This window comes from Cryptomeria japonica, chromosome 4 (genome assembly GCF_030272615.1).
Source record: "Cryptomeria japonica chromosome 4, Sugi_1.0, whole genome shotgun sequence".
In the NCBI taxonomy this organism is placed as follows: domain Eukaryota; kingdom Viridiplantae; phylum Streptophyta; class Pinopsida; order Cupressales; family Cupressaceae; genus Cryptomeria; species Cryptomeria japonica.
Genome location: NC_081408.1, coordinates 45,707,842 through 45,779,930, shown reverse-complemented (window position 1 = coordinate 45,779,930; position 72,089 = coordinate 45,707,842). Strand labels below are relative to the sequence as shown.

General features: G+C 36.2%; 1 protein-coding gene across 1 annotated transcript; it reads right to left on the bottom strand.

Annotated features, from left to right (window-relative positions):
- Positions 1-16,693: 16,693 nt before the first annotated feature.
- LOC131056801 (rhomboid-like protein 14, mitochondrial) lies at positions 16,694-52,807 on the bottom strand. The gene is made up of 2 exons (XM_057991075.2): positions 52,374-52,807; positions 16,694-17,641 (listed from the first exon to the last, which is right to left on the bottom strand). The coding sequence occupies exons 1-2, from the start codon at positions 52,584-52,586 to the stop codon at positions 16,814-16,816; spliced, it is 1,041 nt and encodes a 346-aa protein (XP_057847058.2). The 5' UTR covers positions 52,587-52,807; the 3' UTR covers positions 16,694-16,813.
- Between the last annotated feature and the right edge of the window lie 19,282 nt (positions 52,808-72,089).

Below are 72,089 nucleotides of genomic sequence, written 5' to 3'. Positions count from 1 at the left end.
AATAGAAGGTGTAGGAAGGAGACCAGGTCCATCATGAGGTGGAGGAATAGGTCTATCCTTAGGAGAGGGAATATGGCTATTATCCTTAGGAGGAAGATTATCCTTAGGAGAGGGAATATGGTTATTGCTATGAGTAAGACTAAGTGTTGGGTTTCTAGGTTTACTCAAGGATAAAATCATGTCATTTTTCCCTTTTTGATAAGATTTGAAAAGAGCATCACTTCTAGGTTGAAGAGGTTGGAATTGTTTGGACCAAAAATAATTAAGGAAAACATCTCCATGTCTCATCATAGGTTGGTACATGCTATGATTGATAGTTATAATTTTATCATCATGAGGAAATTTCAAACACTTATGAACAGTATAAGCGATCAATTTCATGGAAGAGAGCCAAGAATGTCCCAACTTCACACAAAATTGATCGTATGTAGGAATGACAACAAAGACAACATCTAAGCACTTAGTGCTAACCTCAATAGGAAGTGTAATAGAACCGATAGCAGGACAAGAGAAACCATCAAAGACTTTAACTATCACATCAAATTTATCATATGTTACTTGATGCAATTGAAAAGTAAAAAGAAATTCTTCAGTTATAGCATTAACCATACATGCAAGATCAACAAGAACTCCTTGTGAGAGAAATTCCCTTGATCCTTCCAGTGATATATAATGGGCCATCGAGCGCTTCAATAGTCTCATTAGGATCAAATGTAATTCATAAGTCCTTAGGATGTTCAATTTTATCAATAAGATTCACCACATTATTAGACTTAAGGCCAAGATCACTAGGAGAGAAGGCAAGACAATCAATTTCAATCACATTACTGGATTGGGAAGGTAAAGGATTAGTGAATATTCGAAGATTTTGAATTGGAGGGGCTACAAATTTATTTCCTTTATCATTCACACCAGCCACAAATATGGTATGGTTATCAATCAAGTCTTGAATCTTACTTCTTAAGGAATAATACTTTTCAGTGTCATGACCAGGTTAACGATGATATTGGCAAAAGGCTTTGGAGTCAAAGTAAGGTGACAAAGGCTTTGATGTATCAAATGGTTTAATAGGAGGAAGTTTCAACACATTCCTTTGTAACAATTGCGACATAATACTATGCAAAGATTTGTTAAGAGGAGTGAATTATTTTCTAAATTACTTGGACAAAGGAGGCACACCTGTTGTTGCAGCTTCTACTTGATTTTTATTGTTGTCATTGAACTTGATGAATCCCTTATACGATTTGAACTTTGAAAATGGTTGTTGATCACTTTCACTTTTATTAGTCAGAGCAATTGAAGGAGATTGTTCCAATTGACTCACGGTAAGGTGATAATTGTGAAGTACAACACACAATTGCATAAAAGAAGTAAACTCAAAAAAGAGAAGTTTATCTCTAATGTCTTTTTGCAAATTAGAAATGACAATTCTTTGAATATATTGATCAGGCACAGGAAAAACAATTTGTGAATACAAATGTTTATATCTACCAATAAAACTAGTCACTTTTTCTTTAACACCTTGCTTACAATGCATCAAGTCAGTCAAAGTAATCTTAGGACCAATATTATTGTGAAATTGTTGAATGAAAGCATTAGCCAATTGTTGAAATGAAGTAATAGAATAAGGAGGCAAAAAACAATACCATTGCAAAGCTTTATCCCTAAGCGTTCTAGTAAACAATTTAGCCAAAAGCCTTTGATCATGAGAAAAGTCACTACACAAAGTTTGAAATATTTTCACGAGTCAAGGGATCACCTTTTCCATTATAAAGCTCCAATTGAGGCACTTCCACATATTTAGGAGGGACAACACAAATAATGTCATTGGATAATGGGATCGCTACATCAAATGTGGGCACATTATACTTAGATTGATTCATAGAAGCTATTTGTTGTTGCAAGGATAACACTATTTGAGCTAGGTTATTGGTGGTAGGTTTGGTGGATGGATTGAAATTGGACATGTTGGATTGACAAGGAGTAATATTATTGTATAAAGGCGGGGGTTGAGAAGGAGGGATATTATTGCTATTTGAAGGCGAGGGTTGAGAATAATTAAGGAGGTGGAACACTATTATAGGTAGGTATGGGAGATGATTGAGTAACAAATGGAATACTCGTAGGAGGAGGGATGAAAGAGTTATGACTAAAGGAGTTTCCCCCTTAACTACCATGTGTAGGTGTGACATTTTGTGTAGAGGTAGCCACATGATGTTATATGTAAAGGTGGGAAGACTAGCCATAGGTGTAGTCATAGGAATGGATTGATTGACTTGACTAGGAGGTTGTGTATAACCAAGGACGTTAGCACAACTCTTCGTAGACATAATATTAGTATCAACATTATGGGCAATACCACGCAACAAACCAACACCAAGTTTATCACTTTGAACCATTTTTTTCAATCCTTCAATCAATGGCAGAGCCTCACTTTTCGGGTATTGTTGACTCATCCATTGTTGAAGATTTTCAAATTGATCATCAATCTTCACCAATTGGTCAACGGAAACCCTAGTTAGTGATTCACCCACATCATGAGAATTATGGAAAGAATGAGGATAAATGGTATCATTTGTGGGATTAAAAGAACAACCAACATCCTCATGGAATAAGTTATCCAAATTAGGATCCATCTCCTCGGCAATTAAACCTTGGGAAGCCTTAATCATACAACTTCTTCTCATCCAATGGGGATATTATAGGTTGGACTAATAGTAGTAAAACTCATGCACAAAGGAGGAAAATTTAAAAATTGAAATTTGAATTTTGAATTTTGAAACTTAAGACTTTGAAATTTGAAACTTGCAAAATAATCGAATAATGAAATTTTTTGGAAAATGATTGTTCAATTAATTAATCAAATTGATTTGTGATTCATAAAGACCAATTTTGAAGGATCATGCAACCTACTAGCAATTAAATTTAAAAATTAGGGTTTTATGAAAATAACCTTTTAAATTTAAAATTTAATTTGGAATTGGATATAAGATTGCAATTTTGAATTTTAATTAACATTAATAATCAGATCTAAAATAATCAATCCAAAATTAGACAACCCACAAGCTAAATTTTAAATTTTAAAATTAGGGTTTTTGAAATTAACCTCTAAATTTTTAAAATTTGATTCAAAATCGAACTTGTAAATGAAATTGTGAATTGTGAAATAGGAAAAATTTCAGATTTGAAATAATTAATCCAAATTAAGAAATTCACAAGCTCAATTTTAAATTTACAAATTAGTGTTTGGGTGAATTTAACCTCTAAATTTTTAAAATTCACTTGGAAATCAAACTTGTAAATGAAAATTTGAATTCTAAATTGCATAAACTCTTAGATATGAAAACATAAATCAAAATTAAAGGTGTAAGGAGCAGGGTTCACCAAAATGTAATTGTGAAAAAAAACAGGGTTTCCATCGTAGAAAGAGAAAACCACTAATTTTTACTTAGGGACCTATCACATTCAAAAGGTTGGAATCCAATAGATATAGTCACAAACTAGCAAGGATTAGGACAGAATACTTATTGGATGAATTAATTAGGCCTCTTTTGTAAGTTGAATTGCTGAAATTAGGGTAAAGTGCTGAAAATGAAGACAAAAACATGAAAACAGTAAACTATTGATGCAGAACTATGACACCAACCTAGAACTGAGAAATGTAAGCAAATCTGGATCTAATCCTCAAAGGAACACCTAAAATGTTGGGATCATGGTGGTGGTCGCCATGGTCCTCCGAACATTTCACACACTGCAAGGGGATCGATTCGTCACTATGAATAAAGCTTATCTTGAAGATTGCAGCTTTGTACCTACACCTACACACACTTGGGAAAGGAAAAGGGTTAGGAATAAGGGTTTGTCTTAGGTCAAAACTTGATTTTGGAATTAACCATGAAATAAAGATAAAAGATAATTGAATTGTTGTAATGGAAGATTCTCCTTTTGAGGGAGATACTGAATAATGACTGTTCAAACCAAATCATATACCTCCTTGTGAAGTTTTATTTGTCTCCACATGGGATTAGGGTTTCATGAAGTCTTTAACAAAGTAGGATGTGAATGTCTACTTCAACACTTGAATCTTAACTTTATTGCTACTTCAAGGCTTGAAGGAAGATTGATTATCTGCTCAATTGCTTGAATGCTTGATTGCTTGATGTTGAATTGAATTTCATGTGTGTGTATCTTATGCTTGTATATCGAAATGAGAAGGGAGAGCCTCCTTTTGTACTTGCTCATCAAAGAATATGCTAAATTTCTGACATGAGCCAACACGGGGTTGGGATTCTTGCTCAAATTTGAAATGGAAAAAGGGTTTAAAATAGGGCCCAAATAGGGAGGACCATGGCGCTATTGATGACCAAGGTGCCACACCCTGATTCTACCCTTTTTTGGGGCTAGGACAAGGTGCCCAATTGGTGTAAAAATAAAAAATGCAATCCTACTTAAGTGATTTGAGTAGAATCAGGTCTCGGTTAGGCCTAGGGGCACAAACACTAAGGTGAGGACCCAAATGTGGTCAAAATTGCAAAGGGGTGCAATTTTAGGATGATACACTATGAATATTGGGGAGGTTTTTAGTGATAGTTTTGGGCTGGTGATTGGTATGGCTACTATGGCCAAACCCCTTAGGGAGTATCCATGCATGTTACTGTAAAGCGGAAAATCGCGATCGAACCCTAGTTGCTCTCCCCTCTTCCAACTCCAAGGAGAGAGAAGGGAGATTCACTAGGGTTGATGGTTTTCACTTAGGGGAGAGACTTTACATTCAAAAGAGGGGTTGAAACCCACAAGATCCAATCCCACACAATGCAAGATTGGATGCTAAATGTGTTTCAAGGGTTAAGAAAGCAAGGCTACCCTCTTTTGTAAAGAATCTTGATAGGAGAATTAAGCTAGGAATGCATAGAAAGTGACAAAGATTCGTTTATAAACTGAGATAGGGATATAGGATGAAGCTGCGGACCTGGAATTAGCAGTAAAATGTCGATACGGCGCTGTCCTGCAAATTTGAGCAAAAGTCGTCGGGACGATGGCGCCCGACCGCCACGGTCCTCCGAAAAATCCGCGAAACGAAGGGGGATCTGTTCGTCTCTGCACAAGGATTCCAGATCTTCAATTTCAGCCGCGTACCTGCAACCTACACACAGAAAAGCGAAGACGATTGGGGGGTTAGGGATTAGGGGTTTGCCTTTAGGTCAAACCCCAGTTTTGGAATTAACCAAGAAATGAGCAAGTGCTGTAAATGTAAATGTATGTAAAACAAGTACTAATACCTTGTTCTAAGGATGTTTGTATCCTTATGTGCGAAGGTATAGATGTTGTATGTTGTTGTAGTATGTTGTAGTAGTAATATGTGATCTCCTCTTCAATGGTTGAATCCTTGTCTTGAATGCAACACTTAGCCTTGAATGGAGACTTAGAAGGAATGCTTGAATGCTTGAATGCTTGAATGCTTGAATCTTGCGTTCGCCTTTTTTTTATCTACCCAAATGAGAGAGGAAAATGTAGTTTATATACTTGTCATTTAGGGCTGATAGACTAATTTTCCCGACCTTAGGCCGACCAGGGAATGTAATTTCCAATTTGCAAACATAAAGACCCGAAGTCCCATAGGAGACCGGGCCCAAAATAGGACCCAGGGACCAGGGCGTTGGGCGCCCTGGTCTTGAAGGACCAGGGCGCTGGGCACTCTGGTCCCACCTCCCGGGACAGCAGGGTGCAAAGGAGGTTCAAGCCAGGGTGCAAGAAAATGCAGTTTTCAGTGTCATAATCAGGTTTCGGGGTCTCCATTCAAGTTGTGTGTTGCGTCGCCATCGTGAAGACCGAAATGCAGTCGAAATTGCAAGTGTCGCAATTTTAGGACGCTACAGTTACATATAGTTTGACTATGCTGGAGGAGAATGATTATACCATGGGGAATCATTTACAAAATAACTCAAAGAATATTATATGATAATGGATCTTGATGGGTACCTTGTCATTGATTCCATGGTTTCCAATGTTTGAAGTATAATACTTGGTTATCATCATCCTCCAACACCTTGAACTTAGGTTGTTAATATTTATCTACAATACTTTCCAACTGTTTTCACTTGCAATTACTTTTTTTTGGCAATAGTGAGGGCAATATGCTATTATAGTTGCTTCTACTTCGTCATGTTTCTTTTTGGTAGGTAGAGTATCCAATTGAGCAGCCATATAGTTTATTATCTCTTGTTTCATGTCATTTAATAGGTTGCTAAGCTCCAATAATTAGACACCCACAACTATTTTGGTAATCATTGCTTGCAAGTTGTGTGTCTTATTCTTTACAAAGTGTGAGTAGTTCTTACAGAGTTTGTAGACATCCTTCCATGGAACTCGCAATATATCTCTTGCTCTAACTAAGTATAGGGCATCTAGGAATTCTTCATTAACTCGCAATAATATTAACTTTATAATGTATCTACTTAGTCAATTCTATTTAGATTTCTAGAGGCAAAACAAGAATCTCGCAACATAATCTTCTAGTGGCTCATTTTCTTTGTGGGTAATTCTAAAAATATCATATCCAGTAATCCTTTTTAATTCTTAAAAAAAAATTCTTGCATGTTATTACAATCATTTTCTAGAATTACTCCCCAATCTCATAAACCATCTTAGAGTTGAGTCCTTTAGTGTACCTAAAAATAACTTTATCTGGTGTACATATGTGGTGTAATCATAATTCCTATAAAGGACATTGGATTCAACTATGAATATATTAAGATCCTCTTTTAGAAGTCCGTGGAAGTTGGGGAGAGAAGATGGAGGTATTTTTTTCATGGAAAGTTTCCTTTCCTTATAAAAAAAGGGGGAATTCAAAAGTGGTAGTTTCATGAGGTTCTCCTCCTTCTAGGTCTCCCATTGTGTGTTGCAGTCTAGGACTAGAGTTTTATGGGGTAGCTTGAAATAGTGGATCGTTCCAGATTCATGATTGAAAGTTAATGGTGGATTGAATTCAATTTGTTGTTTATCAAGAATTAAGAATCCACTTGCTTGGCCTACTCCTATTTTTTCCATTGCTATAGATATTTCTTTGTGAGAAGTTATGATTTGGAAGAAATGTCCCTAGAGGATTTCGTGTTATCCACATGCAATAATTATGTACCACTTTCCACCTTGTTTGTGAGGCGTTAATAGAAAATTTAGTATTTGGTATGATGCCTAATAATTCTAAATGCTGAAAATAAATTCTTCTATGTCTAAGAAAACCAAAAAAAAACTTTTAAAACCTAGATACTCACATAGCTTGAAACCATCCCCAACAATGATGTTGGTTCCTTTTAATGACTATTGATATGGAGTAGCTAAGTCATGCAAAAATACTTGATAGATAAGATTATCCCCTACTATGCAAATTATCAAACCTAAAAGATTACATATAACTATCAAGTATGGATCTATTCTTGAGATGACACAAGTACTATATGTACAACTAAGGAGTCTTGGATTTATAGGATGTTGAGTATAGTGAGGAAATTATTGAACAAGAGAGAACTATTTAAGTCAACTAAAACGTAAGCGAGAAAAACTAAAGAATTATACTATAACTTTTACTATAGCTAAGTGAAAATAACTAAATAATTCTACTATAACTTTTACTAAAACATTATGGCTATGGGTGGATGTGAATTCAATTGGAAGTTATACGATTAATATTGATTGATGGTTGTTGCATGAACTACTATAACTAACTAATATTTACATATATAATACTATTTTAAAATAACAAAGTGACAATGTACCTCACATGGGTCCTTGCTTGGGGTGGTTGCCTTTGTTCATAGGAATGAATTATCAATCAGCAACCAGCTCTTCATTCATATCACTTCATACAAATAGATATAAGGCTATTTATTCTCTTATTTGCTTTGAAAAGAAAAATAGAAAATGGTGAAAATTTCTACTAATAGACTTTGCAATATATAAACTCTCTAAATAATTCAAACTCATATCTACATATGTCAAATCATTCTTGCAAAGCATGAAGAGATTAAGTCCTTAAGAGAACACAACATAGAAATTCAAAAATGAAATAATTTAATTTTCCTAGTCTTAAATAGAGAATCTGATAGGGCAAGTGGTAGATTCTACAACAAGGATATTGTCATTAATTCATCTAAACAATTTTTGTTCCTCATTGTGATGCTGATTTGCTAGCAGCAAAAGTCAATCAAGTCACATGCTCTAATTCCTTTGTGTTGGTGTTGGAAATAAGCCACTCCAGGACCAACAATGGACTAGTCCAAGAGGGGCTAGTAGCTCAGTGGTAGAGCACTCCAGCAACGTATGGAAGGTCCTAGGTTCGAGTCCTAGCTGGTCCATGTCTCAACATGGTATCAGAGCCAAGTCCAGGCTAGGAGCCCCAAGCACACAAGAGGTGTGGCTTAAGGGGGGTGTTGGTGTTGGAAATAAGCCACACCCAGACCGACGATGGACTGGTCCAAGAGGGGCCAGTAGCTCAGTGGTAGAGCACTCCAGCAACATATGAAAGGTCCTAGGTTCGAGTCCTAGCTGGTCCATGTCTCAACACTTTGGATGTAGTGTTTCAATAGCAAAAATCTATTTCTACATGACAAATTAGCCATTTCCACAAAATATTTATCCATCACAATCTGTCAAAATAGTTTATCATATTTTAGTAAAAATCTCATGCATATGCAAACATTTATGAAAATATCAACAATTACATTTAGTGCTTTTAAATGTAGCACAAACTTGATAATTGTCAACAAATGTCATGGAAATGTTATTAACAAGTCATAGGAAACAAACAAATTAAAAATTAACAAGTTAGTAGCCCATCACCACCACTGGGGTACTGTGGGGGGATTTCTATATGGTTGAGATGCACATATGATAAAGACAAAATGTTACCCTTATGTTGAACAACTAGTCATTGAGAGGTGTGCTACCATATGCATAATACATTGGATCTTTTGTGCATTAAATGCATAATGTATTGGGCCTTGCTTTATCCCAACTTTGACTACTACCATAACCGATCCCCTTGGCATATATGGTTTGACTTCCAAGATAGCTCTAATAGTCATTAAATGCATATAATGGTTTATAGATAACCATTATGTCATAGGCACTCAAATCAAGGCCAATGTAACACTAGCTTAAAATGGGATAGAGCTTCCAAAAGTGTTTTTTCAAGCCCTTAGATCTTGTCAAACCTCATGACACAAGAAGATCAAATATGGTAAAGGAATTCTCAAAGAATTGTCGGATATTCTTCATGATTATGTTAAAAATTATGAACAATTTTTCACAGCCTATGAAAACTCTCCTATATGGGGCAATGTCTTCCAAGAATCCTCCAAGTTGTTCCTTGTCAACTCTCTTCCCCATATGCAACATACCTTTTATAATCACTCCCTCTCTATTGTTGATCTCAATGAGGTTTTTCACACAATGATCAATGATAAGGATCTTAGTTGTGATGACTTTCCTTTTGAGTGCTACAAGGCGCTTTGAGACTGTGTGGGAGAGGAATTGCATAAATTTTATCCGAAAGTTTTTCATTCCAAGTTCTTAGGGAAAGTCATTAATAAAGGAAACATTAATTTCATACCTAAATTTGGAGATTCAAAAGATATTTACAATTGGAGGCATGTCACTTTTTTCAAAGTGCATACAAGATCATTGCCAAAGCCTTGGCTTTGAAGGTGTGTCACCTCCTTCTATAGATTATGTGGCTAAAAAAAAGTAGTATCATAAAAGCCAATTAAACCTTGGATAATATCATTGCAATTTAAGATATGGAATGGGATTGACACTCCCAATAAAGGCTCTATTCGTGAAAATTAATTTTGCTAAGGCATATGATTGTATTGAGTGACCTTTCTTCTGTTCATGCTTCAAGCTCTAGGATTTAGACCTTGCTTCATTCAATCTATTAACATTTTTTTTTAAGCCTTTGCTTGCATTACCATTAATGGTTGCCAGTCTAATAAATTTGGGCTCTTTTTCTCTTATTTGCTAGGTTTGTCCATAGGCCCCTACCCTCTATGTGCTTGTAGTTGAAGGTTTTGGCTACCTTTTGCCCACTCTATGTCAAGAGGGTTAGTAAGGGTATTGCCTTTCCTGGTTTATCGATAATGGTCGCTTTACAAATGACTTGTTTTGCAATTCTGAGTTCAGTTTTCTGAAAATTTGAAATGGCATCCTCGTCTTCAAAGGTTCTTGGGCATGCTGAGTCCAAGGCTCTAAAATTGGTAGAGGAGTCGGAGCTTCATGAGGAGATATTTTGGAAACAAAAGGCTAGAATTGATTGACTTCAAGAGGGTGATAGGAATACTTCTTTTTTCATCATTCTGTGTAGGCTTGACAGAATAAGTGTTATATGTCTGCTTTAGTTAATTTTGAGGGTGTTATGATTTCTTCGCAATAGGCTATATCCAGAGAGGCTCGTCAGTTTCTCTAGGATTTTCTCTAGGATTTTTTAGAGACCCACAAGGGTTTCTATCTAGTTACTTTGGAAGTTTTCTAACTCCCTTGAGAATCTAGAGGTTTGGGGCTTTTATCCATATAGTGACTAGGTTTGGTGCTTTATGCCAAATTGATTATTGCTGCCCTTATTGAAGACAGAGCCTAAAAAACTCTCATGCAACACTATTTGTACATCGTTCTGGATGGCTTGCTTGGAACGGGATTTGTTTTCAAACCCTTCTTACTATGAAAACTATAATTCAAATTGAAAAAACTTGTCATGAAAACCATTTAGAAAGTTGGGGAAGCCATAAAGCCTCGATTATTTAGGAATTATCAAGCTTTAGTGGACTTTCCATCAACCAACAAAATATCTAGTGGTCCTGGATTCTACAAGATCAAGGTCATCGTTTAGCCTAACTACCTTGGGTACATACATTAAAATTTCACAAGAAAGGAATTCAATTTAGGTGGGATTTATTCTCCAAAACTTTTATGAGTCTCATGACATGGAATGAAATCAAGGCTAGTTTTGACTTTTTAACCAAGATTACAAAACATTTGATATAATCATGGAGGCAATTATTGTTGGCAATTGTTGGCATAACTGATGGAGATGATGGTGTACTGATGAAGGATGATATATTGTTAGCACTGTTGGTGATGATATATTGATGGACTGTTGGTGATGATATAATTACGATATGATCAATTATTTGTGTTGTCATTGATGGCAACTATGTTTGTTTATGTTTGGTATGTCATCTAAGTTATCTTAGTCTATCAGTATAACCTAACCGGTAATGGATTGAGTTGAACGTTTAAACTACTAAGTAGCAGTCAACTGGTAAGCATGAACAAAGAAGGAGATGGTTGCGGTAGAGATCCGTGTTGATTTTGGTGTTGCGGTTTGGAATGTGTGCTTATGACATTGTAAGGAGCCTATGAATGGAACCACATCATGTTTGGAGAACCGGAAGTCATGTTTGTAATTGACTGTTGTATATTCAGCTAGGGTTTGAGAACTGGTAACAAGATCTTTTGATCGGTGATGTTTTATGGTTTGGCGGTGATTCTTTTTATGTTCATAAGTTGATAGTGACGTGTCAGAATTCGTGTGAAGAGATAAGATGATGTTTTGGCACGAACAAGGAGTGAATTTCTTGGAAAGCAACGAAGTGTTCAGAAGAATGTGCAAAGGGTTTGACAACTTATTAGACCGATGTGCGGTGATGAGTTATGATCATTCAACAGCTGTAATTGTCTTAAAACTTGTTGTAATGATCAGTAATATGTTTTGGCGGACTGTTTTGTCGCGCTTAATGTAATTTCAATGTAAATTCAAATGTTGCTAGGGTTATGTAATAGACCTAATTGTAAATGTTATTTAGGTCAAGTTTTAGAAGGATTAGTGTGTCGGTGATCAGAGAAGTGTGTGTGTGCCGAACCAGATTGAGATGTCTGCATGAGAGAAGCAGATTGGAGCTAACAAGGATCTGAACAAGCAAGCAAAGAAGCGTTAAGACCAAATCATTAACCTGTTGTTTCCTAACAGTTGCAACAGCACTAAAATCCCTTAACCGTGTAGGTCTTAACATGCCTGATCTTGTAAATCCCTTCATTGGGTGGCTCATTAATGTGAGTTTAAATCCTTTTGCAAGGTTACTCCTAATAGGGTAGAGCTCCTGACAAAGCTGATGTTGTAAATCCCTTAACCGGGTGACTCCTAATAAGGTATGCTCTTAACCGGGCCTTATTGTAAAGCTCCTAACCGGGCTAGGCCTTTAACAGGGCGCATTCCGAAACAGTGCATATTTTATGGGTACCAATTCCCACTGTGGTTTTTCCCATTTGGGTTTCCACGTGAAAAATCCTTGTGTTCATATTTTGGATGGTTTGATGTCTTTACTATATTTGCTTAATGATGAACACTTAAGTTGCTACCAGTAATAGTTTGGTAAATATGTATTGACTGACTGATTGAGTAGAAACCGATATTGGTTATGAACTGTTTTGTGAAGTATTTTGCATATTGGTGAAAGATTGCGGTTTATTGTTATAATTGATAATTCAGATATCTATTCGTAAAAAACAGTTCAAATTATATTGTTAATATTATCTTTATTAAAAAACATTTGGTATCACGAATCCAACTTCTCTAAGTTGAAAAGGACTAGACTAATTTAAATAAAAAAATAATATTAACATCAATGATTTTCAATTATAATGGATATAGATGTACTATAAGTTTAGTGAAAATATCAAAACATAGAAACATTAGATTCAATTCCATTGGCTACAATTGGTGTCGAGTAAGTCATTCCCCTCATAACTTTAATAAGCTTCATTCCCTTTATAGAAGCCTCAAAACAAGAGGTAAAATAAGAAAGAGGCAAAATACTCAGGTAATTTTATCTTCATACACCAAACAGATTATTCCTAAATCAAATTAATAACCTTAATTCTCTATAATCAAAGTCCCCTTACCTGACACTTTTAATCATTTGGAAATTTAACGTAATCCTTCAATCTCAAATTAACTAAACACATTGTGGATAAATTGCAATGACTTAACCAAACATCTTCATCTTAACTTTAATTTTAATCAAAGATATTAAATTTCCATAGTTCATAATGTATTGCTTGAAGTTTCTAGATTCAACTGTGTATATTTTGTTAGCATCAATGTTTCAAATCACACACCATGATCCATCATCAGGATGAGAGAGAGCAAATGAGAGAAAATGGATAATTTGTAGACCAGATAGCTTAAAAAGGAGAGGGTAGATGAGATGTACAACTACCTAGGACAAGAAAGGACACCAAATAATAATAATAATAATAACATAAATAAATATATAAAAGAAGAAACACTAAAAAGACAAAGAAACCAAAATAACAATCCATACAAAAGGGAATGGAAAAAGAAAAGAGAGCATACATGCACAAAAGAGTATATGTATATGTATATGTATGTGTATATATGTATACATACACACACACGTGTGTGTGTGTGTGTACATATATGTATATGTATATAAATACATATGTATATGTGTGAAAAAATAGAATTTTCTTTTTCACCCATACATATATAGATGTACCTTAATAAATATAAAATCACATGCATATGAAAGCAAACAAAAGAGAATATATAAGCACATATACATTTATATACGAATGAACCTATGTGTGTGTGTTTGTGTGTGTGTGTAAAAGAACAAATAAATAAGCAAATAAGTATACTTGCACATATATGTGAATGAGTTTGAAAATATATAAGATGATATACACATGTGCATGTATATAAGTGCAAAAATATACACAAATATGTGCACAAGTAAAAAAGAAAATATGAATAAGTAGGAAAGCAAAGAAAAGCAAAGAGAAATAGAGAAGGAAATAAAACAAAAACCGAAAAGAAAAGGAACAAACCACAATCAACAAAACAACCTAACCTAGGAACCAAATGGGGAAACCAAGAGGGGCTAGGGCGGTGGGGAGGGACGAGGTCCTAAGGCTACACAAAAGAGGATGCCATGACGAACTTAATGACTGTCCCTCATTGCGATTTAGGTTTGAAGGGTGGTTATTAATTTCTATGGCCTCCTTGAGTTTTCTTTTGAAGAAATTGTCTTCTTTAGAAAGGATTTGAGCATGCTCTAAACAAATATTGTGCTTGGTGGCAAAAGAGTGTTCAACTAAAGCAGACTTGAGAACATGCTCATGTTTGATGTCTGCACCATGTTCCTTGATCCGAGTTTTGAAAGAATGATCAATTTCACCAACGTATGGGATACCACAAGAACAGATGACGTTATAGACTCCAGAATCTAGGAAGCTATCTTTGGGGTCCTTAAGAGAAGGAATGCGGTTCCTCGAGGTGGAACAAGGCTTGAAAGCATATCAAATGCCCTTATTGAGGAGGATTTTGGAGATCTTATGGGAGAGACCTGCCACGTAAGAAAGGGTGGCAGGAGGAGGAATGAAGGGAGTGGATGACTTAAGTTTGGATAAGTAGGACTTGAGTTGGTTGAAAGTTGTGGAGATTTGTTTATTGTTGTAACCATTTAGAAGGAAGAAATGGCAAAGGTAATCTAGCCCCTGGATTAAGTTAGGAGCATCACAAATACGAAGAGCTCAATAGGTCAAGCTTTTGAGGATGCTAACTTTTTGGGTAGGGTGGTGGTGATGGGAAGAAGAATGAAGGTAAAGATCAATGTGGGTGAATTTACGATAGACGGTATGAGATAGGGTATCGTCAGGATTCTTAGAGAGCAAAATATCAAGGAAGGGGAGACGATTGCCAGACTCAAATCTCTTTGGTGAAAGATATACAAGGGGCCAAACTATTAAGGTGGGAGTGGAACTCTTCAAGTTTGGCCAAACCATGTGGCCAACAAACATTTATATCATCCACATAACATTTCCACTACTTAGGTTTGAAGGGGAAGGAGGAGAGTACAGCCTCTTCGAAGTGCTTTGTGTAGAGGTTAGCTATAATAGGAGAGAGAGAGGAGAACACATGGCAACGCCATCTACTTGCTCATAGATAATGCCTTGTAAAGAGAAGAAAGTGGACCTAAGACAAAGTTCAACCAAGAAGACCATCATTAGTTTTTCGCTTGACAATCTTGATGGAATCGAGAAAAGGAACTTTGGTAAAAACGGAAACAACATCAAAGCTCACTAAGAGGTTGTTATTGTCAATTTTTTTGTCTTGAATGAAATCAATGAAGTGAGTCGAGTCTTTGACGAAAGGGGCAGATTTGCCAATGAGAGGGGAGACTAACTTGGCTAAGAATGCAACCAACTTGTAAGTGGAGGCAAATTTGCCAATGTGAGGGGAGATTATAATTTTAATTTTATAATATATTTAAAGCATATATCAAAATGAAAACTAAGACTAAATTTTTTTTATTGGAACAAAGCAAATAAAGATACGTAAAAGAGAGCAGCAAATAGGCTGCCAAAAAAAAAAAAAAAAATCAATAACAACCAGACCGAAGTGTTAGGGTTTAGGCAGATCCGGAGCAAAAACAAATTAACAATTATATATAGATACAAACACAAAAGATGAAGAAAAATGCATAACACAGATAACACAAAGATTTAACGTAGTTCACCCAAGATGTGCTACATCTATAGAACACAACCATCCAATCTTTTCTTATTATCCAATAAATCAGTACAACACTATTAGATAACACAAAGATTTAACGTGGTTCACCCAAGATGTGCTACATCTATAGAACACAGCCATCCAATCTTTTCTTATTATCCAATAAATCAGTACAACACCAATACAATGCCCTTTTTTATTTTCATCCGCTTATAACAATCAATTTTTAGGACAACATTCAAAGTCGGTTATTTTTAGGATTTTTTTTCAATGTTGGCTTTTTCAACAAAAAATGGCAAAAAAAATTCCCTATAACGAGTGTACAATACTTGCATGATCAGTCGCCATATATCAACACAGTATCAAATTGGTCTCCATTTAATGGAAACATATAAAAAAGCATATATCAAAACATAATCACAATTTATTAATCAACGATCCTATATATGTTGATGTCAGCCATGAAGTAAACTAAATTTAAGTGAGATAAAGAGTGAATTTTACATGAATTTCAGAATCGCCTGTAAAGATGATTTTATATTTACCTGAATTAGGAATTAGGCAAACCAAACATATCAGGTGATTTAGCAATTAGCTTGTGGATTCTTTGAAAAGGCAAGACCAATAGTTTAATTTCCCAACCCCACACTTGGGATGCCTTCCAATAAAAACGAAAAGAACCAGTACAGCTGTGTAAGATCTCTTCCACTTGAAAAACTGTTACATGGTAGTCTTATCATGCCATTTCCATAGTATACGTCCAAGAGATCGTTAACATTCCTTCTGCTGTTATTTCATCTCAAGCTGCAAAAATGGTTTCTCCCTCGCTTGGTTTGCCACCCTGGTCATCCCTAATCCAGTGAACCTTAGGAACAACTGAAAGGTCAAGCATTGGATTAAGTTCCTCAACAGTCCCAGAAAGAAATTGGGGGTGTGCACAACCTCTTCGAGGGCATAACACCTACTAATGAGAAGTCAAGTATCAGTATAACCACAGCAAGCTAGTTCCATCAAGCCATGGTAATCATCAGAGAAAAAGCAAACAAAATCTAATTATCTAGAAGCATCATAAAAAATCAAACCACTGTGAATTATGTAAGTGCAAACTCACTTTAAAAAGTATTTGATCTTAATTCAAAAAGAATGGGATCGATATTACTTGATACATATTCTATTGTTAATTACAACATAAGAAAGACTACAATCTTGAAAAATAGTCATTAGTTGTCATCTACTGAAACGCTCAAGTCGTCGTCTTCGTAATTCCTCTAAAGACAAGTCATGAGAGCTGATTCTGGTTTCTGTTTGTGACAATGGTGGAGCCGAAGGACTGACATCAGTATTTCCTCGTCTTGTAGCACAAATTTCACACACTTCTAAATGTATATTGTTGTCAAAAGTACAAGCTGGGCAGCGCCAAACTGCATTGACATTTTCAGCTCTACTATTTCCAATTGAACGCGGTACACTTCTACCACCCACAGTTCCACGACCATAAGTATGCCTTCTGTAACGATTTAAGTAACCTTGAACTAGTCTGTAGGGCAAACCCACAAACCAAGTAAATTTCCTCAGCATTGGAGTAAAAGGATTACTACGAGAGAAGAATCTTCTGGACCAGAGGTAGAGAAGTCCTGAAATGATACCACTAAGATGGCCAAGGAAAGAGACACCAGGAACAAACATTTGTATGAGTAGTAACTCTGTCCATGCAGCATGTCGTGCTGGAACAATCAGTCCATACACGTTGGTGTAACCCGGGGAGTCTGAACTGAGAATAACTTTCAAAGCAAACAGCACGGCTGAAAATCCAACTGAACATTCAGAGAAATAGTAATGTGGGTAATCGAAGAATGTTGCGAGCATCTTTGCAAGGATTACCTCTATCCCATGTGACATACCAAGTAGCACAACAACAGCCGAAGCAAATTCTGTGCTTCCCATCATCCTTTCTAATTGAACTCCCTTCCACAGCAAGGAGAGCATGTTGTATGCAAGATGAGAATCATCCACATGATAAAAAGCTGAAAAAAATAGTCGTTTAATATCCCTGTTCTGCAAAATACCAAAAACCAACAACTCAATCAGCTAGCTGTTGTTGTTCACAACAAATTTCACACAAAAATACTTGCAAACTAGAAAATATTTACTAAAGACATTTTGAATGCATGCTTATGACGATTTCAAGGACTTACCTGAATCTACCGTCCAGATTTCATAAAAATCTAGTGGATAAAAACATATCAGATGCTTCAGTTTATAGTATATACGGTATGTTATTGCAATTCGCAAGATTTGGTATCCATATTATTCTTTATATTCATAAACAGGGTAGAAAGTTTTGAGTGATAGTCCGCTAAAGTAAACCTGCCAAATCAACATATCTTACAACCAGAAACATCTCATATTCAAGTACACAAAGGAAGGATTAGAGAGGAATAAACCCACCTTCCGAACATTATCAGGATTTGTAAAGACATTAGACTGCTATTTTCCTAAAATATTGTTGTAAACGCTTTCAAAAATCCATCAAATTATAGTCCCCAAGGTGACATTCAGAAACTCTTGGAATTACTAGCAGTAATCATTCATGAGAGATTTGATGAATATTCTTCTAAAGCAGACCTCTTAAAACAAGTTTAAAAATTCTCCAATGAACTATTAAAATGCAAAATGCATTCCTGGGAAATCAGCTTCTTGAACTACTGACAAAAATTATTATTAAGGAAAATAAGAAACTGAATCAAGATTTACAATTTATGAACAATAAAATGGTGCATTTCTAAAAGAAGAATGCAGAAGCTTATCATCTCTCACATGCAAAGAAAAGATTGAGTCAGAATGAGAGTATATTATTAATATCAATATGATCAATAATAGCCAGTATACAGATGTGTTTTGGTTTCTTATATCTTTTTTGATAAGTATTCATTTTTTTTGTTATATCACCGTTTTGTTTTGTATTTACTCATCATTGTGTGAGTGTTTATGTCTCTACAATCATCTAACACAACATACCCACCTCAGATATCAATTTAGTCCAAAAGTCTTCAGCCTCAAATTTTTTATCGTCATTCTGAATTTCCATATGAATGTTGAAACTTTATACAAGCTCCGACACTCCTTCAAGCTGGATCTAGCTAGGGTATCACCATACAGAGGACCTCCATATATGGGTAAGTGAAATAACATGATGCACTTAGACATCATAACGATGCCCCATAAGGTAACTGTTGCCAGAGATTGAATCCTGCTCACCAAGACAACTGTGCATATCTAGTCAAACAACAGATGTACCTAGAAGCTAGAAGTAATGATGACATGACACTTGTTCGCTTTCCTCACCCTCTTCTCTAGTCTTGAAGTGACACCTTCCACATACATGTTTTTGTCCATTATCTTGTCTTTTATTTCACTTATCTCTTTCCTTTTAAGCAGATCAACTAATTTGACCATGCAACTCCAATTTGAATAGCCTGATTACGTACAAAAGTAATAAGTTATATCATCTATTTTTGCCTTCCTTTTAAGTTTTTTACAAGAGGTTCTGTTCTCCTACCTTGGTCTTGTCAGCACCCAAATGCTTCTTGTTGATTTTAGGCAATCAGATGGTAATCTAGTTACTTAAATTATAAACAGACTGAGAATAAGCAGAAATAATAATAAAAGCACACAACACAAGACAAAAGCACCCTGGTAAAACCTCCCTCTTAGAGGAAAAAACACAGCATCAAAGATTCAGATCAGTTCCTTTATTCATAAGCAGATTACATGAATCAGATTACATATCTGATTGAGTGCCAATCTAAGGCAGACTGAACCTAGTATATATGAAGCTGTAGTATGTCGTCAAAGAGAGCAGAATATCAACACCACTTGAAGAAGGAGATCACTGAAGTATAGAGCACCACCTTGCCCAGCAAGTTGTCCAATGGATTCGCTCAAGGATCAGATAGACTTGCAGCAGCATGAAGATATGGATCGCTCTCTACCTCCAAGTTCGCTGACTGAATTTGCATAAGGCTAATGGCACTTGATGAAGATGATGCTTGTTGTGTAGAATGAATCTTGTTTATATACAAGATTCATGTTCAAGTTTTCCCAAGTCAGCTTTAACCAAATTTCCTTTATTTTACATATTTTAATTTGCACTTTTTGGCGCCCAATTTGGGGCCTACATAACTTGCAAGTTGTGACACGTTTCCTTTTGGGCCCAGCCCTATAGACATAAATCACTTAACCTTATTATAATAACATAATATTTTAATTGCCACAAGGCAACATTAAAATATGATCTGAACTAGCTAACCATTTCAACACTTCTTCTCTGAAGAGAATGCTCATGTTGTGTTTTCTGAACTTTATAACTGACAATGTTCAAAGTTCAAAATAGGTTTATGTATATCAGAGCTAGACTCTTAAACAGCATGCTCCTGCATCGTCCTCCTCAATTAAACACTTACCTCTACAAAAATGTTTTGTTTGTCAGGTTAATGTGTTTATGTGCCCTCTCATGACATTATTTTCCACGTTTAACCTGATCCGCTTCATTAGAGTAGTTTTTACATTTTGCATTTGTCCCAAATATTTTTATTATTTCCTTTTTAAATTCAATTTGAAGATTAGTTGAAAATTGAAATATAGAGCTTACAATTTTTTTGTCTAACATCCATAAACCAATCATAGATTTGGCCCTACCGACTTTGATTTGTCATTCATCTAATTCATCAGATGTACATTCCGTTTCATTTATTACACTCGAATAAATACAGATTTTAGCATTTTCACCTAAGCTGTGAGGATACAGATGCAAATATGAGTGCAGTTAGCTCCAGGTTTTCAAGACTGCCTGGATCCTATGTTGCCAGTTCAGATTCAGGTTCAGGGATTGGCAGTTTGCTGATCATTTTCCCCACATGTGATATGGCCAGGTTTGGCCATTTCATATGTATATTGGGTACTGCCCAGATACAATGTCCGGGTTTGGGGTTCAGCAGTTCACTGATTTTTCCCGAAGTTCAGTATGGTCCAGTTTCACTGTACAAGAACCACACTTGTGTGCGTGCATGCACACACACACACATTCCATTATTTATATATTGACATTGAATTATCAGTTATCAGCCGTGCTCTGTATAATATATACATATTGTTTGCACAAAATTGTAATACAGAGAACAGCTGATAATTGATAAATTGATGAAAATTGTGAAATGTTAAAGAAAACTCAAAAAGGCTTATATCAATTCAACTACACATGGAAAATCAATACAAATCATGAACATCACAAAAGCATGAACACCATTGACTAGTTCGATAGAACCAGAAGCAGTGAGGAAAAGATTGGTTATTCCTGTCATGACGATGCCAAATCTGCATAATTTACATTGAGTAGACATTTTTAAAATTTTCAAAATTCTTCACATGACTGATATCAAGTGAGAAGGGTATGGACTAGGTTACAGTTTCAACCTAAAGAAAACAAAACATAGCTAATTTGTATCATGACTCATTCATTGGAAGTACAAATGCTATATGAAGAACCAATAAAGCATTGTACAGCAAAGAAATGGCAATAGAAGAGGAACAAAGGGGAGACAGAGAAGTAGAACTCCATAAAGCATAACGATGGTGAAGAACAGCCTAATCTCCCGAAAATATATACAAAAAAGGAGGGCATCCCCAAATGTCTTTGTTTAATTGGGATGGAAAGGGCATGCTTTGTCTGTCCCAGAATCCCTAAACATTCATAAACAAGGGGCACATGCTTGTAGCTCAATACAGGATTTTTTACATGTCAGGTGCGTCCGAGTTAAAAACTTAAATCCATTAATTCTTTCCATTGGTTACATTTGCATCCATTTCTATAGATGTGCTTTTGCTTTACTAACACAATTATAAACTTGAATTTTCTATTAAATATAAAAAGATCTTCTGAAGAATTTAAATTCCACCACCCAAAAATAAATAAAAATTAGTTCCTCAGCTTCTTAAATCTGCATGAGGCTAGTGCTGAAATAAAATTCACCAGAATTAATTGCTGCTATCTTCACTATCATCCTATCTTGCCATACAATTGTTCCTGCAACCATGAGTGAAATACACAATGCCTTTTTGTGTCTTCTGTAAACAGTTTTCAGTGTTCCAATAAAGAGCTTTACAGAATGTTTCTAAGAAACTTTTTGGATGCTTCTATGAATTGTGTCATAACTGCATATTTGACTTGCCTGGACATCTCTGCAGTTCTCTATATCGGATACTCTATAAAAGGGGGAAAGAATTTGCAAAGATTTTGATATTTTTCAGTCTGCAAATGCTTAGCTTCTACAGCGTGTAAAATCTTTGGAATTAAAAAGTAGAGAGGGCTCTATTTTGTCACTGCTTCTAGTATGATACTTTCTGCAACTCTTAGCTGTGTTCACAACTCCAAAAAACTAATATGACTGTAAATTATGGGCATCTTAAACAGTCATGAATGCAAACACCAATGTATATCATAAATGTCTGAAACATTCCCAAACTAGGGCATGGACAGGATGACCTTTGACACAGTAAATTTCTTATTACTCCTTCAAACAGAGTGTATGCTATAAATTGAAACATTAGACTATAGTAAATGGTACCTTCAGTATTTTAGGCATTAGGATTCTACATCAATCTGCTAGAGATTTCGTCTTTGAATATTTCTACTATCACATTTATGATCCGTATCCCTACAAGTATTACAATCAAACCATCAAAGCATACTGACTGAGATGACTCAGCCATATCAATTCAATCTTGTGCTGCTTTCTGAGTGCTGCTGAATCTGTTTTGTGTCCCTCCGCGAAATTTTTTCTCATCATTCTTCAATGGTAAATTTTTAGCTTCCTTCAAATGTTAAAAGAGCAAGGGTTTATGCATAGTTAAAAGACTTAAGGGGACTCATCCAAGCTCCACGACTCCTGAGCCAAAAAGACCAAACTGAGGCCCAGGGATTCGTGACCCAAGTACCTGGCAAGTCCAAAACAGAAAGACTTGGAAAAAGTCTATGAAAGTAGGAAAAAAGAAAAACATAAAAAATTAAAATGTTTAGATGTTTAAATGTAGAAGCATGAAAGCCAACCATTTTTCAAAGGTGTTGGTGGATTTGCAGAATGTTAAAAGCGATAAAATAATGAAAAATGGGATTCGCCATGATAATCTATGTAGTCTCAAGGCTCCTCCTTAACCCTGCTGGGAGCGTTGCCCCTTGACCCCCACTAGGGGCACTACCCCCAAATCCTTGCTCTAGTTTTAGAAAACAAAAATATAAAAATCTTTGTGGGCCATGTTGGATGGAAGGAAGAACATTTTTCAATTCTTTTGAATTTTTCCCATAGTAATTAAATTACATATATAATTCTATTTTGCTAAGACAAACCTCATCCTAAGTAACTCCTAAGGCTGCAGCAAAATTTGCAGACTTGTTTGAAATACAAACACATGACTCCATATGGAGCTAGTAATGTTGGGCTGAGGGATACAAGCTCCTTTCTACCATAGTTCATGACTCCATATTATGATTTTTGTTTTTGATGTCACAGATATCATAATGAGTTTTGTACACCTAAATCACTTGAAAATATTTAAATATTTAAAAATGTAGTTTCCTTCAGTAAAAATTCTCTTCTATACTCGTGTCATCAATGTATACTTGAGTGTGTGATCAGAGTGGCATCTATTTTATTAGTTTATAACTTTATTGTGTCTTTAAAGTTTATTTATTGAAGGGTGTATGATAATAGATTTAAGTCCTTAAAAAACTCTATATTTTGAGGCTTTTTCAATTTGCTAGTCTAGGCACCGAGTCTCAGTCTAAGTCAAAATTCACCTTGCCGAGTCTTTGTTGAGTCCAAGTCTTGTAACTATGGATTTCAAATATATTATCCACATTCAAGCATCTTTTGTTGGGTTTTCTGGAAATGGCAGAAATCCGAGCTTTATAATCAAGCTTCCATTTTTCTATGCCATGAATAATGACGAGCATCATTCTTCCATGATATAAACAATACACCACTCAGATTCTTGTGCTCTTGGCTCCACCTAGAAAGTTATTGGGCTCTAATACTATATTAAAAATAAAATAAAAAACTAAGCAAGAAGAATTCGTTAAGATAGTGAAATTATTTACAGAGTGCTTTTTTTGTAGTCAGAGCTCTCCATTAAATGTCTCAACTACATAATGCTGAATGTTCATCATGTAACCGAGTAGTATCAACCAAATTACAAGCTCAAATTTTAACAATACTGTATGGTTGGAGATTGCACGCTTTACAATCTCCAACTTACACCTTTGTCCTCATGTTAGTGACGACTCTCCTAAGTGTGTTCTAGGGTCCATTTGCCACTTCCTAAGCCTTTTCCCAAAACAATGAATTGACTTCCCATTACTTTAAACCTTACCTTGTCCCTCAAACCTATCCTAGAAATATCAAGTCAAAAACCCAAACATACACTTGAATAGGAAAACAAGCGTATCCTAGACACGTCAACATCTAGACAGGTGTTTAGGATAGTCTAGAAATTGTAAGATTTTAACAATAAATTTTAACCTAACTCTAAAACCATTTTAAAACACCTCCAACAGTAACTTTGCCCCGAGAATACAAATAAAACAATTTATCAAGTTTTCCATGCTAAGTGAAAAGAAATGTCAGGTGACAGAAGTTTTTGGGCATTATTTCTCTCAATGATAAGTTTTCTTATGCAATATCCATGCTACAACTTGGAGCTCGTACATTGAAAATCTTGCAAATCTGTGCATAAAGACATCATCCAACAAGTCTTCTACTCTTGCAGCCTTCACATTGTAGGCATTTCCTTCCATTTTCATATGTGTTTGCTTTCATATCACTCCTAATCTATCAAAATTTGTTTCCTAAGATGCTATACTCTGCCTTATCTGCATGCACATCCTTTGATCCCTTCCCAAATAGTCCACTGTCAATCATCACAAATCACTCCTTCCACACCACTCACACCCCAGTCTAGCTTACCTTGACTCTTACAGATTTATATTATAATATCGTTTTCTGTTCCAACCACATCACTATTGTACATTAGAGCATCAGAAAACATATTCTCGAAATAGCTATGTTAAGGTTGGAAGATACCATCTAGGGGACTCACTAAAGTAGTTTCCAATACAGCTACCACTTTGTCTCTTGTCCTCCATTCAGAAGAGTGAGGTTTAAGATTCCCAGAGATTCCGAGCTAGTACAGCAAATTTTATATCTTAATCCAAGGCAAAATACAGTGATCAAGCAGCCAGATGCTAGTGTTGGAAAATCAAAGGTGTCCTGCACTAGAGTTTTTCCAAAAACTGCAGGGCAGAAGCACCCAGTTCTGCACAGGAGTCCTACCAGGCATCCCACAAAGGGCAGAAGCACAAAAGTTCAGTGCAGTTTACCTGTCTAGGTGCCTGTGTGGGGCAGAAGCATCCAAATCCAGCGCAAGTGTCCTATTTCACTGTCCCATTCCTTCAAAAGCACCCTGTCAGCACAGGTGTCCCCCTTGAATGTATGTGCCCAATGCTGGTGCCGCACAAAGGGCAGAAGCACCATAGTTCAGTGCAGGTTACCCATTTAGGTGCCCATGCGGGGTAGGAGCATCCAGATCCAGCACAAGTGTCCTATTTCAGTGTCCCTTCCTTCAAAAGCATCCTGTCAGCACAGGTGTCCCCCTTGAATTTATGAAGCCAATGCTGGTACCCCGAAACATCCTCTAATTTCCCAGTTTTGCAAGCTTCTGCTACCAACATTCATCTGGCTTCTTGGGTTCATATTAGCTTTGTAACAATCCAGGATGCATCCTCTCTCCTTCGTCTTTTAATTTCTAGTTTAAGTTTCCCAGATCCATACTAGTTTATTCCATTTTAAAATTTGAAATGAATCTGAATTCTCTGTTGCATATCAGTAGTTTATTTCAGATTGCTTGAATAAAATTACTGTGCAATCCTAGGTATGATCGTATAACACACTAAACATAGAAATCAACATCTATGGTTTCTAAATTTGTTCTTTCAAATAAAATTTCTAGTTGTTAATGAATTAGACAAATCTCAGGCTTAAGTCGTGTTATGGATTTTCATCAGAGATTGCAACAGTTTCTTCAAGAAGCATTAATTGTACAAAAGCTTCAGTGAAATCATTTATTACAGTGTACATGCAGCCAATCATGTTGCAGAAATTTTGGCTTAGCACTGTGTTGACGTGTATTTTGTACACCATCATACACAGAATAAAATACCAATAGGCATCTTATCCTCTCTTGAGAAAATAGTCTCTAACTGCTGAAGATCTGCACGAAGGATCAGTTAGGTAGACTCCAAGGTTCTTTTAGTAGGGTCTCTACGTGTGGACAAGCTTTTAGTGGTATGATGTGATTTGCTGTTTCCTCCAAGGGGCCTTACGTATTCCGAAAGTTCAAGATTTTACTAAACTTAAGAAACTTTTCAAAAATAACAAAAGAGTAGGGTTTGAAAGAGGTCTAATCTAGTCTAACCCTAAGAATGACTTAGTATGGACAAGACTTGGCAAGATTCAACCAACTTCAATTTTGCCATAAGATAACAACTCAATTGAAATTAGTGCGATCTTCTAAGGTAATAAAATGATATTCAATGCATCAAAGGTCATGGGCACTACCACGAAGGTACATATCCAAGACACAATAATGATTGAAGATTAGGGGATTCAAAGTATTTTCCAGTCGACCACGCAAGGCGTTCCTACAATCAGCAAGAAGCTAGTGGTTTGGATTACGAATCCTACCAAAGATCCAGTCTCACACTATGTCCTTCAAATTAACCAGCTACTTTGATTGAGCACAATTCAAGTAAATCAAACAACCATGAAGATAACTTAAGAAAGTTGCAACAAAACACCATAACTTCAATATTTTATTGATTTCCAAATCATCATATACAACAATTGCTTGAATTTCTCTCTTCAAACTCAATCTTGCTACAAAATAAAATTGCTTCTAACTCTAATCTCTCTTCTATCAACTACTGACTATTACACTATTCACTCTTTTCTCTATTACACTATTATGAAATGAAAAATGGGGGTATAAATAGCATCCCCAATTACAATGAAAGGTCCAGATTGAAAGTGAATCAATGGACAAGATCATGACACCTAAACCCTAATTAGGGTTTGTTACAAATGGCCTCCTTTTTACTGAACAATATTAAATACATAGCCAAATATTAAATTTTGGCACAAAAACCTAGGAGACATAAACCAATGAGAAATAAGATGTCATGTCATCTGTAACAACCTTTCATCTAGAATCTTATTCCCTTTCCAATTCTCTTTCTTAGCATATGCAATGAATCTTGTCACGATTCCTTCGATTTCTGTAATTGGAATCTCGGGAAGATTCTTCACACTCTCTTCTAAGTGGATGACCTGATCGAATGCATCTAGAAGAGCTGTGTCCCATGAAGGTTCAAGTTCCTTCGTCCTTTCAATCAGGAGCATGGTGGCAAACATCTGATCATACTGCTCATCTGTAACATTCGCGTCCTTGCAAAAGATGACCTTGATTCTATCCTCTAGTTCCTGCATATCCACATCTGTCTCGACCTCGATTCTTCTACCAAGAATGGTACGAAGTACCTCAAATACTCTGTCCTGGATAGGATTGATCACCTCCTCAACTTGGCCACATCTAGTACTGATGTCTTCGAAGAAAACATTCTTCATATGGAGTAAGGTTGACCAATGAAACAAACTGTGAGGTTCTCCATCCAAGATCTTCTCTTGTGCTAAGATCTTTCTTGATGTGTGTCTAATAACTTTCAAGACAGGAATGATAACATCCTTGGTATGGGCGAATGCAGCTACTGTTATCATCAAATTGTGGATCATCTCAAGAACTTGGATAGCTTGATGAATAATCTTCATCATCCTTGTTGCAAATTCTATAGCCACTGTATGAGATCTATCCATACAATTACTTGTACGTTGGACCATGTTCCTGAATCTTTCTGCTTCATTGATTGATTGAAGTGGAAGTGCTTGCACTGGTGATCTAGCTGGATCCTGACGTCCCAAAGGTTCATTGATGTGACTGAAATATGTCCTCCATGCACCGACCTCTCTCTCAAGCTTTCTATTCTTCTCCATTTCTTCTCTAAGCTTGTCTTTCAATGCCTCAAATGAATCAGTAGCATCATCTAAAGTCTGCTCTGCTGTGGATGGTCCTAACTCAAAAGTCTGTATATCATATTCTTCGGCTAGGATCTCACCTTCATATTTGTCTACTGCCGGTGTAGCTATCTGCAATTTCCTGGATCCAGTCTCATCTCGAATCATCTTGGACATCTTGGTAGCCTTCTTCTTTTCTGTTACTTCATGTGAGCGTCCAACAAGGCTCTCTAAATCAATTGCATTGTCCTCGTCCTCTACTACGATCACCTTGGTTAATCTTTCCTTCAACCAATCTGGGATAATCGATCTTGTTTCTTGAACTTGAATCTCTTTATGCACTATTTCTTCTTGTCTGGGAGGAGATGTCATTTCATTGTCTTCTTTGTCTTCATCTAACTCATAGTCTTGGAGAGATCCATCTGGTGACCCATGCTGTGCCTGTCCTTCCTCCTGCCTATCGTTCTGTACCATAGACTCCATGGATTCTTCAACTTGAATTGTTCTCTTCTCAGGTCTAGAAGAAGTACCGGATGATCAATCTCTGTTAGCCTCTTGTTTCTTCTTGGAAGACTCTCTCTTTCCAGGTCTCTCTTTCCTCTTCGAACCTCTTGAATGGAGATTGCCCTCACTGGCACATCGAAGGTTACCTTCACCTGAATTTCTAGGATTAGGATTGCCTTCACTCACACTAGCTCCACCTTCGGCAGGTTTCTCTTCCAAAGTGAAAGACATAGCTATGCCTTGTTCTCTTAACTTCTGATGCTGAATGTCAACCCATCTGCGAGTACAAGACAAGACTGGTGCCATCAAAGTATCTAAATCCACGACCTCGGGCTCATTCCAATCTAACCTTACTGTTTTGCTTTCTCGATCATAGGAAGACTGAATATGTCTGCCACTGTCCTGAGCTTGGTCGGCCACTCTATAAATCTTGCATTTCCTGATGAAATCCAAAGGCAATCTAGAATGCATTTTTCGTTTCACTTCAAGATCATCTAAGAGATTCACCATATAATCTTCAATCTGATACTCATGTCTAAACCTCCTGCCGACTGTCTCCTCTAAATGTCCACGTGGATCAAAGCTTTCTCTCAGAGCAAAAGATGAGAAAGAGTACAAGGCTAACTCCTTCTCTGCGTCATCCATAGCTAAAGCATTAGGACATACCTCAACTGAATTACCCAAAATAATGGGTACTGGAACTCCATTCTGATGTCTGTGTCTGAATGCCTTCACATATGCTGCCAACTGTCTTGTTACTTCAAGTAACACAATTCTGTCTGTCGGATATCTCGGCAACATGTATGGTGGTAAAGGACATCCATGCACTCTAATATAAGTGAACTTGGGAAACTGAATGAACCAAGCACCGTACCTCTTTATGAATTCCTGGGCATCCTGAGATAACCTGTTGTGAATTCCACCTTGCAACGTCCTGGTGATGTTCATCGTGAAAGTATCATTAACCAACTTATAGTTGCTCCCTGGCGGATGATGCAAGTAGGCATAGGAATCACAAGCTCTGACCTCGCCGAGTCCTCTTCCAATCACTCCTCTGTGAGGCAGTCCTGCATACTCAACGCTCCTGATCAAGGCATAGATGACATATGAACTCATGTGGAAGGACTTAGTAGCCTTGAGTCTCCTCAACTGTACGTCCAAGCAATGGCTAATCATCCTAGCCCAATGTATCGTACCTTTCCCTTGAACAATCACCTGGATGAAGTAAAACATCCACTTCTCAAAATAGAAGGCATGAGGGGCTCCTGTAACTCGGTTGAGCATGGTGATTAAATCTCTGTACTCCTCCTGGAAATCAATCCTGTGTGGTGTGTTCGGGACCTTGCTCAGACGGGGACGACTTTTGAGTAGCCAGTTCTTATTGATAATGCTTAGACAAGCATCTGGATCATCTTCGTACATTGATCTGGCTCCCTCTATGCTCTTGTATATCATGTCCCTGTGCTCTGGAAGATGGAAAGCTTCACTTATAGCTTCCTCTGAAAGGTATGCCAAAATGTTTCCCTCTTTGGACACGATCATCCTGGACTATGGATCATAGTGACGAGCACACTCGATCATCAACTCATGGCACTGAACAGCTGGAGGAAAGCCGGCCGCCTTAATGATACCACTCTCGATTATTCTCCGGGCGACAGGTGATGGCTTGCCAATGTAAGGGACCTCTCGAAACTTCTTTGTGCTGAAGTTCCCCAAGTTGGTATCTCCAATGTTGTTCCACTTCGACACGATCTTGGTCTCCACTTCTTCAGTCTTCTGATCTTCTTTCATGAGAGCTGAGCGACTGGTGGATGCTCCCGCCTTCGGGGTCGCCATACCTACATAACATTTCATAATGAGAACTAGATTTTGCAATAAATAACATAGATTAGAGAATAGTTTTTTTTAGGAAACTTCATGATAAGTCTTTGAGTTATCATTTCCTAAAAAATAACGATTGAGCCAGGAATTCAAAATTCAAAATTCAAAATTTAAAATATGGCGATGAATAAATAAAACAATAAAAATCAAATCACCATACCTCAATAGAGAGCTAACTCTAGAATGCAAAAAGAACAAAATTCGGCCAGGCAAAATTGAGGTATAAATGATCTTCAACGTGATCTCCTCAAGAAATCAATTTCGCCACCTTTGTCCTTGACGTGATCTTCAAATATCGCCCTTGACGTGACCTTCAAATCTTGGCAAATTCGCTCAATATAGATCTTCAAATATCGCACCACCTTGGAAGTATTAGCGCCACCTTTGGATGATATTCGCACTTCTTCAAACACAATTTCACACCACCTTTGATTGGGATGAAAGCTCGCACTTGAATGATAAAATAATGATGTAAAAATGATAGTTTTCACTCTCCTTTTATAGCGCTCACCTCTTCCATTCATTAAGGCCGACTTGGTGATATAAATCAATTTTCAAACGATTTTAATTAGATAATAAAGGCCGACCTCCATGTCAAAACGCTCCATTCGATTTTTAATTGATTAATTAATTAATTATTAAATGCCTTTGATTTTTAATTAATAAATTTCAATTTTTAAACAAGGCAAAATAATTAATAAATGCCAAACGCAATTTTTTAAATGCCATTTTTAATTAAATATCGATTTTGTTAGCATTTAAAAAAAATATTCAAAAATGATTATTTGAGCGCCAAAATATTTTGAAAATGAAGATACTAACCTTATCGCCCTGGTCCCTTGGAGAGGGACAGGAGCGATCCACCATTTTCGTCATGATCCTTGTAACTTCCATGTTCAACTTCTTCATTTCCACGTTCAAATCGCCCATTTTGTCGGGTCCTTCAAGTTAGATCGCCTTGCATGTGCGCATAAGTGGCTTTGGATGTATCATCGCCCTTGTCCCTTGGAGAGGGACAGGAGCGATCCATTCTTTTCTCCTTAATCTTTGTAACTTCGAACTTCAATCTTCGTTGTGATGGACAAACAATGTCATTCCTTCATTCCACGCTCACTTTGCTTGAATTTTACAAGGCATTTTGATGTTTAGAGGATCATCGCCCTTGTCCCTTGGAGAGGGACAGGAGCGATCCTTGTCTTTTCTCCATTTTAAGCTCAAATCGGTGATATTTAACGTCCATTTCCCTTTGCATCGCCTTCCAAATGATGTTTAAAACCATGTGCGACTTTATCTCAACGTGATCTTCAAAGGATATCATGTGTTTTGGCAAATATCGCCCTGGTCCCTTGGAGAGGGACAGGAGCGATCTCCATGTTCTGGCTCAAATTTGCAAACATTTGATCTTCGTTCTTCGTTCATTGCCTCCCAAAGGACGTCCTTAACTTCGCCAATCCTTGCATTGTCTTGATTTTGAAGGAGCATGAGTGTTTTTAATGAAATCGCTTTGGTCCTTGTCCAAAGGACAGGAGCGATATAGACTCCTTAGCTTGATTGATAACATTTGGACGTTCCAAACTTTGATATATCACCTTCAAAAGACACCTTGAACCCCTTACGACCTTGTGAAGTCTTGTCTTAACGTCATTTTTGCATAAATTGATCAATATACCCAATATCGCTCTAGTCCCTTCCTGAGGGATAGGAGCGAAGTTCAACATTGTGAGCTTGTTCTTGTTTTCTTCAACTTGCAATTATCTTCAATGCGTGAAATGACGTCCTTTCAATTCTCTTGGTAGCTTGACACTTGCTTGTCTTTTGAAATTCATGCCTTTATGGAAATATCACTCTGGTCCCTTCCTGAGGGACAGGAGCGAACTAGGTCTTAGAGTGCAAATTCCTTCAACGTGGCGACCTTTGTAACCTTGTGCTTGATCGAAACGCCTTGAAATGCCCTTTGCCACCTTGTTCCTTATCTTGGAATGTCTTGAACTTGAAGGGACGACAATATAACCATTATATCGCCCTGGTCCCTTGGAGAGGGACAGGAGCGATTCTAGCTCTTGTGGTCTTCATTTCACTTTATCACCTTCAAAGTTATATTCAACGGGTTCGTAATGCGCCCTTCCATTCATCCATGCCTTGGGATCGATTGAAACTGGACAAGAAAATCTTGCATAACAAAAATCGCTCTGGTCCCTTGGAGAGGGACAGGAGCGAACTAGGCATTTTGGGTCCTTGCTGACGTTTCAAAATCTTCAATTTGTCTTCGATGAGTTCATTTCATCGTCTTCCTTGCCATCAAACATAAACTTGACTTGATCTTCGCCTGAATCTCGCCCTATGAAGAACATCGCTCTGGTCCCTTCCTAAGGGACAGGAGCTACAAAGTATTTCTGTGTTTGTGAAAATATTCAATTTATATTCAATGGAAAGATCTCGCCTTTCGCCATCACTTACAATTCGAAATTCATCTTGACTCTGCAGGAATAGTAAGATATTTGAAAACGAGCTCCTGTCCTTCACTGAGGGACAGGAGCGATTTTGCTCCTACAGGCCAAAATAACATGATTTTACAAGTTTAATCAATTCACGAGGCGAAAACAAATCATTCTCAATGCCCGGGATCAAAAATCAAAAAAGTCAAAATTTGGTCAAAAATATTCAATTGGACAAAAATTCACATTTCATCTCCAACACTTAGACAAATTAAGCTTTGCATCAACATTCCAATTGAAAATTAGACCATTCTGGCGAATTTATTGCATTCAAAGTTTGCATCCTAGAAAAGGAAGCTCAAAAGCTCTCAAAACTGACTGGATTCTGGCTTGAAAAGACGTTAATTAAAACCCTAAGGCTTAACCCTAAATCCAGGCAACTGACAGACTAACAAAATCCTAAAAGCGAAGCGAAAAGCGAGCGAGAAACGAGCAAAAAGAGGGGGTCCCCATTTGCAATGGGGCGATGTGTGAAATGGTCACAACATCTGGCGACACCACTGAGAAATGTTGCAAAACATTTGGGAATCAATCTTTCTACAGGAAAACTCAGAAAACCTCCCTCAACAAAACCAGGAGTTAAGAAACACTTACAAGAAGAGACCATCATATCGAGACAAAGTATCAAGTCCACAGTTACCCATGTGTGTGCAAATGCGTTAATTCCCCTCAACAAGACAATCATGATCTTCAGGTTCCCCTGTGATAAGCTACGTAGTTCGTCTCGACTCCAAAAGCATCCTGGATAGAGCCTCGCTGCCAGTTAGACGTCTATAGTCCCGACGAGGTTATCTCCGCAAGCTCACGAATATTGCTCCATTGCCAGCCAGGCGTTTATAGCCCCGATGGAGTTATTCGTAAATTCCCTTTAGCCAATTTGATATTTCTTTTAGCTCATTTTTTTTTCTTTTGATTTTCTCACTTTTTCATCTTTTCTTTTGATACTGCTTTTCAGTTCTGTCAATTCTTGTGGCTCGTGAGAAGTGAAACTCACTAGGGTTTGAGGATTGCGGTGGCGCTGAAGCTAGACTTTAGATTTTTCACTGATCATAGCTTCGCCTGTAAACCATAATGACTCGGAGATTATAAGTGTGTGAAAATATAATAACTGGAGGACAAAAATACGTAAGTTCAATAAACTAATCTACTTCAATGCAAATACGTCCTGACTCAAGACTTTATTAAAAGAAACTCTCTTTGTAATTCCAAAAGACCTCATGATATTCCAAGTGCAACCAACAATCTAGTGGGAAGTCAGAGCGTTACATAACAAAATCACCCAATATCAAATGGATACCCCTCAGGACAAAACAACTAACCTAAAACAAAACACCTAAACTAAGAACGAAAACAACAGACAAACCAAAGCGAAACAAAACAAACAAACGGAAAACAACGAAAGCAAACTAAACTAGCTATGTACAAGGGAAGGCCTTGGGCATTTCAGGACTGGAAATAATGTTTGAGATACCTCCCATTGACAGGCAAGGGGATGTCTTCTCCAGTTAAAGTCTGCAACCTAAATGCGTTTTCTCCCAATATCTCTGAAATTTGATAAGGGCCTTTCCAAAGCTTGTCAAACTTATCATGTTCTCCTCTTTTTTCATGTGCTTTGTCCCAATACAGGACGAGATCTGAGATTCGAAATGCCTTGACTCTTGCTTGTCGATCAAACCATCTCTTCACCACTCCTTGGTGTTTTGCAAAGTTCTCTAATGCTTGATCTCTCTTTTCTTCCAAGTTCATTAACTGCGTCAGTCGGGCTTGTACTGCATCAGTGTCTTCCATGTAATCCTGAATGAATCTTAATGTCGGGATCCTGAGTTGCATGGGGAAGATTGGATCTTGGCCATAAACCAGAAAGTAAGGCGAAATGCCTAATGCGTTCTTTGTTCTGATTCTGTCTGCCCATAAGGCGAATCTTAACTGGGTGTGCCATTCTCTTGGACTTCTCTCTAGCAATTTCTTGATAATACTGAGCAGATTTTTGTTGGTGGATTCTGCTAACACATTACCCTGAGGATAATAATTTGATGAGAACTTGAGGGTTATTCCATATTCAAAAGCCCAATTTGAGAATCTCAATGATGTGAATGCTGATCCATTGTCGCAAACCAACGCATAGGGACATCCAAACCTTGTGATTATATTTTCCTCCAGAAATTTGATTACAACTTCAGTAGAGCAAACTTTAAGTGCTTGTGCCTCTGACCATCTGGTACAATAATCTGTAGCTGTAATGATGTACTTGTGTTGTGCTGAGGATGCGGGGTTAATAACACCAATAAAATCCATTCCCCATTTAGCAAATGGTCTAGCCTCAATCACTGGATTCAGTGGCATGGCAGGATTCCTTTCTCTAAAAGTTGCGACTTGACATGTATGGCAAGTCCTGATGAGATTAAATGTATCTTTGAAAAGTGTAGGCCAGTAATATCCTGCTCTCAGGATCTGGTGAGCTGTAGCGAGGTTGGCTCCATGTCCGGTTCCAAACTTGGAATGGAAATGTTCAATTATCTGCTTTGCTTCATCTTTACCAACACACCTTAAATATACTCCCTCGTGATTTCTGCGATACAAAACAGATCCTTGAAGCATGTAGTGCTGACACTTCATTCTTAGTGCTCTCTTCTATGTAGATGTCATGCGGGCAGGACATCTGTGATTAAGTAAGTATGTCACAATATCTTTGTACCATTCATCGTGTGTGACGTCTTCTAATTCATAAATTTGCTGGACTAATCCTGGTCCATCAACTGCCAATGTTTGCGCCAAAGCTTGCCCTCGGACAAGTTTCATGGGTTGGATCTCAATATCAAACTCTTGGATAATGGCGACCCACTTACCTCTTCTTTCTCCTAATTCGTTTTGCATGAGAAGAGTCTTGACTGCTGCATCAGGCACTATTGCATAAATCTTGGCTTTTAGGAGATAATGTCTGAATTTCTTTACTGCCTTTACTAATGCGTATGCTTGCTTTTCAATATTAGGATATCTGAGTTCTGCATCTTTCAGCGGAGTACTCATGAATGCAATTGGATTTTCATCTCTTTCTTCACTTCTCTGAGTGAGAATAGCGGCACAAGTGTAGTCAGAAGCGAAGGAATATAAATAGAAGGGCTTGAGATAATCTGGACTGATCAATACTGGTGCTTCTGTGATTGCGGTTTTTATTTCCTCAAACGCCCTTTTGGCTTGTGGAGTCCATTCAATTTTGGCGTCCTTCTTCAGCATCTCATTCAAAGGCCTGACGATCTTGGCAAATCCGGTGATGAACTTTCGGACGAAGTTGATCTTGCCGAAAAATGACTTGAGTTCTTTCTTGCTTGCTGGCAAATTGATAGTGAATATAGCCTTCACTCTTTCAGGATCAATGGATATTCCCCTTTCTGAAATGACATGTCCCAAAAGCTTTCCTTCTGTTACTCCAAATATGCATTTCTTCGGATTGAGGGAGACACCGTATCTTCTGCATCTTTGGAAGACTCTTCTTAAGTCGTCCACATGATCTTCTCTCTGCCTAGAGAAAACTGTGATGTCATCCATATATATAATAATGCATTTACCAATTAAATCTCTGAAAGCGATATCCATAGCTCTCTGGAATGTGGCCCCGGCGTTTATAAGTCCAAAAGGCATCCTCTTGTAAGCAAATGTTCCCCACTTGGTGGTGAAAGCAGTCTTTAGTCAATCTTCAGGTTCGACTAGAACTTGGTTGTATCCTGAATATCCATCTAGAAAAGACATCATCTGCGATCCATTGACGATCTGCAACACTTCATCTAATGATGGTAGCGGATAATTATCTTTCTCTGACGCTCTGTTGAGATTTCTGAAATCAACACACAATCTGATTTCTCCATTTTTCTTTCTAACAGGTACCAGGTTGGCGACCCACGTCGAATGTCTTACTGGGAAGATGATCTTGGCTGTGAGTAGCTTCTTCACTTCTTGATATATCAGTGGTTCCAATAGAGGATTAACCGGTCTTTGTCTTTGCCTGAATGGCTTGCTTCCTGGTTTCAACGGGATTGTGTGAGTGATAATTGCAGTATCATATGTCTTAAGATCTTCATAACTCCATGCGATGATATCTGGGAAGTCCCTCATGTTTTTCAGGATTCCATCTCTTTCAGTTGCTGTGCAGGACTTACCAATGAAGACATTCTTAACTTGTGTCTCATCACCTAAATTGATCGTGTCACACATATTGCCTTCCATGCTATGATTCTTCTTTTCTTTTAACTTGTCAGGATCAAAAATCCTTTCTAATTCAACCATTCCTTTTGGAATAGTATTTGTCTTTAAATTTAGGACACCTTCAGCATCGAATTCTGCTTCACCCACTTCATCTTCATCTATGATTTGTGTTAAGAAGACGTCCGTGTTGGTTAGGAAGTCTAGAATATGCTTGTCATCTTCGAAAACTTGAAAATTGGTAATATTGTCTGGGACTGAAGGGACTGATATTAGCTCGATCGTGAACTTCTTCAATCCTTCCATTGCTAATGGTATCAATGAACTGGCGGCCTGTGCAAGGGAATTAGCCACTTGATTCTGGTGTCTATATATAGAATTGATATTGAAAGCCTCAAAACTTTCAATGAGATCCCAGACCCGATTTCTGTACTTGGTCAATCTTTTATCGTGGCAAACATACTGCTTCCTGATTTGTCTTACAGCAATTTCTGAATCTCCATATACTTGCAGTACTTTCGCCCCTTTTTGGATGGCTAATAATAATCCATGAATCAAGGATTCATATTCAGCTACATTGTTGGTACAAGGAAACTGCAATCTGTGAGCGGCAAGGTAAGTTTCTCCTGTTGGACTAATCAATTCGTACCCAGCTCCAGATCCTTGTTTAGATTTAGATCCATCGAACCTTAATGTCCAAATTTGATTTTCTTGATTTTCTGTCTCTAGGCCTTCCTGACTTTCAGATGATGTATCGGATAAAACTTTATCTTCCATAGAACTCTCGGTCTCTGTATAGCTTTCATTATCTGAATCTTGAATTTCTTCCAGGATTAGTGTCTGCGGGGCTCTTTTGTATACTTGCTCCAATGCGGTCTGGCATAAAGCACAAGATAATTCTGAGTGGACGGCATTGTGAATTCTACACCAATTTGGAAGAAGCAAATCTCGGACGGATGCGAGGTTGCCAAGTTGCACACTTTGCTGAATGTTTCTATGTACGAACCTTCTAAAATTTTCAAACATCCCTTCATCCTCTTGGTCGGATCCTTGATCACTTTCAATGACCATCTCTGTCGATTCTATCACCCCTTGTTGACTATCTTCATTTTGTATGTCTTGTATCATCAAAACTTCCTCTACCTTGGGCTTGTATGTCCCTATGTCGGATTCTAAAAACAGGACTTCATTGTCTTCCCCATATTCAGTTATCATCAACCTCAACCTTGGAGTGCTATCAATCTTGATCTGGTTCGGGACTCCTCTCCATGGTAGCCACATGTGCGCGAAATCAGTCGATACATATCCATTCAATTTTCGCGACCAATCTCGACTTAGGAGCATCCCATATGAATCTGGAATATCCACTACTGATATATCTATGAAATTTTGGACTCTTGGATCCGCGGCCAATTGCATATGTATGTTGTTCAATTCGCCCATGACTGGAACTTCTGTCTTGTCAAGCTGAGTGACTTTTCTCTTGGTAGGAGCGGGAGTTATACCTAGTCTTTGACAGACAGCCAGGGGCATCACGTTGCTTGAAGCTCCTGAATCATAAAGGCAATTGTGCAATAATTTTCCAAATATTCTAACTGATAACAGAAACGGGGCCGGTTCGTCCTTTCCTTGAGAAGGAGTTGAAGAATCGCCATTGTGTTCTTGGTATTTGACTTCATTAATCTTTGAATGATTGTCTTTTGCTGGGTTCTCTTCTTTTGAGTGATTAGCTTTGTTTGTAGATTTTCCTTTCTTGACCACATCTTTCTTGATTGCGACTTCCTTTTCTGGAAGAACTAGGTTAGTGGTGAGGTTCTCTTTAACTGTAGGCTGAGTCTTCTTGGTCTCGCCTCTTTTAAGTAATACTTTTCCTTCCAACATATCCTCTTTTTTAGCTGGGAAGGTGATAGTTTGGACCATGCATTCGTTTTGTTCGGGTTGTTCTTGGGAATCACCTTCCTCTTGGGTCACATTGATAGTAGCTTGAACATTTGACCTAGATTCGCTCAAACTATTAATTACTGCATCTTTGATTTCTGAAACTTTGAGCAACTCATAGAGTGGTAGGCTCACTTTAACCTTTTTAAGTTCATCCAATACCAGCGCGGCCAACCTTTTCATTTCATTACCTGCGGGAGGTGCAATATTCCTTGGTCTGTATTCTTGTGTGTTCTGCGGGTATTCTGGAACGTTGCTGGCTTGGGGATCCGGCGGAGTAGAGAAATTGTTTGGAGGGATCGACATAGTTAGAGGTTCTTGATTCCTCTGATTTCTGTGATAAACTCTTTGATTCACGCCTCCTGAGGATTGGTGAAATACCTCCTTTATTCCTTCTACCAGGACACTGTCGTTCAATGGTGGAAAATAATACTCTGAATCCTCTACAGGTCCATTTGCAGATGCAGGTGGGAATTGAGATCCTGGTGGTATCATCGGTCCATTAGCTGACTCTGGTGGAAATCTTCCATTTTGTACTTGACTAATCTCTTCTGGTGAATACTTGCAGGTTTCCACAATCATGGCTTGACCATATTGCGTGGTTGGAACAATTTCGTACCCTGTGGTGGGAGGATTTTCGGGTGGATTAGTGGTACGCATCTCTTGTTGGAAAATGTCAGCCGCAATCTTGAACTCAGGACACTGCAACTCGGAATGTTGATTCGTGTTGTGGAGTCTGCACCAACTGGACAAGGCTGCTTCAGCTAAAAACACTTTGCTCGTAGAAGGATTCTCTTGACTCTGTGAATTTGGTGGGTTGTCCAAGGGCGTCACCACATTTCCGTTGTTGGGAGCCGTATTCCATGGTCTCCTCTGGAAGCCTTGGTTATTATTTCCTTGATAGTTATTTCTGAATCCTTGATTATTGTTTCCTTGGAAATTTTGGTTGTGATTGATCCTTTGCATACTTTGGAGCTGGTTATTCTGGTTCCTCAAGTGGGTCGCCTCAGTTGACAGCCTCTTGACTTGTTCAATCAGTTCTTTCATTTCGTCCTTTTCCTCTTGTGTCCTTGACGAGCTTGTGGCATTTTGCAGGTACACAGGTTGTGCAGGTGGAGCTTGAGAAATTGGGGCTCCAGGGTGAAGGACCAACTGATTTGCCGGTTGTACGCTCGGATAAGTTGCCTGCGGAATTGGATTCATGACTGGAGTTTGGTTGGCCAAGGCCGTACCAACTGCCTGCATCTGGTTAGGTGCTGCGACAGGTCCCATGTGTAGTAATGGCCCAGTGATATTTTGTCCCATGTGCTTACTCACTTCAATAGCCTTTACATAGGCCGCATTTAGATCATTCGGAGTTGGATGCGTCCTTACAAACATAGCTGTGAGATGATCTAAAGCTCCATAGTAAATTTCTCTTGGATCTGCAATAAGATAAGGAGGACGTAGCATCGTGTATGCGCGGTGAAATCTGTTGTTGAAGGAAGTAATAGGTTCATGTTCTCTCCTTCGAACCTCCACAAATTGTCTGTATAACTCAGTTGGTGTAGTTGGGATACCAAATTTAGCAATGAATGCATCTTTCATCGCGTCCCAAGTCCTGATGGACCCTGTAGGCAAATGAATGAACCAAAAGTATGCCTCTTCTCCCAATGAATAGGGAAAAAGCCTACATGCTACATCTCCATATTCAATTTGTCTGTTGCGAAGAAGGTCCTCGAACATCTTGATATGATCTTCTGCCGTGCGATGGAAATCACTGACATTGAACTTGGAACAAAAGTGCTCTGGATTCTTTGGCATATCATGATAAATTGCAAATTCCAACGGTGATGGATTGTTGACTAGCCAAGTCGCACCATTGAGTATATGAGGAGGAGGAGGTGGAGGTGGAGCACGTTGAGCCATCGTACCTTTTGAAGCTGAACTTGATGAACTAGCTTGGCCTTTTGTTTGAGAAATTGCCTGGATACTGGATTGGATCGCCGCTTGTACTTGCTCTTGAAGAACTTGTGATGACTCAGGAGATCCTTCCAATCTTAGTTCGAACTCTTTGGGAGTGTCTTCTCTTTTAACTCGCTTTGCTTTGGAAGTAAATTGAAGTTCGCTTAGATCCTTGATGCCTGGTGTGGACCTCAACAACCTTTGATGTTTCTCGATCGAGAATGAACCAATGCGATCCAGCGTGAAGTCTTGTGAAGATTATTGTGGGTTCCTTTGATTGCGAAGATCTCTAGCTATGACCCTTCGATGTTCTTCGGCTCTATCTTCCTCTTGTTCCAAAATAACTCTAACTCTGCTATACTCAACTTGACTTCTCCTTGCGTTCCACGCTACTTGATTCAATCCTGAAATGATATCTTCTTGAGTGTTACCTATCTGCAAATTTGGTTGTATCACTTGATTCAATCCTTCATGTGGCAACACCATCGTACTTCATGATCACTCTTGCAATGTATTCCTTTTCAAAATCTTCGGACTTTCGGACTTTCGGGAACTAAGCCCTCCTTCTAGCGCCAATTCTGTTGACGTGTATTTTGTACACCATCATACACAGAATAAAATACCAATAGGCATCTTATCCTCTCTTGAGAAAATAGTCTCTAACTGCTGAAGATCTGCACGAAGGATCAGTTAGGTAGACTCCAAGGTTCTTTTAGTAGGGTCTCTACGTGTGGACAAGCTTTTAGTGGTATGATGTGATTTGCTGTTTCCTCCAAGGGGCCTTACGTATTCCGAAAGTTCAAGATTTTACTAAACTTAAGAAACTTTTCAAAAATAACAAAAGAGTAGGGTTTGAAAGAGGTCTAATCTAGTCTAACCCTAAGAATGACTTAGTATGGACAAGACTTGGCAAGATTCAACCAACTTCAATTTTGCCATAAGATAACAACTCAATTGAAATTAGTGCGATCTTCTAAGGTAATAAAATAATCTTCAATCATTATTGTGTCTTGGATATGTACCTTTGTGGTAGTGCCCATGACCTTTGATGCATTGAATATCATTTTATTACCTTAGAAGATCGCACTAATTTCAATTGAGTTGTTATCTTATGGCAAAATTGAAGTTGGTTGAATCTTGCCAAGTCTTGTCCATACTAAGTCATTCTTAGGGTTAGACTAGATTAGACCTCTTTCAAACCCTACTCTTTTGTTATTTTTGAAAAGTTTCTTAAGTTTAGTAAAATCTTGAACTTTCGGAATACATAAGGCCCCTTGGAGGAAACAGCAAATCACATCATACCACTAAAAGCTTGTCCACACGTAGAGACCCTACTAAAAGAACCTTGGAGTCTACCTAACTGATCCTTCGTGCAGATCTTCAGCAGTTAGAGACTATTTTCTCAAGAGAGGATAAGATGCCTATTGGTATTTTATTCTGTGTATGATGGTGTACAAAATACACGTCAACACACTGGCATCAAACAACTTCCAGGATAGCTTGTTCTGTTTCATCTCCATTATTATATTATTTCTCAATATTTCAAGGATTTGGCAATGGGTTAAAAAACAACCACCTCATGTCACAGCAAATATACAAAATGAAACAAATTGAACAAAGGCAATTAGGGGTCCTACACAGACTAGTTTTATTTTACATATTAATCAGAATTTTGTCCTTATCACAGATTCTGAATTTTTTTTTCCCTGAGCTCCTTCTGTATGCACCAAATCTATTTCAGTGTTCTTGAAGATTGTAAAATAGCTACGATGTTTCATAGCGATTCAGTGAGAGGTTCATATCTGACAAAGGAAAAGCATAAGGGTTGAATCGAGAAAAAATGATAATACAGGCCGAAGCACCTGCTGTTTCCCTTAACTATTCTGAATGCCTCCTGATCTGCAAAACTCAAGAGTCCATCAGAATATTTAGAGTGGCTTAGAAATTGTGTATTGGGTCTAATGAGATGTCAAAAAGGTTTGCGTGACACCTTGATGCTCAATTCATCACTTTTATATCGAATTTGGTGATTACATGTCCCAACCCAAGGCAGCAACTACATATAATTTTTCTGCAGATATCATATCCAACATTTGGCCAGATTCTTTTAGAACAAGGAAAATTGCTGACATGAAGCTTTTCGACATCAACTATAAATTTCAATCACTGCAACATGATACTGTGTGAAATTAATATTGCTGAGTTTGGGATTTGCTATCATTACAGGGCAGCTTGAAGGTATTCTAATTTACTTATTACATAATTAATAATTTTAAAAGTCTGAATAAGCAGCGACTTGCTAGCTCTTGGCATCTTGTCATAACTTATATTTGTGTACATCAAAAATGAGGACTAACATTTTTCTTTAAAAATTAGGGTGCATTTGCTTCCCATCACATGGTACATCACAGGTTGGAGCGGGTTGTGACCAGGCTTAAGATCAAGTTCCTGATGGATCTGGAGCCATTGGGCCCTATAGTTACTACCTTGTCTAATGGGTCATCTTTCAAGACACCCTCACTAAGGTCCATTGAACATTCATCCCATATGACCCAAAGAGCGCAAATTTCTCTTAAGATGTACCCATCATAAATTTAAAGGATTAAAGATAGCCAATCCACAGGCATTGTGGTATACATAGGAAACTATTAGCTCTCCCCATTGAGACACTCTTAGCTTAAAATCAGAGGCTCACAGAAACTGTTCTTACACCCTTTATGCACTTGCTTATCAACATGCATCTTCTCTTCTCATATTACATCTAAGATTAGTAAGAATCAAACTACTCATTACAGGAGTTACACTCTCACAATCAATTATGTTCTTTGTAAGAAAGATTAGATTTAGTGAATTTGGTAGACTTTCAAAATATAATCAGTCTATATCTTATACTGTGTCTTGCTACCCTAAAACACATAATTTACATCGAGGGCATGACATAGTCACACCTGAGCAAGAACACCTATACATCATTTACATCTCTAGCATGCCACATTCAATCTTCTCTCCTTTACTGTAGACTGTAGGTGTGGATATTATTAAAGTAACAACTCGATTAAATAATCATTAACTTCAAAATTTCAAGCGTGAATTAATTTCACAATCATCTTTGCCCATTACTTCGATATCTTGGTTCAATAGCACTATTGCAGTTTCTGTCTGAGATAACAAGGCAATTTCTTTCCAAATTTTCAAGAATAGAATGTTTCAACCATAGTTGAAAAACTCGGACTCGGTAATGACTCGGCAAGCCCAAATTTTAATAAAAAACTCAGGACTCACAAAAACTCAGGGAAAAACTCGGCAACTTTATCGAACATTTGAAAATACATTTTTTTTTAAAATATTATTCAAAAACACACATTTACACATATTTCTAGAGCATATATATTTAATTTAATCTACGTATTTTTTAATATAAATTGTTCTTTTAATTTAATCTCTATTGAACTATTCTTTTTAATAGATTGTTCTTTATATATTAATGTAAATACAACAATTTATTAAAAAAAAAATTACATTGTTCTATAACTATTATTAAAAAGAACGTAGATTGTTGTATAATCATAGTTGATATTGCAGTGTTTCTGGGCAATGTTAAAGATGTAGCAAATAATGTGTTTAACAAATCCTAAAGCGCAGATGGAAATTGGAAACAAACCGAAATTTAACAGTGGAAATCGATTAAAACCTGAGTGTCAGTTTTTGTTTCTGCTTTCATGCCCTATTCGTGTCAGCGGCATCAGAAATATTTTCCCGTCATGGCTTGCAAAAAATGAAAATTATGTTTTTGCAACTAAAAACTTAATTACTTATTAGCACCGATTTTTCCCGTGAATCTCTGCGATTTTTTAGAGTTTTTCTCGCTGCGCGTTTTTAAAAAACTTGGTGCCGAGTTTATCCGCGAGTGACTCTCAGCCAACTATGGCTCGCGAGTCTTTTATAAACTCGCAGAGTTTTTCATCTCTGGTTTCAACATAAGCTGACCTCCAAAAAATGCAATATTTTAATTTTCTTGTTTCTAGTAAATGGTTGTACACATAGTTTTAAAACTCGTGGACTCGCCATGGACTCGCCACGGACTCGCGAGTCCATGGGAGCCACGAGTCGACTCGCCAAGGACTCGCGAGGCGAGTCCTGGCGAGTCCATCTGAAAGACTCGGGAGTCTTTTGCAAGGACTCGTGCAAGTCTTTTGCATGGACTCGCGAGTCTTTCAGATGGACTCGCGCGAGCCAGAAAAAAAGTCATGCAAGCTTTAAAATTGAGTTTAACATGTGAAAAAATTTGTTCTCTCCGTCAGGATTCATATATGGAATATAACATTTAAGTATAAGAACTTATACTTTAAGTTATATTCCATATATACTGTCAGGATGTTTGAGAGTGGTTTCGGACCTCCAGGAGTTATAATGCAAAATCTAGTTTTTGGAGGATTCTTCAATTTTCCAGACTTAGTCAAATTTCAGGATCCTTCGGCGATGCCCCTTGACCCCAACTTGGGGGTGCTGCCCCCAAACAACCGGCGAAAAATATAGGGGGAAATTGCGTCGATGGAAGTAGGGAAAATTTAACCTCTGAGTCTGATTAGGCTCCATATAAAAGCATAATTAGCATTGAAGAAATCTTGGTATTATACATTTTAGAGTTGAAAGTTTGAAACTATGAGTATGTGACACGTGTAATGCTTCAATTATGGCTCTTATGTTCTCTAAATGCATTAATTTCTTTATGTTTTTTTGTAAAACTACGGTTTTTTTTTTTGCCGAGTCTTTCACGAGTCTTTGCCGAGTCCGAGTCTGAGTCCAAATTTTTGGTTTGCCGAGTCCGAGTTTTTCAACTATGGTTGTACATATAAATCATATGACCGAGTGTTGAATTTCGACCAAAAAAAAAGGAGTACTCTTTGAGTACGAGGTATATAGGGCTCCTACAGCCAAAAAATTGACCAATACATGTTTGAGATAAGCACTCTGGGAATTTGGGGGAATTGGATACATTTGAGAACAAGATTGCTTTCAGAGAACTATTCAGTTGGCCGACATCAGAATAGTCCTGTGATCAAGATGAATGACAAGATGGACAGCATCCAAATTCCAAGTTGGATGTCATCATAAATGCCGACATCCAATGTCTATCTATTGATGGTATTCCTGCATAGTTGGCAACCTTCCATGGGAGACATCCCTTGGGTACAATATTACAAAGTCATTTGTCGCCAATGTGCATTCGTGACCAATGTCCCTCTATGTTTGATGTCTCTCAATGGTCCAAATTTGAGGTCAAGATGGCAACGATCTCAACATATAAGAGCCCTTAATCAGATGAGGTTCAGATGCTAAACGGGGAACATAATAACCAAATGCAGTTTTAAATCAGTTGAGATGACAGTATGAAGATTTGTCACTGTTAAGGATGTAATCAGCATACAGGAGTGGTTAGAAAACTAACAGCCTCACAAGTGTAACCAATAGTAATACACAATGCACACAATAACGTCCACAAGACCAAGCAGTCTAAGACCTAAGGAACCAAGGGCTACAGCAGGAAAGGCATTTCAAACTTGTTTCAATTTCAGATCTTCTCCTATGGATCTTGATCAAAAAGCTTGGTGTTTTAAAAGACTTCTGGATTTGGATACATGTATTTTTTTTGTATCAATGTTTTGGACTCTATGATCCATCATCAAGATAGTGAGCTAGAGAAGAGAAAAGCGAAAAGCAGATCAAGTCCCACTTGATAATGGAGGGGGCCAAGACAAAAAAACACAAGGGGGGGAAGCTTAGAAAGAGAGAACAATAAAACTTAAAATGTGAAAAGGAGGAGAGAACCAAGAAATTGGGAAAAACCAAAAACAAATGAATGAAAGAGACAAATAAATGCAAGAATATATTTTGGAACATTTGGATCTACATGGATAAAAGTATATAAATAAAAAAATTATATCTTGGATATTCATACATGTAAAAATATTTATATAAACAAGAATCATATATTTATATTTATATATGTATGAGTATAAATTTATATATTTAAAAGAATAGTTTTATTTAAATTAGTGTTCCACTGAAAGTTTTATTTAAATTAGTGTTCCACTACGTTTCGAGACGGGGATGAGGGGATGAGTTTTGGGGATGGGGTGACAAAGGGCCTAAGTTTGGGGACTGCAGGGGGAGGGCGGTAGGGGGCAGTATTGATATACGTATAGTACTTGAATAACTAATTATGAAAATATGTATAAGAATTACATTTCAAATGAAACTTTATCAAATTGAAATTAGTAAAATAGCAAAATTACAAATACTAAATACAAAGATTTATGATTTCCATTTTAATTTTTAATTTTAAATACTTGTAACTTTAATGCTAAATAAATTAAAAATTGCAATTTGACAAATTAAATTGTTGAATTGGAGATTTCTATTATATCTAAAATATCGTAAGTAATATTACAATTAGTATGATATCAAAATAAGACCAAGTACAAAATGTAGTGAAGGGAGGCCTCTACTCATCCCCAAACTCCTCATCACTAGAACTACTAGAGTCCTCATGGTCAAGATCCACCAAATTGACACCAACATTTTGGAAGGCATGCATGGGGTCCACATAAAATTAGGGTTTGTCAATAACTCAAAAATGTAAAAAAAAATTGAAATTAAAAAAAACACTTTTTGCCACATTGAAAACTGCAAGACGCCTGGAAGTCTTTGAGACGCTTGAGGGACTCTTGGGCGTCTCCAAGACCTCTCAGAGACTTCCAACCATCTCTAGCCGTCTTGGTTGTCTCAACAACAGTGGCAGGACGCGTCCTCGTCTCCATGTCTCTAAGACACCCCAATCTTCAAAACACGGAGCTTGGGGGGAGACACATTTTGGTGGTTCACTTATTTAAATATATTATATATAAATTTATACTCATACATAAATTTATATAAAGAATAGTTTGTGAGAAAACTATTCTTTTAAAATATATATTTTTTCAATTTTTTATCTATATACTTTTATCTATGTAGATCCAAATTTTCTAAAATATATTCTTGTATTTCTTGTCTCTTTCATTCTTTTGTTCTTGGCCTATGTTTTCCCTTTTCCCAATCTCTTTATTCTCTCCTTTTCAAATTTTAAGTTTTATTGTTCTCTCTTCTAAACTTCTCCCCTTTGTGTTTTTTGTCTTGGTTCCCATGTCACTTCCCCTCCCCTCCATTATTTAGTGGGTCTCGGTCTACTATTCACTTATTTTTCTCTTCTCTAGCTTACTATCCTGATGATAGATCACAAAGTATGATCCAAAACGTTGATACAAAAAAGATACACAATCGAATCCAGTTTTCCAATTCATTAGCATGGACTATGGAAATTTAACGTCTTTAACTTGATGTTTTGTTAAGCTTTGCTTCCTTGAATAAGAGGACTAGCTTGTTTACTTCAGGTTGTTTTATACTGGATATGGATATCCTTGTAGTTTGTGCACCCATGATGAAGTGCATTAAGTTTTTGTCGCCCCTTTGCTCCAAAAAAGGGAATGTGTTCACTTTCTAATATTCCTTCAATATACTCCATCCACCTGTCCTACACCTAAGATGATGTGATCTGGTCCTCAATTTTGCAATTAACAACTTTTCTTTTCTTTTAATAGCAGCTCCCACATATGCTTTTTCATCATATTCCCATGTAGGGTTAAATTCTTTGACATATAAAGCTTTCTTCCAGCCAATTTACTTCATCCACATGGCAGCCCTGAATATTTTTATCACATATTTCTATTTCGTCATTGGTATTAGGACACTCTTGCAATTTAATGTACCATTTATTCCTCCATTTGTTGTTCTACTTCATCCGTGTCTTGTTCCTATGACTTAAATCCTCCTCCACAGCCATTCTAGGCTAGTGATGGTTATCCATGTTTTCAAACTTTTTCAGTTAACATCCTGGTTATTGCTAATGCCTACAACAGAAAAGTCCCTGGTTGCGAAGAGCATCTCATAAGGGACTGAAGTTTTGATTTGGAGGTTGTTCATAGTTAAATTGTAATGTCCCCTTTTTGAAATAGAATTTAATAATAAATTAAAACATAAAAAATAATAATAATAATAAAATATAGTATAATCATTTAATAAAATTTAATTAAGTTTAATGAATGGTCAAAGGACATGAAATAAAGAGTTAACGACTATCGGAGGATTAAAAGTATATAAAGAAAAAAGTGAATCAATCATCAACTTGGAAGGGAATGGAGGAAAATATAGGTGACTTTAGCAAATATAAAATAAATAATTATTTTCAAAAGACAGCAATTAAGGATAAATAATTGTGACTCTTTCAATGGGTACAAATAGTGAAAAGGTTGACTCCCTCCCAATTTTAGGATATAAAAGATATCAGATCATTTGAAGGGGCATCAAATCAGATCATAGCAATTTAGAGGAGAAATTCAGAATGACTCGGTAATAAAGGAATACAAGAGATTTGAAAAAAAAATCATTATTCTCTAAAGGCAGCAATGAAGTGGTGATGCAATTCTTGTGAAAGGTGATGACTCTTTCACCAATAAAATATAAAGAAGACAACATTTCAAGGATTCAATCATCACTCTATCAATTCAGCAATCATTCGATCATCACTCACCAATACATCAAATCAGCAATTACTGAATAATCACTCATGAATCTGTCAAAGGAAATTTATTCAAACACCCAACAATCATCAACGGAGATTCACCAATTCAGAAATTCATCATCAAATATCAATTAATTCATCTTGATCTATATATACAAATTCAGAAATCAATCAACAATCATTTTAGAATATAAAATTACAATCATCTACAATCAATAAAATAATTCAGTTCATTAATTCAAGGCAGAATTTCAGAAATTCATTAAGCAGTACACATAATTTCAGAAATCCATTCACGAATTATACCTAAGAACACTCAAATATTATTAAAAGAATCAATTGGTAATTCCATCAAGAAATATTATTAGCAATAGTCTAGCCAATATACCAAGTCATCAATTTTGAATTCTAGTTAGTAGTTGCAAACTGGACGAGGTCCGAGCCCACAAGGTGGGCTAAGGTTTGGAAGGACAAGGTATTTTCCTACCCTTTGGCATGCTAGGGATGGGGATCCGGATTCATGGGGTGAGCTAGGGTTTGGAGGGACATGGTATTTTTCCTACCTTTGACAAACTAGGGACGGGGTCCTTGATTTTGTCACTGTTGAGTTAGGGCCGAGGTATTTTAGCTCAGCAGATTTGCAAGGTATTTACAGGGAATTCACGATTTGATCAAATTGGGTATTGTGTAAGGATGTATTGACTTGAATATATTGATATAGATTGTAATTCTTGATAAAACTACTATAACTTGAGTGAATTCTATTATTTTAAAGAATATCACAAAAAGGAGGCATTACATAAATGCTTCAGCTATCCCCGTTGGTGATTTGGCATGCTACTTTCCCATAATTCACATCCATAAAGGACTGCTGGCATCACAAATAAGCCCAAAAAGATTTTATTGGTTTCCTGCATCTGTTTTGTAGTGAGTATGAAGCTTTCCACCCTCCCTGTATCCTTTTCACCACACAAGTCTCCCAACTGAGCCTGTTGTAGAAATCAACCTCAAGTGCTTGTATTCTTCCCCTATTTCCACTGGGGTTCCTTCAAAAAAAAAGCAAAGACATTCATCATCATGTATGCAGAGAAATCCATAAAGGGGTTGGAACAGAGACTAGCGCTTGTGCAGCTCTGGTGTAGGACCAGAGACAGAAAATACCTTTGTTGGCCACAAGATCCAGGGAGAACCTATGTACTCTTTCAAACACCCATTCCCACATAAACAACGTCATGCTTGTGAAAGTGTTCCTCACATGTTGAGTGTTTTGGCAGTTTTCATATTTGAACAAGCATTTTCATTTCCTACACAGCTTCAAGTGATATCAGAAAATGTATTCGACTACAAGATTTTTATAAAGTTTGAAACTTAGAGGTCTACGTGATGAATTGACCAAACCTAGAAGGTTTGAAATACAATTGAAATGGTAGACTTCGGTGATTTATTTTTTATACTATTATTTAAATGCAGAAATCAATGTCATTTATTATAACTTTCTAAATATAAATTGACCTTTTTCTCCTAACTGTCTTATTTTTGGTGAACTATTTTTTTTCTATATTTGAGGCCCACTAGACAAGAATATTGGGAGCAATTGTTGCACTAATAGCTAGAAAAATGTGCTTGGAAATGGGAGAAATATGTTGCACCCAAATTTGAATTTAAAAACACAAAAGAAACAAACAGTTCGGGCATATGGGAGTCTGTATGTTACCCTAACTGTTGAGGACTTTCATCAATCCTAAAAAGTCAAACTTCTCGAGAATTTATGAAAATTTGTCACAATACTGATATTCTTTTAACAAATCTGGCACCCAAAGTAATACAAGTACAACGATAAAGTTCTGCACCTTCAATACAAAAACATGCATGCCTTAATTTTTTATTCCTATATAATTATCTATTTCTATTAAGATGTTACAAATTTACAATTTAGTTCTCCAATATTAACTTAGGCAGTGAATAATTGACACCTTACAGATAATAGGCAATGAATAAAACATTCAACGAGATAATAAATTAAGTATTATTCTACCACTTTAAAGAGACATACTCTGAATTACAGTGAAAGCAATAGACCACTGCAATAGAGCAAGCTCCCACTTACACGTTACCATGGAGCAATATACAACGCATGACTGGTAATTGTAAGTTCCGACCGCTCTAAGAAACTAAGCTTAAATGCTTAATAACACCAGGATTAAGTAAACCTAACCAATTCTGTGTTTGAATATCATCCTAATCAGCCAACCACTACAACCTAACCATCCAACCCTTGCAGCCAAACTGTCTTTAGAGTCATCAAAGATCATGCCTGCCAAATTTAGTGGGGGAAAAAGAGAGCCGGTTACGCTCATTGTTCGAATGCTAGCCTCAATTGTGGAGAAACTCTCCAGCACATGAAAACAGAACTAACTCTGCCTCTATCTGACTGAATTAAGGAATAGAAAACATGATGCTATATATACGTATACACATACACATTATACACAAAAATTAATAATGCCCATTTTTAACAGTTAAACATCAAACAAATCAAAAGGTCGGTATCATGCAACATGGTTCAGTAAGCCAAAGGGTAATTTGATTGCTAGCACATGCTAGAAAGTGATAGACTGGAAAACAACATTTTACACAAAGTTTGTGCGAGCCAGTTTAATAATGCAAACAGTGAAACACAATTGTCAGGTCGCATTTCTTAAAACTAGGGTTTACCCCGCCCAATTGGGCCAGGAAATAAATCAGGGAAAAGATCCAACAGAACATGGAAGGAATCCACCCTGCAAAATCAGTTACACAAAAACAACGATTACATTTCCTAAGAACGCAACAATTTTAAAAATTCAAAAACAATTTCAATTGGACACTTGTAAGTAAAGTACGATTTTGCTTTAAAAACAAAGTACCCGTATTATATTTTATTTCTTCTACAGCATAAAAGAAAACACAAAAAAAGTTTACGAAATTCAATATCTAAACTTAATTATTTGAGTGTATGTATGTAGAATTTGATTAACTGGATATTTGTAGCTTACCTTGATAACCAAATGGGGATGGAGACAGACCTCAGAGAGAGAAGGAAGCAAATCATCCAACACACCAGGCCTGAGATAAACCAAGGTATTTGCTGCAATTAAGGTGGCTGTGACCGGGGGCTTCCTTTCCATCTGAAAATACTCAGAGGCAACCTGCATTGCCAGCAGGTACAGCATTCCTCTGTTACGACCTCTGCCTCTGCCTCTGTTCATTCTCTTCTTTTTCTTTTCTTCCTCTCTTAGCCCCTGCAATCAAATTTCCCGAGTCTTTTCCCGGATGAGATGAGGAACCCAATGAGTAATTATGTTCGTTCTTGATTGGAATGGCTTCGCCATTAAGAAAACTGGTTGGAAAGCCATAACAAATTCAATGCCTTCTACCGTCGGTCTAGAATATTGTAGAATTAGTAGTAAAATGATGATTGTAATTGTTGTTGCGGGATGAAATGGTGTTATTATATGCTTCACTTTGAATGGTTTAACTAAATTTAAAACCCACCAATTTATGGATTTTGTTTCCAAAATGGACAAGCAGTAATAAAGTTGTAATGTATTGCAGTTTATTATCTTTACTTTTAATTAAACAATATAAATGTAGAGTTAAATAAATATTTAAGTTTCTTTAATTAGTTAGTTTGTTTTTAAGAATTGTATAATGAAAAAATGAAATCGGCTTTATTTAAGTTTATTTTTTTATTTTTTCTATCTAATTTTCAAAGTAGATTGTAATTTTTTTATAAAATTTAACATGCATATCTTTAGAGGAATGTAGGTAAAGTATGTCGAAGATATATATTTGTTAACTATTTCATTAAAAAAATTATTATATTATAATTAATAGGGGTAGGGGAATAGTATATTTGCTTATTTAGCAGGCTAATTCCTTCCCCTATAATCTATGGGGAGGCCCTTAAAATAGTTAAGGGGGGGCGGAGCCCTACTATTTATAGGGAAACTCAAGCCCTACTATATCATAACCTAGGTTTGACTCACCCGTAACCCACCCATGAATCTAGCATTCTCTTTATCACCAATTGATCCAACCAATCTCAATGATTTAAAAGCAAGGAACCCCTTCAAACTTTACTATAAATGCTAATATGTTCTAAGTTTCGGTATATTTTAGTGTGTTCAAAGTTTTTGCACGTCCTATCAATGAGGGGGCCTCGGCTCGACACCCCCTCAATGTTCATTTGTTCATGCATGTGTATTTAGGAATAATGGAGGCAACAAGACATATCCGTTCGTATTATTAATTATTATATTATTAATATTAAATTATTATTAAGATATAATTATTCTATTAGGGTGACCCATATAATACAACAGTTAAAACACTTGCTTGGTGAAACCACCACCAAGGTTCAAATCCATGTTGGGCTACTATACTTGTAGGCTTTGTGCTTTCACTGGGATAATGGTCTCGCAAATTTGAATAGCAATAGTGTTCGACACCTTGAAAAGTGCCCATTACCAAGCACAAAAGTAAAAAAGTTTTTAGTATCAAATTATTGTTGTTATATTTATTGGAGTTGAGGAAAAATCAACTCTACAGCTCCCAAAGATCACCTACATGCAAACCTGTCACAGAAGGAGAGAAACAAAAAAGCTATGGAGGCCAAAATTTAGAGATCCAGAATAGAGGAGTCATATTGATTGTGCAACAAGAATGCAATTCAATAATTACAATTGTTATGAAAATACAAAGAGAGAATCCTTATAAGAGGATACTCGAAACCCTAAAGGAGAAAACCCTAAAGAATTATAAGATTCCTAAGTTTAGCTTAAGCATAGAGTATAATAGACTAATAATTAAATAGATAATTATTAGCTAATAAAAGATAACTCTAACACCCCCCTTAAGATGAACTTAGGGAGTAGCTAAAAAACAACTAAGGACTAAAAAAGCATGTAAAAAATGCAGGAAAGCAACAATGGGTCCCGACAACTAGGTCTGATGAGGTACCCAAGTACAATAAAATCTTTGTAAAGTGGAGAAAAAGGAGAAAACCCTATGGGAACAAAACTCCTCTCCAAGAAGAGATGAAAGCTCTAAGCGAAGGACTAAGAAGCCTCCAAACAAGAGTGTTCCAGAAGATAGGAACAAAAAGAAGAGAATGAAGAACACCACTGAAGCATGAAATAGCTGCAAACACTGTCGAAGAGTAACTACTTATTTGAAGAACCTCCACTGAAATGGAACATGACCAGGTAGAGAAGATTGTAATCTGCATGAGTGTACTCAAATGACACTACTCAAATCAGATGGCAAACAAAGACAAATAACTGAACTCGAAGATACAGATGGCATAAAACACCAAAGCCTGAAGAGTTTATCAATCAAACCAAGGAAGCATTAAAACAACAGGACAAACCTCCCCATAATGTTGAAAAGGGAGAGGGACAAGTACACTAAAAAGAATGGGCAACAAGAATTGCATGACGAAGAACCAGGAACATCGAAGGTGCAAAGAAAGTACACAGTGTCATGGAAAGAACACTCACGTGACAAAGGTAGATGGCAAACAAAAGGCAACCATCAACCCCCCATGGCACTTTATAAGTAGTACATGTACAATAAGGCACAAGATGTGCAAGATCCTAAGTATACAATGCATGGCGGTACTTTATCTCAGTATGTTTGCATAAATAAAATGCTACAATGATCAGAAGAGACATAAGACTGGAAACACAGAAATAACAGCCAAAGATGAGACATCCTACTCAAAGAAAGAGATCCCAGGACCTGAAACATCCAAGATATTCACCAGAGTGTTGAAAAGCAAAAAATTGAATAAAATATACCTGGAGAAGAATCTGGAAAGAAAACTCATATGAATGGAAAGAACACAGAACAATTTTTTCAATGATATAGTTTTCAAAAAACGGAGTTCGGATGCTCAAGTTATGTCTTTCGGAGTGCAAAAAGGAAGCTTTGGCTTAAACAACAAAAAATGCCATCAAAAAAGCAAAATCAAAAGTTCAAACCTCTATATCTAGATAGAGCTCAAAAAGAGATTTCCGATGATATAAAATTTTCTAACGCATTTGCAGGTACAACCATATGGATTTGTGTGCCTCGTAAATCGTGTCAATGAAAAAATCATGGCCTAGATGCCTTTGTCATTGAAATAGGTCAAATTATATATCAAAATTTGTGGAATCGGCCTCTTGAATCCAATTGTAAGATACTTTTGGCACCAAAATGTACCAAAAAATCAATTACCCCCAGAAATGGAAAAAAACAATTGCACAAACCCCTGAATACACATATTTGAAGAACAAGGCCCAAAATCTCTCATGAAGAGAAAAGGGGCATGCAAATCTAGAGCTCTGATACCATATTGGAGTTGAGGAAAAGTCAACTCTATAGCTCCCAAAGATCACTTGCATGCAAACCTATCACAGAAGGAGAGAAGCAAAAAAGCTATGGAGGCCAGCATTCAGAGATCCAGAATAGAGGAGTCATATTGATTATGCAACAAGAATGCAATTCAATAATTACAGTTGTTATGAAAATACAAAGAGAGAATCCTTATAAGAGGATACTCAAAACCCTGAAGGATAAACCCCTAAAGAATTATAAGATTCCTAAGTTTAGCTTAAGCATAAAAAGATAACTCTAACAATATTTTTATTTTGTATTCCTTCGTAGTCTTATTCTTGAGAAAAAAGGGTGGATTTTATGTAGGGACACTTTCAATCCCCCATAATTAATAATATATTTTTTGATATCATGAGATAGTCCAAATTGCGTTGAGGTGAGAATACCTCAATGGAGGACTGAGCGAGCTCAAACAACCCAATTGCCAGAAAAACTAGTTGGAGAGAGTTAAACCATGAACCTACATGGGAAGAACCCAAAGCTTTGGCACAACCTTACCAATCATTTGAGCTATGGACCAAATCCCCCGTAATTAATAACATTAGATTGAGATAATTACGAAGTTAACTAATTGCATAATGGAGATAGATAGATTTGATTAATCACTTAAACTCGGAGTGAGTGGCAAGGTGGAAGTGAAGATATAACAATCTTAGATATCTTTAATACATCTATCTAAAAGACAAGTTAAGAGATATCAGTCTCAGGGTGCCTATTTTGAAATAATTGTTGAGAATAGGTAGGCACCTCAAGATTGATATCTCTTAGCATTTTCTAGATAGATGTATTAAAGATATCTATGCTAGTAGCATCCACAATGCAAAATGTATTTAATACATATGAACCAAATACCTAGCTCACATGCATATATCTATCTAGATATCTATTTATGTTTTCTCTATCTCATCATCTATCCTTTTTTGTCTCTTTATATTGCTCTCTCTCTCTCTCTCTCTCTCTCTCTCTCTCTCTCTCTCTCTCTCTATATATATATATATATATATATATATTGAAATTTCTCTCCCTATCTTCCTTTCTCCCTCTAATTATTTTTACCCCTTTCTCTCTCTCCCTCTCTATCTCTCTCCATCTCTCCCACCCTTGCTCCCTCTCTACCCAATTATCTATCTCTCTATCTTTACCTCTTTCTTCCTTTCTCTTCCCATATATCTATCTCTCCCGCTTTTTCTTCTCCCCTATTTCTCTCCCTCTCTCCATTTCTATTTTAATTTATCTCCTCCTCTCTCATTCACTCCCTCTCTCATATATTCCATCTCTACCTATCTCTCTCCTTTCTCTCTTTATCTCTCAATCTCCTCTATATATCATTTTCCTTCTACATCTCCATATCCACCTCTATCTCTACCTCTCTACGCGTAGCTCCTTATGCCCCTCTATCTCTTCATCTTCATATCCTTCTCTCTCTCTCTCTCTCTCTCTCTCTCTCTCTCTCTCTCTCTCTCTCTCTCTCTCTCTCTCTCTCTCTCTCTCCACTCCTACCTATCACTCCCTGCCTCTCTTTCTTCCCCTTGTTTCACATATATCTCTCTATCTCTACCTCTCTCTTTCTTTCTCTTCCCATATATTTTTATCTCAATTTATTTACCTTTCCTATACATATACCTCTCTCTCTCTCTCTCTCTCTCTCTCTCTCTCTCTCTCTCTCTCTCTCTCTCTCTCTCTCTCTCTCTCTCTCTCTCTCTCTCTCTCTCTCTCTCTATATATATATATATATATATATATATAGAGAGAGAGAGAGAGAGAGAACTTTTTGTCTCCATATCGCTCTCCCTCTATATATTTAGTTGTCTTCTTTGATCTTCATTATAAAAATTTATCCTTTGGTGTGGAATATCTCAAGGTTAGGTCTTATGGGTCGATTCAAAGGAATAATATGGCCAAGTTTGGGAGAACTGCATAAATGGATTTCTACTAATTGGGAACATGTGGTTAATGGCTATATTCAGATTTACTCACATGCACAAGGGTTTTTTGTTGTAGTTTTTGAAAATGAGAGGGACAGGAATAAGATTCTTTATGACTGTCAATGGTGTTTCTTTATGACTGTCAATGGTGTTGGGAGGATAGGGCATCCGACATTTAATCCTTTATCAAAATCTTTTGATCGAATTTCTCTTTGAATCCAACTTCTTAATCTTCCTATGTAGTTTTGGTTCGACTCCTACTTTGAGACTATTGTAACTCTTTAGGAATTATTTTGATGATCGATGAAGGTTCTCTAAATTTTTTACATACCACTTTTTCCCATATTTTGGTTGAGATGGATGTGTCCAAAGATCTTCCAGCAGAGATCTCTCTTAAATCTTCGAGAGGCAACTGGGTTCAACCAGTAGACTTTGAAGGGGTTCCCTTCAGATGCAGGAGATGCTTTAAAACTGGGCATCTTGCTACTTCTTGTGGTAGGTGTAGAATTGAGTGTATAACATCTTTGTGGAAGGAAGAGGTTCCTCATTTTTATAGGGTGGAGAAGGTGGTGGTGGATCATTTCTCCCCTCAGGCTTTGAATGGTGAGCAAAATGGTGGCAATGAAGTGGAGTCTAAGACTAGGGTATTCTCAAGCCCAGTGAAGACCAGAGTGATTAAATAGGGAAAGAGTGGGAATGCTGAAGGTGTGGTGAAAGTGGTGTCAAAGTTGGAGAGTGTCACGGGAGTGGCTGTTACCAACCCACAAAGTTCGGTGGTGGGGGGGGGGGAGGATGTGTTGGGAGATTCAAATTTGAAGTTATTGGAGGATGAAAGAGAAGAAGGGTGGATAGAAGTTTAAAGGAAGAATGACAAATATATTAAGGATTGAAGAATCATTAGTTTTATCTATTCCCAATGGAAGGTGGAACAAAATCAGCAATGTACTCACTGATCTCTATCAAGATCAGTTTCATTGGGGAGGGACTCCCTAATTGTAGACCCAACTGGTTTGGGCCAGTTCAAAACCCGTCTTCTTAAATAAAATCATCTATTACCGAGCAAAAAAAAAAACTATATTATTTAAAATTCACCAATTATTTTATACATTTTTAAAAGTTTCTTTAAAATTATTAATAATAACAAACATCGATTTCATAAGAATAATCCATTCTTGTTGGACATATTTTGGATCATATTAACTCGATACAAATATGATAAAGATACTAAAAAATAAATACTTCAAAAATTAATTATAGAAATATTTCAAAAAACAACCATCAGAACTAATATAACTTACTTGTGCTCTCACTAATTTATTTTTATTATTTACTATTTACAAATGAAATTAAAAATTTTCACTAATAACTATTTTAAATTACTATTTACATGATATAACTAATTATTATTTTATTCACTAGCCTAATAACTATTTTACATTCTATTATTATTTACTTTGAATGTAATTTTTAACTAAAAAATCGATCAACTGATGTTATTAAAAATTTTAAAATAAATAAATACCTTTCAATGACAAATTAATTATAGAAAAAAATTCAAAAAACAACCAAAACTAATATAACTTGTGCTCTTGATAATTTATTTTTATTACTACAAATAAAATTTATAATTTTAATAAAACATTTAGGGGGATAAGGCAAGGGGATCCTTTATCTCCTTTTCTCTTCATTATCTCGACCAGATCCTTGGGGAGAGCCCTTAAGTATGCTCAAGAGAGAGGGTTAATTAAAGGAGCACAAATCACAAGTGGTCTATCAACAGTTACTCATCAGCAATTTGTTGATGATACTATGTTATTTGGTGAAGGGAAGAAAAGGGAAGCATTGCAATTGAGAAAGATTTTTGAGGTAATATGTAATATTATCAGGTTGGGAGATAAATTAAATCAAATCAGAGGTTTTTTTCTTCTCAATGGAACCTAGGATAGAGGCTAAAATTCTGCAGTCTCTTGGATTCAAAGCAGACAAACTTCCATGTATATAATTAGGGTTGCCCTTGAACAAAGGATTGAGATCCACAAAACTATGGGATCCATTAAAAGAAAACATGGAAAGCAAACTATCATCATGGAAAGGTAAATGGTTCTCTTGGGTTGGGAGACTCGCCATGTTAAGATTAGTTATCTCTTCCCTTCCCATATACCTGCTTTCTTGACTCTCACTTTTAGCATGGATGAATTCAAAACTGGTGTAGCTCATGAGAAAATTATTTTGGCAAGGCAATGAAGAGAAGAATAAGTTGGCAATGATTTCATGGAGCAAATATTTGTAGACCCAAATCCACCCAAGGGTTCTAGGGTATGGAATTTTATACTCGGTTGCAAATCAATTATTTGGAAGCAGATATCTTGCGATATACTAGATGATAGGTCTACATTATTATGGGAAGTCTCTTGGATTGGTCTTTGTGCTATCAATAACTTAATGAATACTAGGAGATAAGACTTATTTCAAGTAGCACTGGGTAGTCATTGAGAGGGATTATGTAGAACTGTAAGATCTACATGCTTCTTTGGGATGGAAATGGAGAAATGTGGATGTTTTACCCTTATCGATTAGGGATTTGATCCGACTTAAACAAGTTTTGATGGATAGGAGAGTGAATTTCAGACATGGACAAGATAAATTAATTTGGATGGGTTCCAAAATAGGACAATATAATGCTAGGGAGGATTATAGGAGCATCATCCAAAATTTGAATTTTTTAAAGACATAACTTCCTTTGGAACTATGTTCGAGCAAACTATGTCTACCTAAGGCTAGAGTATTCTCTTGGGTTTCTCTCCAAGGGAGAATCTTGTTGGAGTAAATAATTTATATATTAATTATTCACTTAATTGCATTAATTCACTAAATAATTTATTATTTAGTTAATTAATTGATTACGAATAATTAATTAATATTTATCTCCATACATAATGCATGTTGGCATTACAATAGGTTTGTTGGTATGAGGATATTGAGAAGGTTGTTGGAGATTGACGATATAATTGATAAAGGATGATTACTATCTTAATAATATTATTTTGTCATTGATGTCAAACAATTGATTTTTTGATTCAGTATGATGTTGCCATATCTTAAAGAGTATGTTTTGATGAGTATACAGATGTCGGTAAGTGACACAGAAAGAATGTGAAAATGAAGGGGAGTAATAAGTTATTCAATGGGCAACTATTACCGAGTTAGACAATGATGAGATTATGTTATTTTGATTATTTTGATATCCTATATATGTGTATTCGAAGACTGAGTAAGAAGGAGAAAAGATCTCTTGCAATAGATGAGTAAAGGTTTGATACTGTTCTATTTTACCGAGCAAGGAGCCAATCAGTAAACTCCAAGGTTATCATTGTCGGTTAAAGAGGAAAGAAGTTACCGAGTGTCGTCAGCAAGCAAAGCTATCGAGACAGTAACCGAGATGAATACAGAATGTCTACCCAGTAAAGTTCAAAGTTAACCGAGTATCAACCGAGCAGTAACAGAATGCATTGGATGAATAAATACATTATTAAATGAAGGATGCCAATGAGATGGAGATTTATAGAAGATTGGAATGTCATGCAAGAAGTTTGTTAAGGATCAATGGCAATGAAAATTCAAGAGTTAGATCTACAACACAAATTGAAATGTCATAACTGAGCACAAGTACCAAGGAAGGAATACAAGTTCCAAGGCAAGATAAAACATTTTTTAGTTCGAAGGATTCAATGAACCTAGTCAAGTTTGAAGATTTGATGGCTAAGATTAATCATGGGAAATGTGATTAAGGAGATTAAGCGGTTGGGAATTGCTTATAAATAAGGAAAAGTTGATGAACTAAGTATGTGGGCAGATAGAAGAACAGTGATGCTGCTGAAGTGATTACCGAGTATAGAAGATTGAAGATCTGATTGAAGAATAGATTGAGAAGCCCAACAAGGAGGAAGATAAGTCTTATGACAAGATTATTTTGAGCACATAGAGTCTGCTTTAACATTTTAGATGTGAAGTTGCAGATATATTTTATTATTGTTATTTATTTTTGTAAGTGACAGGAAATCTCTTAACTGAGTGGACCTAACAGTCTTATTTGCAAATCCTCTAGCAAGGTAACATTCTGAATGAGTGTTTGAAATCCTTTGACAAGGTCACTTCTAACAAAGTGTAAGATTCTGATAGATCTGAGGGAAATCCCTTGATCGGGTCACATCTAGCAATGTGTTTATGTAATCTTTAACAGGATTGGCTTTTAACCGAGCATACTCTAGAAGAGTATATTTTCTTTGTGGGTCTAAAATCCCACAGTGGTTTTTCCCTATTTGGGTTTCCACGTTAAATCTGGTGTTAAATGTGTTTTGATGTTTTAAGTTTATCAGTTTATGAGTTTGAATGATTTACAGTCATAGTTGCATATCAAGTAAGTTCTATTGAGGTTGAATCTGATTAAGAGTTTTGAATATGTTGAATTATGAGCGTATCTGATTCACCCCCCCTCTCATTAAACTAACAATGCAAACTAGGAAAAAGCAAACTATGTTTATATTTTTGAGAGTTTCATGCATTGATTAGTCTATTATTCTATTTGTGCATGCATGACTTATTCATGCATTGTGTTTCAAACTTTCAATCTATCTTGTAGACTCCACGATTTAGGGTTTTTATCTTTAGAGTTAGATTTCTTTATAAGGATGTCATATCCTTCATTGTAACTAAAGAAATTTCAAAGAAATTCAATCAATTTCATTGTTATTGTCTTCAATTATTTTGTTTTCCATTTCTCTCTTTATGTGTGATAGGTATTCTTGCATAAGATAACTAGGCTTGCGGGATTCGCATTTCATGAATTCTAACATGGTATCAGAGCTCCAGATCTGAAGATTTCGGTTCGTGTTTTTTTGTAGATTATTTGCATAAATAACAAATCATTCATCTTGGGTTACTTTGGAGTGCACAATCAATTCCATAAGGCTCGAAAAAGTCAAGATTGCCTTTTGTTTCATTGAAATCAGATACATGAAGTCCATTTTGCAAGGGTTCAAAGTTCAAGGGTTTTCTTTGTTCTAGAGTTAAAATTCAGAGCATTTTGGTCCCAAACGGACCTTACCATTGGTTTCAAAAGGCCTTTCAGACAAATTTTGATATATAATTTGCCTATTTTTGGTGACGGGAGCACCTGGGGCACATATTTTCCCTAATTAAGGTTGTACAGGTATGAAAACTAAAAAAAATTCATATTTTTTTTTGGGTAGTTTAATGGCTTGCCAAGGCCAACGATGTTTACCGCTAAGTGGTTGGGAATTCAAAGCCACCAGCGACTTTCCAGCTGTCGACCCATAGTGATCAGTTGGCCAACTAGCGGCTTAAAACCACTTACTGTTACCAACCCACCAACGGTCAACAAACCACTGGTTGCCGACCAGCCAATGGCTTGTAGCCCGCCAGCTACCACCGCTCTGCTAGGGATCCACCAAGGGGTGGCAATTTTTTTTTTCAAGGCTTGTCGATAGGGGGTTGGTTTTTTCGCTCTAACTTGAGCATATAGAGGCAATATTGGGCAAACCGTATATTGTTGGAAATCTCTTTTTGAGCCCGATCTAAATGTGGAGGTTTTTTTTTTTGCCATTTTGCAGGATTTGTTTTGCCAGTTGAAGTTAGAAGTTGCTATTTGCACTCATAGGGGCATATCTTGTGCATCTAGACTTTGTTTTTTACAAACGAAATATTGTCAAAAAGATGATTCAAAGATCTATCTAGATATCAGGTCCTTTTTTGCATATTTTTTATTAGATTTTTGTCTCTTCTTTCCAAATTCAATAGTGCATGTTCAGGTCCTATTCTGCCTTCCCGTGATTTGAGCTTTGCTATTCTTGTTCTCAGAGGAATTTTGTTATGATTTTTCTTATCTGAAATATGTACTTTTTCCAACATCGTGGAGAAAAGAAATGTGCCTCTTCTTACCACTTCTAATTTCCTCAAGTGTAAGTCTCATGTTGAGATCACTCTCAAGAAGTTGGGGTTATATCGAGTCACCATGGGTACAAAACTCGAACAAATAGGTGTTGCAGAAAAGAGGAAATTGTTCAACAGATGTGATGAGGCTTTTGACACTCTTTGCATGAGTATCTCACTGATCTCTTGTTTCATGTTGAGTCTTGTAATACACCCCCCTGAATGTGTAATTGGGGAGAGAGGCAAAAAAGATGGAAAAAAAGCATGCAAAGATTAATGCAAGATGGGTCCCGACATAAAGCCTAATGACCTCTACCCATGAACAAACATGCAAGTTTCTCATAAATGGAGCAAAGGAGAAACCCAGTGGGAACAAAACTCCTCTCAAAAAGAGAAACAAAAATGAAAGTACAAAACCAATGTCTCAAGAGACTCTCTCAAGAACATATGTACAACAAACTAATATTAGTTGTTGAATGGTTCAAAAAAATGGGATTTGAAGCACCTTCTAGAAGTGTTTTTTGCAAGAATGTTGAAGAAGCAATGGATCATATATTACTTAGTTGCCCATATGCACAAACTTGTTGGCAGTGGCCCTATGCTCGGTTAGGATGGATTATTGTCCTTCCTAATGATATACAAGGCTTGTTCAAAGGTTGGCCACAAGGTAGATGGTAAAATATTTTTGGAAACCTATGGATATGCAACCCATCAATCCTTTTTATGGGAATTATGGAAAGAGTGAAATAGAAGGGTCTTTCAAGACAAAGCTATGAAAAGAGAGAGCTTATTAAATAGGGTGGAAATATCTATTGTGGATATAGATAATAGTAGGAACTCAACACATTTGGTAAAAGGCATCAGATTCATTGAGTGGGATAATCATATGAAGAAAGTCTAGAGTGGCTTGAAGATACCCCCTTTCTTCGACATTGGAGATGACTCTAGTAGGAAGGCAAGGGAAGCTTACTTTTGGATTACTCCCCAAGTTGGATGCTTCAAATTAAATTTTTATGAAGCTTCATGTGGCAATCCAAGGGTGTTTGGTGCAGGATTATTCATTTATGGGATGGCTTAATAGTTGCTAGATATTCCTTCCCTTTGTAGAAGGACACTAATACCATAGTACAATTCAATGCATTGATAGAATAACTTTTTTTTTTTTTTTTTGGGTAAGTGCTATCAAGTATGGGGATAGCGCCCTATATTGATAATTAAAAGATTACATAAAGTTTCAAATCAAAAAACCTAAACCCCTCCATGAAAGCCTAAAAACTCCTAAATGCCACGCAGGGCTTGTAGCATAATGGAAATGCAATCACCAACATGGATGACATTGCTAGTTGATTGATCTGATAGCCACCACTCCTCAGTTTGGGTAACATGCCTGAAGGGTTCCATATTGCCATTCATAACAGCACAACAAAACACTTCCATGCTTTCTTGCAGAAGATTCTCATTTTATCTCGTTCTTCCATCTTCGCCAGATATTTTTCCAAAGCACGATTGTGCCTTTCGTTGTTCGACTCCTCCCCATCCTCTGTAGACGAACCTTCCTCCGAGCTATCTGATGGCAGATAGTTTTCTATCTGAAAATAAACCTTCAGAATACTTAGTCTCTGATCGGATGGTAAACCTAAAATACAGTTAGCCACTACGTCCACCAGGAGAGGTTTAACAAAACCGCCTAGAAGCTCAACCATTTTTTCCCTTGACTCCAGCACATCCACCGACGGGATAAGCATGGCTTCAAGGACCTTAGAATTGCACCAGTGCCTTTGATGATTTAGGACCACACCGACCAACCCCTCCATGGCATCATAGGCCGCATCCACTGTAAAGAACAAGTTCTATAGTTGCCCCCTTAGGTCCTCTTCACAGTTAACACATGAAACGTCACCAAAGAAAGCCATTATCCACAGTCCCAACTCAAGAAAAGACACTTCAGGTATGGAGATATTCAAAGAACGATCCCATAAATAGCAGGAAACATCCCATCCTAGGAGCTTCCACCAAACAGCACATTCCACAATGAGGATTGTATTGATAGAATAACTTTTGCTTTCCAAGGACCTAGATATTGATAAGATTGAGATTGTGGGAGATTGTGGTTGTAGTGAATGTGGTTAGATCTAAAGCTACTCCCAATTGGATATTGTGATCTTTACTAGAGAAGACTTTGGAAATTCTAGAGTTCTTTGATGATTATAGCATCAACCATATTTATAGATAAGGGAATAGGATTACAGACGAATTGGCCAATGCATCGGTTGTAGACTTATTTTCTGCAAATTGGATCCTACTAATTCTTAAGGAATATTATGGATGTTGGGAAAGTTCAATATAGCCAAGAAGTTGAGGAAACTACTTCTCAGACTACTCTAGTTCAAATTGGTAGTCTTAATTTCTAGGATGAATTTGGTTATGGGGATTTGGATACCTCTTATTTTGGTCAGGGTAGGATTATGTGGACGTATTAAGTTGAAGATTTGGGTTAATGAGCTGGCCACCTTATCCCTCAAGACATTTCATCTACAACTCAACAAGATGTATTTGAAATGATCTCTTCTTAGGTTTCAAGGTGTATATTTGCATTTAATTAAGAAGACTGATGGCTAGTTTGGCCAACTTACTTCACATAAGAATAATGTCACATCAAATTAAATGTTTGTTGATATGTGTAATTTGAAACATTTCAAAATGATGTAAAGATGGCCTGACTCCGTATAATAATGAAACATTTAATTTTTTATTTATTGAGAAGATTGAAGAGATTTAGAAAATATTTATATATATACATTCTTTGGTCTTGTTGGAAATACTCATAGCCCTATTTTGGTGCTCTACATTGAGAAGATTTCCTAGATGGATTCTCCTATAAGGCTTATCTCTAAGAAGAGGTAGATGTCCCTTCTAGTCATAGTGACCAACAAACACCTAATAGAAGTAACGAATCACTCACACCACTTGTTCATCGATGCAATTAAGTAGATTTTGGGGGGTGAATTAATTAGGGAAGACCATAGATATATAGTGAATTTAGACATCCTTTCCTTCTTTTTGACTATTATCTTATGGATGGGGGAGAAGAAGCTCGTGGCCAAGGAGCTTTATAGAAGAGTCTTCAAGAATGACTTTCTACGTGGTATTGATCGAGTGCTCCATAATGTGGATGATAATTTAGTCATTCCCTATCTGAAGCACTATTTCCATATCAGATTTTTTGGGGAAGAGGTCCCAAGATTCTTGGTGCTCATCAAGTCTGACATGCCTTCACATATTAGAAGATCCATTATTAAAACGAGTCTACATTTCCTTAAAAGACTCATGGGTTTCTCTTCAGATAGTTTATTGGTTGAAATCATCGACAATGCAATGGATGAAGAGGTTTAATGGGTTGTGAAATTAAAAAAGGATGAAGGAATAGATGGCATGGGAATTGAAGATTCAAGTGATGTAGAACTAGACATGGAGATGGAAGCTATGATAGTTGTTGCAGCTATGACAGTTTGAGCTCATCAAGCTCATATCCTAGATTCAGATGAGCTTGGTTCATATAATACCCTTGTCTCTTAGGTTTAATTCTTGTTATGCTATATGTTTAATTTAGTTCATGCTTTGTTTTCTTGCAAGGTCCTATTTTGTAGTAATATATACATTTTTCTATTTCCATGACCGAAATATTGGCATCTATCGGTTGGGATAGATGTTTTGTTTTCATCTCTGGTTTGGATAGTAGGATTTTGGTCTAATACAGAGCTCAAACCTCTGTTGTGTAATTTTTTTATTAGTATTAATATAAACTATACAACTTTGACCTTTTATTGAGTAAAAAAAAAAAAAAAATTATTTTATTTTTCACGCATTCTAGTGTCACAAAATCATCAAATTAAATGCTTCTTTTTTATTGACAATTGTTTTTGCATCATATGTGAGTTTAATTAGCTTTTAGCATCATATGTGAGTGTAATAAGATTTTAGCATGATAGATAAATAAATTTATATTAATTAAAAGTAAGGAAAATGATTGTCTAATGATGAAGAATGGCTTGATAAACGTTTAAGTTTTATTATAATTTTTTTATACAATTGTTATGTAAACTTTAATGTGAATAACTACTATTAAATTTGTCTTATTAAATGTGTATAGCTACAAGTAATCAATCTTCTTTCAAGCATTAGAGAAGAAGTGAAGTCAATATTTAAGCATTGGAGATGACATTTGTGTTCTATGTTTTATGAATATTTTCTACATGAAACCCTAATTCCTTGTGAAGACAAACAAAACTTCATTAAAAGGTATATCATTAGCGTTTTAGACATTTTAGCCTTTCCCTCAAAAGGAAAGCATTTCCATTATAGTACTTCATTCACATTTCAATTTTATTTCATGATTAAATCCAAAATCGGGTAAATAAAAAACTAGGGTTTGATCTAAGGCAAACCCTTAATCCCAACCATTTTCCCCTCTCTACTGTGTGTAGGGACAAGTGCAAAGCTACAAATTTTAGGATCAACATTATTCACATAGATAATAGGTTCCCTTTTGGATGGCAAAAGTTTGGAGGACCAAGGAAACTACCACCATGGTCCCAACAATTTAGGCCTAGCTTCTAGGAATAGTTCTAAACCTTCATTTATCGCTCAGATCCAGGTTTGTGGCTCCATTCGATGACTGTAGCTTACTTTTTATGCATAATTGCTTCAATTTACACACATTTACCCTAACTTCAACATCTTTAATTAAATCAATTCAATTTAAAGGGAAAGAACAACTTCACCTAACACCTCTGGGATCTAATCAAAATCTAGATCTAGCAAATTCCATCTTTCTAATGTGGTCTCTAAGCAAAAAATGACGGTTTTATTTCATTCTATGGTGAAACCCTAATTTTTTACCCATTAAGTTTTGGTGAACCCGACATCTTACAACTTAAGTTCTGATTTATGTTCTCAAATCCGAGTGTTTATGTATTTACAAATTCAGATTTATATTTACAAGTTTAATTTCCAATTGAATTACAAAAATTTAGAGGGTGAAGTCACAAAAACCCTATTTTTTAATTCTAAAATTGAACTTGTGGGTTGCTTAATTTGGATTAATTATTTTAGATCTAATTACTTATGCAATTTAAAATTCAAATTTGCACTCATAGATTTAATTTTCAATTGAATTACATAAATTTAGAAGTTAAATTCACAAAACCCTAATTTATAATTCTAAAACTTATTTGTGGGTTGCATAATTTATGTTTATGATACTATTTTATGATTTAGAGCCATTTATATTTCAAATTCATAAATTAAATTTCTCAATTAATTGGTTAATCAATCATTTTTATAAAATTTTACATTGTTTAATCACAATTTTTAAATTCAAATTCAAATTCAAATTTCCCTCTTTTGTGCATCAGTTTTGTTACCATTAGTCCTACCTACAATATTCCTGTGAGAATAATTTGTAGAATTAAGGTTTCCTAAGGTTTAATTACTAAGGGTATGGAGCCTGATTTGGATAAAAAAATTCATGCGAATGTTGGTGGTTCTTGTAACCCAATAAATGATGTCATTTATCCACATTCTTTTCATAATTCTCATGATGTGGATGAATCACAGACTAGGTTTTCCATTGACCAATTGCAGAAGATTGACAATTAATTTAAATATTGTCAATAATGAATGAGTCAACAATACCTAGAAAGTGAGGCAATCCCATTGATTTAAGGATTAGAAAGAATGGTTCAAAGTGATAAAATTGGTGTTAATTTGTTGTGTGGCCTTGCTCATATTGTTGATACTAATATCATGCCTATAAAAACTTGTGTCGAAGTCCTTGGTTACACCCAAACTACTAGTTAAGCAATCATTATATTCCTATGCTTACATCCTTTCCTAGTGTGCCTTCATTCACATCTTCTATCATGACTACTTCCACACAAAATGGTAATCCTACACATGTTAGTCAAGGGGGAAACCTTACTAATCAAAATTCTTATATACCTCCTTTCATGAGTCTTCCATTCATGACCCAATCTTCCCCCATACCTACATATCATAGTGTTCCACCTCCTTACTCTCAACCTCAACCTACATACAACATTGTTACTCCTCCATCACAATCCAATATGTCCAATTTCAATCTATCCACTAAAGAAACCATCAATAGATTAGATCAAATTGTGTCATCCCTACAATAATAGTTGTCTTCTATTACCCAATCGAAGTTTAATGTGCCCACATTTGATGTAGTGAGCCCGTTATCTAATGACATTGTCTGTTTTGTCCCTCCTAAACATATGGAAGTCCCTCAATTGGATATTTACAATGGAAAAAGTGATCCCTTGACTCATGTGAAAAAATTTCAAACATTGTGTAATGATATTTTTTATGGTCAAAGTCTTATGGCTAAATTATTTACCTAAACCTCTAGGGATAAAGCTTTGCAATGGTATTGTTCTTTGCCTCCTTATTCTATTACATCATTTCAACAATTAGCTAATGCTTTCATTCAACAATTTCACAATAATATTGGTCTTAAAATTACTTTGACTGATTTGATTCATTTTAAGCAAGGTATTTGGCGTTTATGCATTTTCAAATTCAAATTTACATTTATAAGTTTAATTTTTAATTAAATTACATAAATTTAGAGGTAAAACTTTTACAAACCATACTTTTTAATTCTAAAATTGAACTTGTGGGTTGCTTAATTTGGATTAATTATTTCAGATATGATTATTTATGCAATTTCAAATTCAAATTTGCACTCATAGATCTAATTTTCAATTGAATTACATAAATTTAGAGGTTAAATTCACAAGTACTCTAAATTATAGTTCTAAAATTTACTTGTGGGTTGCATAATTTTTCAAATCTATTTTTAGATTTGATCTTTATGATATGCTATGTTATGATTTAGAGGCATTTATCTTTCAAATTCTTAAATTAAATTGCTTATTTAATTGGTTAATCAATCATTTTTACAAAATTTTGCATTGTTTAATCATAATTTTAAATTTCAAGCTCAAATTTCCCTCCTTTGCGTATGAGTTTTGTTACCATTAGTCCTACCTACAATATTCCTACAAGAAGAAGTTATAAAATTAAGGCTTCACAAATTTTAATTACTAAGGATATGGAGCTTAATTTGGATAACTTTTTTCATGAGAATGTTGGTGGTTCCTTGGTGCTTGCAAGAAGTTGAGTCCACTTTTTGGTCAAAATGTGGAAGTGTTTTCCTTTTTTTTAGAATTCGTCTAGTTTGACCTAAAAATTTAAAGAACTTAAAAAATGAATCTTGAAAAAAGTCAATAATAGAAAATGTAGTACTTGAAGTCTAGTTTCCAAATATGTAATTTATTTTAATACCTAGATGATAGAAATCAAGTTTGAATAGGCATTACTAAAACCTATAGTTTAAAAGTCACCTTTTCAGGACCATACCATGCCTGTGTACAACAAGCATAATTTGACCTAAATAAAACTAATTTTCTGAATCATTTTGGGAAAGATTTTCACTCACCTTTGATGAGGATATTTTTTTATAATTTTTTTCTTCATATATTTTTTTTGTTAATTTTTATTGGGAATAATTGCTGTTTTGAAAAACTCTCATGTACGACAAGCATAATTTGACCTAAAAAAAAATTGATTTTTTTTTGAAACTATATAGAATTGTCTCTCGTTGATCCATATAAATTTTTTTTCAAAAAACTTTAAAACAAAAAAGTTATTAAAATACTTAAAAACCCTGTTATTTCAAGTTTATGGACCTCTTTCATTAGAAATTATTTTTAAAATAACACAATGAACCCAATTTTAATACAAATTACATATTTGGAATCCAAATAGTCTATTATGTAATAGGTTTTCACTATTTAAAAAAATTCTAAAAATTTGGTGTTCAGATATATGTCCAAAGTCATTATTTTGCATGGAGATTGATTTAGCCTTCAAGTTGCAGGTCAAACCACACCCAAGGCAAAGGGCTGGCACTCCGAGCCATTTCCCAAACCAAAATCCGAAGGGGAAACCATAGCAAATTTTATTTTTTTTGCAAACAGGATCCCGTTTACTAATCATGATCCCCTTTAGGATATAAGATCCCATTTTGTTTTTTGAAATGATTAAAAATATATTTTGCAAATAGGGTCCCGTTTTAAAACTAAATGGGATCCCGTTACATTTTTAATGTATTTCAATTTGTTTTTTTGGTGTATATAGCAATTATTTTTTTACTAATATAACATGTTTTATTGTACGACTTTTATGCATTATTTTATGATCTAGTTGTCTTTTAGATGCTCTTTTCTTGTCATATGATATCCATTTTTTGAAGGTGTCAATCATTGTATAATTTTTTTTATCATGAGATCTAAGCAACATCAAAAGAAGAAATAGAGGGACATGACCACAAAGGAAATTTAAGCAAAAAGAGAGGAGGAGAAATGAATAATC

What these genes read in the sequence shown, in the direction of transcription:
- LOC131056801 (XM_057991075.2), bottom strand. Translation starts at nt 52,586, where the DNA reads ATGAACAGAGGCAGAGGCAGAGGTCGTAACAGAGGAATGCTGTACCTG. An exon ending in ATCCCCATTTGGTTATCAAG is followed by an intron (nt 17,642 to 52,373) that starts GTAAGCTACAAA and finishes GGTATTTTGCAG; the next exon opens with AACAGGGATATTAAACGACT.